This window comes from Rutidosis leptorrhynchoides, chromosome 1 (genome assembly GCF_046630445.1).
Source record: "Rutidosis leptorrhynchoides isolate AG116_Rl617_1_P2 chromosome 1, CSIRO_AGI_Rlap_v1, whole genome shotgun sequence".
NCBI lineage: Eukaryota > Viridiplantae > Streptophyta > Magnoliopsida > Asterales > Asteraceae > Rutidosis > Rutidosis leptorrhynchoides.
This window is the reverse complement of record NC_092333.1, coordinates 99090898-99162986: the sequence shown is the minus strand read 5'-3', so window position 1 is coordinate 99162986 and position 72089 is coordinate 99090898.

The window sequence follows — 72089 nt, the reverse complement described above, 5'->3', positions numbered from 1 at the left end:
TCTTTAAATTCGAGACGTGGAAAGTGTTATGTACAGCCGCGAGTTGTTGAGGTAACTCTAGTCGGTAAGCTACTGGTCCGACACGATCAATAATCTTGAATGGTCCAATATACCTTGGATTTAATTTCCCTCGTTTACCAAATCGAACAACGCCTTTCCAAGGTGCAACTTTAAGCATGACCATCTCTCCAATTTCAAATTCTATATCTTTTCTTTTAATGTCAGCGTAGCTCTTTTGTCGACTTTGGGCGGTTTTCAACCGTTGTTGAATTTGGATGATCTTCTCGGTAGTTTCTTGTATAATCTCCGGACCCGTAATCTGTCTATCCCCCACTTCACTCCAACAAATCGGAGACCTGCACTTTCTACCATAAAGTGCTTCAAACGGCGCCATCTCAATGCTTGAATGGTAGCTGTTGTTGTAGGAAAATTCTGCTAATGGTAGATGTCGATCCCAACTGTTTCCGAAATCAATAACACATGCTCGTAGCATGTCTTCAAGCGTTTGTATCGTCCTTTCGCTCTGCCCATCAGTTTGTGGATGATAGGCAGTACTCATGTCTAGACGAGTTCCTAATGCTTGCTGTAATGTCTGCCAGAATCTTGAAATAAATCTGCCATCCCTATCAGAGATAATAGAGATTGGAATTCCATGTCTGGAGACGACTTCCTTCAAATACAGTCGTGCTAACTTCTCCATCTTGTCATCTTCTCTTATTGGCAGGAAGTGTGCTGATTTGGTGAGACGATCAACTATTACCCAAATAGTATCAAAACCACTTGCAGTCCTTGGCAATTTAGTGATGAAATCCATGGTAATGTTTTCCCATTTCCATTCCGGGATTTCGGGTTGTTGAAGTAGACCTGATGGTTTTTGATGCTCAGCTTTGACCTTAGAACACGTCAAACATTCTCCTACGTATTTAGCAACATCGGCTTTCATACCCGGCCACCAAAAATGTTTCTTGAGATCCTTGTACATCTTCCCCGTTCCAGGATGTATTGAGTATCTGGTTTTATGAGCTTCTCTAAGTACCATTTCTCTCATATCTCCAAATTTTGGTACCCAAATCCTTTCAGCCCTATACCTGGTTCCGTCTTCCCGAATATTAAGATGCTTCTCCGATCCTTTGGGTATTTCATCCTTTAAATTTCCCTCTTTTAAAACTCCTTGTTGCGCCTCCTTTATTTGAGTAGTAATGTTATTATGAATCATTATATTCATAGATTTTACTCGAATGGGTTCTCTGTCCTTCCTGCTCAAGGCATCGGCTACCACATTTGCCTTCCCCGGGTGGTAACGAATCTCAAAGTCGTAATCATTCAATAATTCAATCCACCTACGCTGCCTCATATTCAGTTGTTTCTGATTAAATATGTGTTGAAGACTTTTGTGGTCGGTATATATAATACTTTTGACCCCATATAAGTAGTGCCTCCAAGTCTTTAATGCAAAAACAACCGCGCCTAATTCCAAATCATGCGTCGTATAATTTTGTTCGTGAATCTTCAATTATCTAGACACATAAGCAATCACCTTCGTTCGTTGCATTAATACACAACCGAGACCTTGCTTTGATGCATCACAATAAATCACAAAATCATCATTCCCTTCAGGCAATGACAATATAGGTGCCGTAGTTAGCTTTTTCTTCAATAACTGAAACGCTTTCTCTTGTTCATCATTCCATTCAAATTTCTTCCCTTTATGCGTTAATGCAGTCAAGGGTTTTGCTATTCTGGAAAAGTCTTGGATGAACCTTCTGTAGTAACCAGCTAGTCCTAAAAACTGGCGTATGTGTTTCGGAGTTTTCGGGGTTTCCCACTTTTCAACAGTTTCTATCTTTGCCGGATCCACCTTAATACCTTCTTTGTTCACTATGTGACCGAGGAATTGAACTTCTTCCAACCAAAATGCACACTTTGAAAACTTAGCGTACAATTCTTCCTTCCTCAATACTTCTAACACCTTTCTCAAATGTTCACCGTGTTCTTGGTCATTCTTTGAGTAAATAAGTATGTCATCAATGAAAACAATGACAAACTTGTCAAGGTATGGTCCACACACTCGGTTCATAAGGTCCATGAACACAGCTGGTGCATTAGTTAAACCAAACGGCATGACCATAAATTCGTAATGACCGTAACGTGTTCTGAAAGCAGTCTTTGGAATATCATCTTCTTTCACCCGCATTTGATGATACCCGGAACGTAAGTCAATCTTTGAATAAACAGACGAGCCTTGTAGTTGATTAAATAAGTCATCGATTCTCGGTAGTGGGTAGTGGTTCTTGATGGTAAGTTTGTTCAACTCTCGGTAGTCGATACACAACCTGAATGTACCATCTTTCTTCTTGACAAACAAAACAGGAGCTCCCCACGGTGATGTGCTTGGTCGAATGAAACCACACTCTAAAAGTTCTTGTAATTGGCTTTGTAGTTCTTTCATCTCGCTGGGTGCGAGTCTGTAAGGAGCACGAGCTATTGGTGCAGCTCCTGGTACAAGATCTATTTGAAATTCAACGGATCGATGTGGGGGTAATCCCGGTAATTCTTTCGGAAATACATCGGGAAATTCTTTTGCGATGGGAACATCATTGATGCTCTTTTCTTTAGTTTGTACTTTCTCGACGTGTGCTAGAACAGCATAGCAACCTTTTCTTATTAGTTTTTGTGCCTTCAAATTACTAATAAGATGTAGCTTCGTGTTGCCCTTTTCTCCGTACACCATTAAGGGTTTTCCTTTTTCTCGTATAATGCGAATTGCATTTTTGTAACAAACGATCTCTGCTTTCACTTCTTTCAACCAGTCCATACCGATTATCACATCAAAACTCCCTAACTCTACTGGTATCAAATCAATCTTAAATGTTTCGCTAACCAGTTTAATTTCTCGATTCCGACATATATTATCTTCTGAAATTAATTTACCATTTGCTAATTCGAGTAAAAATTTACTATCCAAAGGCGTCAATGGACAACTTAATTTAGCACAAAAATCTCTACTCATATAGCTTCTATCCGCACCCGAATCAAATAAAACGTAAGCAGATTTATTGTCAATAAGAAACGTACCCGTAACAAGCTCCGGGTCTTCCTGTGCCTCTGCCGCATTAATATTGAAAACTCTTCCGCGGCCTTGTCCATTCGTGTTCTCCTGGTTCGGGCAATTTCTAATAATGTGGCCCGGTTTTCCACATTTATAACAAACTACATTGGCATAACTTGCTCCGACACTACTTGCTCCGCCATTACTCGTTCCGACACCATTTGTTCCTTTCGTTCTGTTAACCCCTGGTCCGTAGACATCACACTTCGCCGCGCTATGACCATTTCTTTTACACTTGTTGCAAAATTTGGTGCAGAACCCCGAGTGATACTTTTCACACCTTTGGCATAGCTGCTTCTGATTGTTGTTGTTGTTGCGGTTATTATTGTTTTTAAGATGATTGTTGTGGTTGTTGTTGTTGTTGTTGTTGGGCCGTTTGTTGTAGTTGCGATTGATGTTGCGATTGTTAGGATAGTTGTTGCGATTATTGTTATAATTGCTTTTGTTGTTGTATTGGTGATTCTTATCACCGTTTTCCTCCCACTTTCTTTTGACTTGCTTCACATTGGCCTCTTCAGCAGTCTGTTCTTTAATTCTTTCTTCAATCTGGTTCACTAGTTTGTGAGCCATTTTACATGCCTGTTGTATGGAGGCGGGCTCGTGTAAACTTATATCTTCTTGGATTCTTTCCGGTAATCCTTTCACAAACGCGTCGATCTTCTCTTCCTCATCTTCGAATGCTCCCGGACACAATAGGCACAATTCTGTGAATCGTCTTTCGTACGTTGTAATATCAAATCCTTGGGTTCGTAACCCTCTAAGTTCTGTCTTGAGCTTATTGACCTCGGTTCTGGGACGGTACTTCTCGTTCATCAAGTGCTTGAATGCTGACCACGGTAGTGCGTACGCATCGTCTTGTCCCACTTGCTCTAGATAGGTATTCCACCATGTTAACGCAGAACCTGTGAAGGTATGCGTAGCGTACTTCACTTTGTCCTCTTCAGTACACTTACTTATGGCAAACACCGATTCAACCTTCTCGGTCCACCGTTTCAATCCGATCGGTCCTTCGGTTCCATCAAATTCCAAAGGTTTGCAGGCAGTGAATTCTTTGTAGGTGCATCCTACACGATTTCCTGTACTGCTAGATCCAAGGTTATTGTTGGTATGTAGCGCAGCCTGTACTGCGGCTATGTTTGAAGCTAGAAAAGTACGGAATTCCTCTTCATTCATATTCACGGTGTGTCGAGTAGTCGGTGCCATTTCCTTCAAAATAGTTAAATGGAACAAGTTAATCATACAGAATATTAAGAGTAGTTAATAGTATTTCGTAGCATAATATGAACTCATTTATAAAAGCTTTTTCTTCATATTAGCGTTTTATAAGTTTAAATTCGGGTAGTACCTACCCGTCAAGTTCATACTTAGTAGCTAATATACAATTCAACTACTACAATTCTATATGAAAAACTGATTATAATAATATTTCGCGTTCAAACTTTTATACAATATTTTACAAACTTACAATACCGCTTATTTTACATAAAGCATGAAATATAGCACACAATAACTTTGATACAAGATAGTTGTGAAGATAATTCTAGCTAGTACACAAGTCGTTCAGCAAAGGCAATAAAGACACGTAATTCATACGTCCAGAAACAAGTCATGCATTCTGGTTTTACTAGGACTACTTCCCATCCTTGGTCTTGTGCAACATAACCGTTATGGCCGTTGATAAGACAGCGTGTTGTAACGTCGTCAAAGGGACGAGGGTTACGTAATGTCCAACAGTCCCGTAACAATCTAAAAACCTCATTTCTTACCCCAATTACCGACTCCGTCACTTGTGGAAACGTTTTGTTTAATAGTTGTAGCCCGATGTTCTTGTTCTCACTTTGGTGAGAAGCGAACATTACTAATCCGTAAGCATAACATGCTTCTTTATGTTGCATGTTAGCCGCTTTTTCTAAATCACGAAGTCCAATATTCGGATATATTGAGTCAAAATAATTTCTTAACCCATTGCGTAAAATAGCATTTGGGTTCCCTGCAATATATGCGTCAAAGTAAACACATCGTAACTTATGGATTTCCCAATGTGATATCCCCCATCTTTCGAACGAAAGCCTTTTATAAACCAAGGCATTCTTGGAACGTTCTTCGAATGTCTTACAAACTGATCTCGCCTTAAATAGTTGTGCCGAAGAATTCTGGCCGACTCTAGACAAGATTTCATCAATCATGTCTCCGGGTAGGTCTCTTAAAATATTGGGTTGTCTATCCATTTTGTGTTTTTAAACTGTAAAATAGACAAGAGTTAGTTTCATAAAAAAATACTTATTAATACAAGCAATTTTTACATATATCATAAAGCATAAGCACACTATATTACATATATTACACCACACGAATACAACTATCTTATTCCGACTCGCTCGTTTCTTCTTCTTCAGTTTTGGTTCGTTTTGCCAAGTTTCTAGGGATATATGATGTTCCCCTAATACGAGCCATCGTGATCCACATTGGTTTAGAAAAACCTGGTGGTTTAGAGGTTCCCGGGTCATTGTTACAACTTAAGGACTTCGGGGGTTGACAATACATATAAAGTTCATCGGGGTTGGAATTAGATTTCTCTATTTTTATGCCCTTTCCCTTATTATTTTCTTTTGCCTTTTTAAATTCAGTTGGGGTAATTTCTATAACATCATCGGAATTCTCGTCGGAATCCGATTCATCGGAGAATTGGTAATCCTCCCAATATTTTGCTTCCTTGGCGGAAACACCATTGACCATAATTAACCTTGGTCGGTTGGTTGAGGATTTTCTTTTACTTAACCGTTTTATTATTTCCCCCACCGATTCTATTTCTTCATCCGGTTCCGATTCTTCTTCCGGTTCCGATTCTTCTTCCGGTTCCGACTCTTCTTCCGGTTCCTCTTCGGGAACTTGTGAATCAGTCCACGAATCATTCCAATTTACATTTGACTCTTCATTATTATTAGGTGAGTCAATGGGACTTGTTCTAGAGGTAGACATCTATCACATAATATCAAACGCGTTAAGAGATTAATATATCACATAATATTTACATGTTAAAAATATATAGTTTCCAACAAAATTTGTTAAGCAATCATTTTTCAAGTAAACACGGTCGAAGTCCAGACTCACTAATGCATCCTAACAAACTCGATAAGACACACTAATGCAAAATTCTGGTTCTCTAAGACCAACGCTCGGATACCAACTGAAATGTCCCGTTCTTATTGATTAAAAACGTTCCATATTAATTGATTTCGTTGCGAGGTTTTGACCTCTATATGAGACGTTTTTCAAAGACTGCATTCATTTTAAAACAAACCATAACCTTTATTTCATCAATAAAGGTTTAAAAAGCTTTACGTAGATTATCAAATAATGATAATCTAAAATATCCTGTTTACACACGACCATTACATAATGGTTTACAATACAAATATGTTACAACAAAATAAGTTTCTTGAATGCAGTTTTTACACAATATCATACAAGCATGGACTCCAATTCTCATCCTTATTTAAGTATGCGACAGCGGAAGCTCTTAATAATCACCTGAGAATAAACATGCTTAAAACGTCAACAAAAATGTTGGTGAGTTATAGGTTTAACCTATATAAATCAAATCATAATAATAGACCACAAGATTTCATATTTCAATACACATCCCATACATAGAGATAAAAATCATTCATATGGTGAACACCTGGTAACCGACAATGACAAGATGCATATATAAGAATATCCCCACCATTCCGGGACACCCTTCGGATATGATATAAATTTCGAAGTACTAAAGCATCCGGTACTTTGGATGGGGTTTGTTAGGCCCAATAGATCTATCTTTAGGATTCGCATCAATTAGGGTGTCTGTTCCCTAATTCTTAGATTACCAGACTTAATAAAAAGGGGCATATTCGATTTCGATAATTCAACCATAGAATGTAGTTTCACGTACTTGTGTCTATTTTGTAAATCATTTATAAAACCTGCATGTATTCTCATCCCAAAAATATTAGATTTTAAAAGTGGGACTATAACTCACTTTCACAGATTTTTACTTCGTCGGGAAGTAAGACTTGGCCACTGTTTGATTCACGAACCTATAACAATATATACATATATATCAAAGTATGTTCAAAATATATTTACAACACTTTTAATATATTTTGATGTTTTACGTTTATTAAGTCAGCTGTCCTCGTTAGTAACCTACAACTAGTTGTCCACAGTTAGATGTACAGAAATAAATCGATAAATATTATCTTGAATCAATCCACGACCCAGTGTATACGTATCTCAGTATTGATCACAACTCAAACTATATATATTTTGGAATCAACCTCAACCCTGTATAGCTAACTCCAACATTCACATATAGAGTGTCTATGGTTGTTCCGAAATATATATAGATGTGTCGACATGATAGGTCGAAACATTGTATACGTGTCTATGGTATCTCAAGATTACATAATATATAATACAAGTTGATTAAGTTATGGTTGGAATAGATTTGTTACCAATTTTCACGTAGCTAAAATGAGAAAAATTATCCAATCTTGTTTTACCCATAACTTCTTCATTTTAAATCCGTTTTGAGTGAATCAAATTGCTATGGTTTCATATTGAACTCTATTTTATGAATCTAAAAAAAAAAAGTATAGGTTTCTAGTCGGAAAAATAAGTTACAAGTCGTTTTTGTAAAGGTAGTCATTTCAGTCGAAAGAACGACGTCTAGATGACCATTTTAGAAAACATACTTCCACTTTGAGTTTAACCATAATTTTTGGATATAGTTTCATGTTCATAATAAAAATCATTTTCTCAGAATAACAACTTTTAAATCAAAGTTTATCATAGTTTTTAATTAACTAACCCAAAACAGCCCGCGGTGTTACTACGACGGCGTAAATCCGGTTTTACGGTGTTTTTCGTGTTTCCAGGTTTTAAATCATTAAGTTAGCATATCATATAGATATAGAACATGTGTTTAGTTGATTTTAAAAGTCAAGTTAGAAGGATTAACTTTTGTTTGCGAACAAGTTTAGAATTAACTAAACTATGTTCTAGTGATTACAAGTTTAAACCTTCGAATAAGATAGCTTTATATGTATGAATCGAATGATGTTATGAACATCATTACTACCTTAATTTCCTTGGATAAACCTACTGGAAAAGAGAAAAATGGATCTAGCTTCAATGGATCCTTGGATGGCTCGAAGTTCTTGAAGCAGAATCATGACACGAAAACAAGTTCAAGTAAGATCATCACTTGAAATAAGATTGTTATAGTTATAGAAATTGAACCAAAGTTTGAATATGATTATTACCTTGTATTAGAATGATAACCTACTGTAAGAAACAAAGATTTCTTGAGGTTGGATGATCACCTTACAAGATTGGAAGTGAGCTAGCAAACTTGAAAGTATTCTTGATTTTATGAAACTAGAACTTTTGGAATTTATGAAGAACACTTAGAACTTGAAGATAGAACTTGAGAGAGATCAATTAGATGAAGAAAATTTAAGAATGAAAGTGTTTGTAGGTGTTTTTGGTCGTTGGTGTATGGATTAGATATAAAGGATATGTAATTTTGTTTTCATGTAAATAAGTCATGAATGATTACTCATATTTTTGTAATTTTATGAGATATTTCATGCTAGTTGCCAAATGATGGTTCCCACATGTGTTAGGTGACTCACATGTGCAGCTAAGAGCTGATCATTGGAGTGTATATACCAATAGTACATACATCTAAAAGCTGTGTATTGTACGAGTACGAATACGGGTGCATACGAGTAGAATTGTTGATGAAACTGAACGAGGATGTAATTGTAAGCATTTTTGTTAAGTAGAAGTATTTTGATAAGTGTATTGAAGTCTTTCAAAAGTGTATAAATACATATTAAAACACTACATGTATATACATTTTAACTGAGTCGTTAAGTCATCGTTAGTCGTTACATGTAAGTGTTGTTTTGAAACCTTTAGGTTAACGATCTTGTTAAATGTTGTTAACCCAATGTTTATAATATCAAATGAGATTTTAAATTATTATATTATCATGATATTATGATGTACGAATATCTCTTAATATGATATATATACATTAAATGTCGTTACAACGATAAACGTTACATATATGTCTCGTTTCAAAATCATTAAGTTAGTAGTCTTGTTTTTACATATGTAGTTCATTGTTAATATAATTAATGATATGTTTACTTATCATAATATCATGTTAACTATATATATAACCATATATATGTCATCATATAGTTTTTTTACAAGTTTTAACGTTCGTGAATCACCGGTCAACTTGGGTGGTCAATTGTCTATATGAAACCTATTTCAATTAATCAAGTCTTAACAAGTTTGATTGCTTAACATGTTGGAAACATTTAATCATGTAAATATCAATCTCAATTAATATATATAAACATGGAAAAGTTCGGGTCACTACAGTATTCCACCATGTTAACGCAGAACCTGTGAAGGTATGCGTAGCGTACTTCACTTTGTCCTCTTCAGTACACTTACTTATGGCAAACACCGATTCGACCTTCTCGGTCCACCGTTTCAATCCGATCGGTCCTTCGGTTCCATCAAATTCCAAAGGTTTGCAGGCAGTGAATTCTTTGTAGGTGCATCCTACACGATTTCCTGTACTGCTAGATCCAAGGTTATTGTTGGTATGTAGCGCAGCCTGTACTGCGGCTATGTTTGAAGCTAGAAAAGTACGGAATTCCTCTTCATTCATATTCACTGTGTGTCGAGTAGTCGGTGCCATTTCCTTCAAAATAGTCAAATGGAACAAGTTAATCATACAGAATATTAAGAGTAGTTAATAGTATTTCGTAGCATAATATGAACTCATTTATAAAAGCTTTTTCTTCATATTAGCGTTTTATAAGTTTAAATTCGGGTAGTACCTACCCGTTAAGTTCATACTTAGTAGCTAATATACAATTCAACTACTACAATTCTATATGAAAAACTGATTATAATAATATTTCGCGTTCAAACTTTTATACAATATTTTACAAACTTACAATACCGCTTATTTTACATAAAGCATGAAATATAGCACACAATAACTTTGATACAAGATAGTTGTGAAGATAATTCTAGCTAGTACACAAGTCGTTCAGCAAAGGCAATAAAGACACGTAATTCATACGTCCAGAAACAAGTCATGCATTCTGGTTTTACTAGGACTACTTCCCATCCTTGGTCTTGTGCAACATAACCTTTATGGCCGTTGATAAGACAGCGTGTTGTAACGTCGTCAAAGGGACGAGGGTTACGTAATGTCCAACAGTCCCGTAACAATCTAAAAACCTCATTTCTTACCCCAATTACCGACTCCGTCACTTGTGGGAACGTTTTGTTTAATAGCTGTAGCCCGATGTTCTTTTTCTCACTTTAGTGATATCCCAATGTGATATCCCAAAGTAAACACAACGTAACTTATGGATTTCCCAATGTGATATCCCCCATCTTTCAAACGAAAGTCTCTTATAAACCAAGACATTCTTGGAACGTTCTTCGAATGTCTTACAAACTGATCTCGCCTTAAATAGTTGTACCGAGGAATTCTGACCGACTCTAGACAAGATTTCATCAATCATGTCTCCGGGTAGGTCTCTTAAAATATTGGGTTGTCTATCCATTTTGTGTTTTTAAACTATAAAATAGACAAGAGTTAGATTCATAAAAAAAATACTTATTAATACAAGCAATTTTTACATATATCATAAAGCATAAGCACACTATATTACATATATTACACCACACGAATACAACTATCATATTCCGACTCGCTCGTTTCTTCTTGAACGAGAAGTACCGTCCCAGAACCGAGGTCAATAAGCTCAAGACAGAACTTAGAGGGTTACGAACCCAAGGATTTGATATTACCACGTACGAAAGACGATTCACAGAATTGTGCCTATTGTGTCCGGGAGCGTTCGAAGATGAGGAAGAGAAGATCGACGCGTTTGTGAAAGGATTACCGGAAAGAATCCAAGAAGATATAAGTTCACACGAGCCTGCCTCCATACAACAGGCATGTAGAATGGCTCACAAACTAGTGAACCAGATTGAGGAAAGAATTAAAGAACAGATGGCTGAAGAGGCCAATGTGAAGCAAGTTAAAAGAAAGTGGGAGGAAAACAGTGATAAGAATCACCAATACAACAACAACAGCAATTACAATAATAATCGCAACAATTATCCCAACACTCGCAACATCAATCGCAACTACAACAAACGGCCCAACAACAACAACAACAACAACAACAACTACAACAATCATCCCAACAACAATAACAATCGTAACAACAACAACAATCAGAAGCAGCTATGCCAAAGGTGTGAAAAGTATCACTCGGGGTTCTGCACCAAATTTTGCAACAAGTGTAAAAGAAATGGTCATAGCGTGGCGAAGTGTGAGGTCTACGGACCAGGGGTTAACAGAACGAAAGGAACAAATGGTGTCGGAACGAGTAATGGCGGAGCAAGTAGTGTCAGAGCAAGTTATGCCAATGTAGTTTGTTATAAATGTGGAAAACCGGGCTACATTATTAGAAATTGCCCGAACCAGGAGAACACGAATGGACAAGGCCGCGGAAGAGTTTTCAATATTAATGCAGCAGAGGCACAGGAAGACCCGGAGCTTGTTACGGGTACGTTTCTTATTGACAATAAATCTGCTTATGTTTTATTTGATTCGGGTGCCGATAGAAGCTATATGGGTAGAGATTTTTGTGCTAAATTAAGTTGTCCATTGACGCCGTTGGATAGTAAATTTTTACTCGAATTAGTAAACGGTAAATTAATTTCAGCAGATAATATATGCCGGAATCGAGAAATTAAACTGGGTAGCGAAATATTTAAGATTGATTTGATACCAGTAGAGTTAGGGAGTTTTGATGTAATAGTTGGCATGGACTGGCTGAAGAAGGTGAAAGCAGAGATCGTATGTTATAAAAATGCAATTCGCATTGTACGAGAAGAAGGAGAACCCTTAATGGTGTACGGAGAAAAGGGCAACATGAAGCTACATCTTATTAGTAATTTGAAGGCACAAAAACTAATAAGAAAAGGTTGCTATGCTGTTCTAGCACACGTCAAGAAAGTACAAACTGAAGAAAAGAGCATCAATGATGTTCCCGTCGCAAAAGAATTTCCCGATGTATTTCCGAAAGAATTACCGGGATTACCCCCACATCGATCCGTTGAATTTCAAATAGATCTTGTACCAGGAACTACACCAATAGCTCGTGCTCCTTACAGACTCGCACCCAGCGAGATGAAAGAACTGCAAAGCCAACTGCAAGAACTATTAAAACGTGGTTTCATTCGACCAAGCACATCACCATGGGGAGCTCCTGTTTTGTTTGTCAAGAAGAAGGATGGTACATTTAGGTTGTGTATTGACTACAGAGAGTTGAACAAACTTACCATCAAAAACCGTTATCCACTGCCGAGAATTGACGACTTATTTGATCAATTACAAGGCTCGTCGGTTTATTCGAAGATCGATTTACGTTCTGGATATCATCAAATGCGAGTAAAGGAGGGTGATATTCCAAAAACTGCTTTTAGGACGCGTTATGGTCATTACGAGTTTATGGTTATGCCGTTTGGATTGACTAACGCACTGTAACGACCCGTCAAAATCGCTATTGACGCGGCACGTTAATCATTGATTCCACAGTGAGGTTTTAACCTCTATATGGTACGTTTTGATAAAATATTGCATTCATTAAAATAAGTGACTTTCTAAACATAGAAAGTTATAAACATGTGGGCGAGTGCTTAGGTATAAGCAAAACCCCGAAATACATAAGTCTTTAATTTACAGGTTGACATCACAGTCCAATTATTTATTAAACAACGCAGTTTTATTTTGAATGCAATAAACTTTGTACAAAGCATGAGAGACTCCATGCAGGCAATAAGCACATCACAGCGGAAGCATTCTAAGGACCTGAGAATAAAACATGCTAAAAAGTCAACACAAATGTTGGTGAGTTATAGGTTTAATTGCTCGAGTCATAAACATATATAAAGATAGACCACAAGATTTCATCAAAAGTTTATCAATAGATTCTACGTAACAGAGCACCCTGGTAACTAAACTTAACGCTATAGTGATAATTACCCCATTTGTTTTAATACACACAAACCAACGTGTCTTAAACTCAAATAACATACATCCGTTAAAAGGCTAGCGCTCTAGCTCGGACGGGGATGTCAAGCCCTATGGATCCATATACAATTATTCGCGCCCACCAGTCCATATCCTATGTACTGGCAGCTACAAGTTACCAAAGCTAAGAGATTTTCGGTTTAACTCAGTGTAGAATTTAGTATGTACTTGTGTCTTATCGCGTTTAAAATAAATTGCATGTATTCTCAGCCCAAAAATATTTAAAGTATTTAAAAAGGGATCTATAAACTCACAGTTCAATATTGAGACTCAATATTGTAGGCAAATTACGTAGACGTAATGATGGTAGACGACTGTATGGTTGACCTTGGATTCAAGAACAATACCCCGAACAATACCCAATATTTTCTTAGCTTAAAACGGTTTGAAACCTGAATTAAAAATACACTCGAATATACTTTATTATTATTAAACTTAAAATTATAAATTATAAATATAAATACATATATCACTCTTACAGAAGAAAGAAAAGAAGTGAAGGTGTAAAGAATTCGTCGAGCGAGCTGACTTTTTATAGTACTTTTCGATTTACTGTAGCTCATGCGATCGCATGAGTTTTCAGTGTTTTTGCCATGCGATCGCATGGCCGTCTTTTCCGTTTTTGTCTGTTAGTTCGTCGACATTAAATAGTGTTTACTGTAGCAAATAGTGTTTACTGTAGCAAATAGTGTTTACTGTAGTAAATCAATGTAGCACTGTAGCAAAATACGGTTTCACTGCAGCAAATAGTGTTTTACTGTAGCAAATAGTGTTTTACTGTAGCAAAGTAATTTTTACTGTAGCAAATAGGGTTTTACTGTAGGAAAGTCGTTTTTACTTGTACATATATATATATATATATATATATATATATATATATATATATATATATATATATATATATATATATATATATATATATATACATACATACATATAATTGTTCATGAATCGTCGAGAGTAATCAAAGGTAATTGTATATATGAAACAGTTCTAAAATTTTAAGACTCAATCTAACAGACTTTGTTTAACGTGTCAAAATAATAAATCGTATAGAGAATTGGTTTAAATTAGTCGAAATTTTCCGGGTCATCACAGTACCTCCCCGTTAAAGAAAATTTTGTCCCGAAATTTTGAGTAGTACCTGTTTCATGAGCGATATCAGTGAACAAATGTGGATACTTTTGCTTCATTTGGTCTTCACGTTTCTAAGTAAACTCGGGTCCTCGTCTTGCGTTCCAACGAACTCTAACTATCGGTATTTTGCTTTGTTTTCATTGTTTGACCTCACGGTCCATGATTTCAACAGGTTCTTCGACAAAATGGAGTTTATCATTGATTCGTATTTCGTCAAGAGGAATTATGACATCCTCTTCAGCTAAACATTTCTTCAAATTTGACACGTGAAATGTGTCGTGAACACTACTAAGTTCTTGCGGTAGCTTTAATCGATAAGCAACTGCTCCAATTCTTTCGGTGATTTCAAAGGGTCCTACGTACCTAGGACTTAGCTTTCCTCGTTTACCAAATCGTACAACACCTTTCCAGGGTGTCACTTTCAACATGACTTTGTCGCCTACTTGAAATTCTAGCGGTTTTCTTCTTACATCAGCATAACTCTTTTGGCGACTCATGGCCGTTTTCAATCGCTGTTGTATTTGAATGATCTTGTCGGTGGTTTCATGAATAATTTCTGGTCCAGTAAGTTGTCTTTTTCCTACTTCACTCTAACAGATAGGAGATCTGCACTTTCTACCGTAAAGTGCTTCAAATGGCGCTGCGTTGATGCTCGTATGATAGCTGTTATTGTATGAAAATTCTACCAACGGTAAGTGTCGACCCCAGCTGGTTCCAAAGTCAATCACACATGCTCGTAACATGTCTTCCAATGTTTGTATTGTTCTTTCACTTTGACCATCTGTCTGTGGGTGATAAGCGGTGCTCATATCTAATCGAGTTCCCAATGATTTTTGTAATGACTGCCAGAAAAGTGATGTGAATCGGGTGTCGCGATCAGATATGATGGAGATAGGTACACCATGCCTGGAAACTACTTCCTTCAAATATAGGCGTGCTAATTTCTCCATACTGTCTGTCTCCTTTATTGGTAGAAAGTGAGCTAATTTAGTTAGACGATCAACTATCACTCAAATAGTATCATGACTACTTGTAGTCCTTGGCAATTTCGTAATGAAATCCATGGTTATTCTTTCCCATTTCCACTACGGAATTTCTGGTTGTTGCAGTAATCCTGACGGCTTTTGGTGTTCAGCTTTGACCTTTGCACACGTCAAACATTTGCTTACATAAGTAGCAATTTCTGTCTTCATATTAGGCCACCAATAAAACTTCTTGAGATCGTGGTACATTTTCCCATTTCCTGGGTGAATTGAGTACCTCGTTTTGTGTGCTTCATCCAGTACTAGTTGTCTTAGATTACCATGTTTTGGTACCCATATCCTATCAGCAAAATACAGGGTTCCATCGGCTTTTACTTCAAGCTATTTTTCTAACCCTTTGCTCATTTCGCCTTTTTCATTTTCTTCTTTTAAAGCCTCTAACTGTGCTGCTTGAATTTGCTTTGTAAGATCAGTACGAATTGTAATATTCAAAGCTCGGACCCTAAGAGGTTTTACTCTTTCTTTCCGACTTAGGGCATCAGCTACAACATTAGCCTTTCCGGGGTGGTAACGGATTTCACAATCGTAATCGTTTAACAACTCTACCCAGCGACGTTGCCTCATATTGAGTTGTTTTTGATCAAAAATATGCTGAAGACTCTTATGGTCGGTGTACACTGTACACTTGGTGCCATATAGATAGTGTCTCCATATTTTGAGTGCAAAAACTACTGCTCCAAGTTCTAAATCATGCGTCGTATAGTTCTTTTCATGAATTTTTAGTTGTCGTGAGGCATATGCGATAACTTTTGTGCGTTGCATTAATACACATCCTAAACCTTGGCGCGAAGCGTCACAATAGATCACGAAATCATCATTTCCTTCTGGTAATGACAAAATGGGTGCAGACGTTAACTTCTTCTTTAATAACTGGAATGAGGATTCCTGTTCCGTGGACCAATCATACTTCTTTCCCTTTTGAGTCAATGCAGTTAAGGGTTTGGCAATTCTAGAGAAATCTTGAATGAATCTTCGGTAGTAACCAGCAAAACCTAAGAATTGGCGAATTTGTGTTGGAGTCTTCGGTGTTTCCCATTTACTAATGGCTTCGATCTTGGCAGGGTCAACTTTAATTCCATGTTTACTGACAACATGGCCCAAAAATTGTACTTCTTGTAACCAGAAATCACACTTCGAAAATTTTGCGTACAGTTCTTCTTTCTTGAGTACCTCCAGTACCAGTCTTAAGTGTTGCTCATGTTCTTCCTTGTTCTTCGAGTAAATCAATATGTCGTCGATAAAAAGAATGACAAATTTGTCTAAATACGGTCTACAGATTGCGATTTATTAGATCCATGAATACTGCTGGAGCATTAGTCAATCCAAAAGGCATGACTAAAAATTCATAGTGACCGTAATGGGTTCTGAACGCGGTTTTAGGAACATCTTCTTCCTTCACTCTTAGCTGATGATATCCGGAGCGTAGATCAATCTTGGAATAAACACTTGATCCTTGCAATTGATCAAACAAATCATCAATCCTCGGTAATGGGTACCGATTCTTGATCGTTAATTTGTTTAATTCTCGGTAATCTATGCACATTCTCATAGATCCATCCTTCTTCTTGACAAACAGAATAGGAGCACCCCAAGGTGAAAAACTAGGACGAATAAATCCACGGTCCGATAATTCTTGTAACTGGTCTTGTAATTCTTGCATTTCTGAAGGTGCAAGTCTATATGGAGATCGGGCTACAGGTGCAGCTCCTGGTATGAGATCAATCTGGAATTCTACACATCTGTGTGGAGGTAGCCCCGGTAATTCTTCTGGAAATACTTCGGGATATTCTCTTACAACCGGTATGTCATTAATGCTTCTTTCTTCAGTATCGATCTTCTTTACGTGTGCCAGAATAGCATAACAAACTTTTCTTATAAGTTTCTGGGCCTTCATACAGCTGAGAGCTGATAAAGTTCAGCTTTGAGTTGCTCTTCTCCCCAAAAATCATTAATGACATTTCATCCTTACGAGGGATGCGGATTGCTTTCTCAGCGCAAAAAACTTCCACTCTTATTTTGGACATCCAGTCCATGCCAACGATTACGTCAAAACTTCCTAATTCTACGGGTATCAAATTGATTTTGAAGGTTTCACCAGCGAGATTTATTTCGCAACCATGGCAAATTTTATCGGCTTTTATCAGTTTACCATTAGCTAATTCAATAGTATATTTATCGTCTAGAGGTAATGATGCACATTTTAGTTTAGAACTAAAGTCTTTACACATATAACTTCTATCAGCACCCGTATCAAACATAATAGAAGCTAGTTGATTATTAACGGTAAAAGTACCCATGACAAGATTAGGATCCTCACGTGATTCACTGGTACTAACATTAAATGCCCTCCCACGTGCGGGTTCTTTATTCTTCTCCTTATCAGGGCATTGATTTATAAAGTGACCAGACTTCCCGCATCCATAACATTTTTTGACATCGGTCGATTTTGTCTTTACTTCAGAAACGGTGGCATAACAATCTTTCGCCACATGTCCTTTCTTGTTGCACTTATCACAGACCACTTGGCAATAACCTGCATGATGTGTGTAACATCTTTTGCAGAACGGATGGGGTCCCTTATAGTTTGGACTAGCAGTTGCCCCATCTTGTTTACCTTTAAAAGTTTCTTGTTTCTTCAGTTGAGTACTTTTGCCCTTATAGTCTTCCCATTTCCTCTTTCCTTCAGTTGTCTTGACTTCGGTAATTGGTGCCTTATTCGAACTCTCTGTGATCTGGTCCATGAGTTGGTGTGCCATTGTCATGGCTTCCTGCATCGTATTTGGTTTGGATGATGTAACATTTCCTTTGATATTTATTGATAAACCTTCAATATACATTTCTATCTTTCGTTTCTCGTTTGGCACCAATTCGGGACACAACAAGGCTAGTTCCATGAAACGCTTTTCATAGTTATTGAGATTCGCGCTGATAATCTTCAGATTACGTAACTCAGATTCCATTTTTTTGATCTCGTTTCGAGGACAGTACTCCTCGATTAGCATCTTTTTCAGTTCTTCCCAAGGGATATCATATGCCGTATCTATTCCTTCTGCTTTAGCATAATTGTTCCACCAAGTAAGTGCACCGTCTTGCAACGTACACGAAGCATACTTTGACTTGTCTCCGTTCGCATAATTACTGATTTTGAAAACGGACTCCATCTTTTCAAACCATCGGGTTAGACTGACTGGTCCCTCGGTTCCACTAAACGTCTGTGGTTTGCATCCTTGAAAAGTTTTGTATGAGCATCCGTTTCGTGAGTTTGTGTTTACGGCTGCTGCTTTGGCTGCTGCTTCGGCTGTTGCTTTTGCTGCCTCGGTTGCAGCAATTCTTTCATTCACACGTTTCTCGACTAGTTGCTCAAACTCAGCATCCGACATTTGAGACATGTTTCTTCAATAAACACAACAGATATAATTTAATCATATAGAATATTATAGGTAAAATGAGTTGTCAATAGTTAATCGTAGCATATTAATAATATGAACCGATTATTATAAAAGCCTTTTCTTCTTATTAGCATTTTATAATTATTTCTAGGGTATTACCTACCCGTTAAGTTCATACATAATAGCTAGTACAAGGAATTAACTACTAAAATCCTAATAATATTCCACTATGAAAAATTATAGCGAGTTACTACATTATTATGTAATAATAATAATAATAATAAGTAGTAATAATACAAATAATCATTCCATGCATTTATTATTAATAAACCAAAATAATACAATACCATACAATACTGATATTTTACATATGTTTATTTTACATAACAAGATGGAGTAGCACACATAAGCAATAGAATAGCGCATGGAAGATTTATGGTTGCGAGGTCGTTTATTCAGAACTATCAGAAACTTCTTCCCATTTGGTTCTCTCTGCCAATTGTTTGTGTGCACATGGTCCGACAGACATTCTGGCAGTGTATTTTATTTTTGGTTGGGGTTTTGAGGTACCCGTTGCCTCAGTGGGTTTAATACAATAAGGGTGGTTACAGATCGAATGGTCATGTTCCTTTTTAATAATTAAGGACTTTTTATTATTGTGGTTGTTTTTATTATCTATAGCAAGTTGGAATTTCTCCTTAGTGACCTCTTTTATTTCATTAGCAAAATCCTCCTCCTTACTGATTTCGTCTGATGACGAACTGTCTGAGTCATGTGTAGGAGAATATGATGACGAACTGCGAGAATATGTACCGGTGGTCATGAACCGAAATCTGCCAGGCGTAATCGGCACAACCCGCCCGTCGGCGGTATATCTGGACCAATGTCCATATTTGTTTAGAAATGGACGATCCTCGTTTACTCCAGGGATCATGGGTCCATGCCAACGATACTGTGGCTCCGGAAAACTAAAGCTGGGTGGAGCTGGAACCTCCTCTGGGTTTACCGGGAGTTGAGATTCCCCGGCTAACACAATTTCTTCTTTAATAGGTATTGGAACGCCCTTTTCAGTTGTGGATAGAATAGATTCAGTGTCCGATTCCGAGTCGTACAAAATGATAGGATTAGAAGAAGTCATCTATCACATAATTGAAACAACAATTACGTTAGCATATAAATATATCACATATAATATTTTTGACCAAATGATAAGCAAAAATCAATAAAAACAGATATGGTCATAGTCCAGACTCACTAATGCATCCTAACAATTACCAGTTAAACACACTAATGTAATTTCTGGTTCCCTATGACCTCAAGCTCGGATACCAACTGTAACGACCCGTCAAAATCGCTATTGACGCGACACGTTAATCATTGATTCCACAGTGAGGTATTGACCTCTATATGGTACGTTTTGATAAAATATTGTATTCATTAAAATAAGTGACTTTCTAAACATAGAAAGTTATAAACATGTGGGCGAGTGCTTAGGTATAAGCAAAACCCCGAAATACATAAGTCTTTAATTTACAGGTTGACATCACAGTCCAATTATTTATTACACAACGCAGTTTTATTTTGAATGCAATAAACTTTGTACAAAGCATGAGAGACTCCATGCAGGCAATAAGCACATCACAGCGGAAGCATTCTAAGGACCTGAGAATAAAACATGCTAAAAAGTCAACACGAATGTTGGTAAGTTATAGGTTTAATTGCTCGAGTCATAAACATATATAAAGATAGACCACAAGATTTCATCAAAAGTTTATCAATAGATTCTACGTAACAAAGCACCCTGGTAACTAAACTTAACGCTATAGTGATAATTACCCCATTTGTTTTAATACACGCAAACCAACGTGTCTTAAACTCAAATAACATACGTCCGTTAAAAGGCTAGCGCTCTAGCTCGGACGGGGATGTCAAGCCCTATGGATCCATATACAATTATTCGCGCCCACCAGTCCATATCCTATGTACTGGCAGCTACTAGTTACCAAAGCTAAGGGATTTTCGGTTTAACTCAGTGTAGAATTTAGTATGTACTTGTGTCTTATCGCGTTTAAAATAAATTGCATGTATTCTCAGTCCAAAAAATATTTAAAGTATTTAAAAAGGGATCTATAAACTCACAGTTCAATATTGAGACTCAATATTGTAGGCAAATTGCGTAGACGTAATGATGGTAGACGACTGTATGGTTGACCTTGGATTCAAGAACAATACCCCGAACAATACCCAATATTTTCTTAGCTTAAAACGGTTTGAAACCCGAATTAAAAATACCCTCGAATATACTTTATTATTATTAAACTTAAAATTATAAATTATAAATATAAATATATATCACTCTTACAGAAGAAAGAAAAGAAGTGAAGGTGTAAAGAATTCGTCGAGCGAGCTGACTTTTTATAGTACTTTTCGATTTACTGTAGCTCATGCGATCGCATGAGTTTTCAGTGTTTTTGCCATGCGATCGAATGGCCGCCTTTTCCGTTTTTGTCTATTAGTTCGTCGACATCAAATAGTGTTACTGTAGCAAATAGTGTTTTGATAATGCTAAAAACGAACATATATTTCATAGCATTATTCCTCAAGAAAGACAAGCTTTTAGTTGCAATTGTTCTATTTACAAGTGATATTCGTTTAAATAATAAAAGGTGAAGACAAAAGACAGATTCGACGAATTGAAGACGCAAACGACCAAAAAGCTCAAAAGTACAAAAGACAATCAAAAAGGTTCCAATTATTGATAAGAAACGTCTCGAAATTACAAGAGTACAAGATTCAAAACGCAAAGTACAAGATATTAAATTGTACGCAAGGACGTTCGAAAATCCGGAACCGGGACCAGAGTCAACTCTTAACGCTCGACGCAACGGACTAAAAATTACAAGTTAACTATGTATATAAATATAATATAATATATAATTAATTATATTAATTATATATATATTATATTTATAAATAAAAACCGTCGGCAGAGAAAGACTCCAAGGGACTGAGCTGTAATTTCATTCTCCGCGACTCGCGGAGTTTGAAGGCCAAAATGGCCGCGAGTCGCGGAGCCCCCAGTTTTGAAACTCCCTATAAAGCAAACCGAATTCTGATCATTTTCATCCATCTTTTTCTTCTTCTCTCATATATACGTAAAATATATATATATATATTTATAATTTATATTTTAATTTTAATTATAATTCCAATAATAAGGGTATGTTAGCGAATATTGTAAGGGTGTAAGTCGAAATTCTGTCCGTGTAACGCTACGCTATTTTTAATCATTGTAAGTTATGTTCAACCTTTTTACATTAATGTCTCGTAGCTAAGTTATTATTATGCTTATTTAAAACGAAGTAATCATGATGTTGGGCTAATTACTAAAATTGGGTAATTGGACTTTGTACCATAATTGGGGTTTGGACAAAAGAACGACACTTGTGGAAATTAGACTATGGGCTATTAATAGGCTTTATATTTGTTTAACTAAATGATAGTTTGTTAATGTTAATATAAAGATTTACAATTGGGCGTCCTTATAAATTACCATATACACTCGATCGGACACGGTGGGCGGGGTATTTATATGTACGAATAATCGTTCATTTAACCGGACACGGGAATGGATTAATAGCCACTAGAATAATTAAAACAGGGGTGAAATTACATTCAAGGGTAATTGGTGTAATTGCTAACAAAGTAGTAAAACCTTGGTTTACACGCAGTTGATAACCTGGTGTATTCATTAAACAAAGTATTAAAACCTTGTTACAATTCGAATCCCCAATTAGTTGGAATATTTAACTTCGGGTATAAGAATAATTTGATGAGGACACTCGCACTTTATATTTATGACTGATGGACTGTTATGGACAAAAACCAGACGGACATATTAAATAATCCAGGACAAAGGACAATTAACCCATGGGCATAAAACTAAAATCAACACGTCAAACATCATGATTACGGAAGTTTAAATAAGCATAATTCTTTTATTTCATATTTAATTTCCTTTATTTTATATTTAATTGCACTTCTAATTATCGCATTTTTATTGTTATTGTATTTAATTGCACTTTTAATTATCGTACTTTTTAATTATCGCAATTTTATTTTATCGCACTTTTATTGCAATTTCATTATCGTTATTTATTTTACGCTTTAAATTAAGTCTTTTATTTATTTAATATTTTACATTAGGTTTTAACTGCGACTAAAGTTTTAAAATCGACAAACCGGTCATTAAACGGTAAAAACCCCCTTTATAATAATAATATTACTTATATATATATTTGTATTTTTATAAAAGTAAACTAATATAGCGTTAAGCTTTGTTTAAAGATTTCCCTATGGAACGAACCGGACTTACTAAAAACTACACTACTGTACGATTAGGTACACTGCCTATAAGTGTTGTAGCAAGGTTTAAGTATATCCATTCTCTAAATAAATAAATATCTTGTGTAAAATTGTATCGTATTTAGTAGTATTTCCTGCTAAAATTAATAACTATTTCGTATCCCTTAGCTTTGACATCAAGTATTTTTGGCGCCGCTGCTGGAGAACTTTCTAAACGCCAGAAGCGCAACGCTAATAATAAAAAATAAAAAAAAAAGAGATTTTTTCTATTAAAAGTCGCTTTTGTAAAAATACGTTTTAAATATTTGAAAATATAAAAAGAAAAACAAAAATATAAGTATTTTTAAGATTTTGTTAAATATTTAAGTTGATTAAGTTTCTTTATTTTTATTTTAGTTTATAAAAAATATAAGTTTTATTTAAATATCTTTTATTTATATAAAAACAGAAAAAAAAAAAATAAATAAAGAAAAACGCGTTGAAATTAAACCTGTCAGTTGAAATTCTGAACCCCGCGACTCGTGGGGTTTGATGTTTTAAATACCGCAACTCGCGGAGTGACTCTGACACGAGACAGAACCCTAATTCAGCATTAATTACGGGGTATTTAATAATTATTATTATTATTAACCCTAATTATTATTATTATTATTATTATAATTAATTTTATTTTAACTTTTACTTTTTATTTAATTTATGTATTTAGTATTAATTAGTTTTATTAAATTATAAATTTAATAGTTTTAATAAATAAATAATATAAAAATAATATTTTTATAAAAATTGTAATTTTTACAACTTTTTGTATATTTTTATATTTTGTCCCTTTTTAATCGTTGTAGCGTAATATTTGTATTTTTCGCTCATATTTAATTTTAAACTTAGTTTTTGCCATAGTCATTTTTACTCCTAGATTTTTAGGCTTGGCCGTAGAATTCCTTAAGTGCTTTTTCTTTAGACTAAGATTTAGGTACTCTAGAATTTTGCGACGCCTTTTTAAGTTTTAGTTTCTTTTTAAGTTATTTCCATTTGGGATTTAGTTTTTCCTGTAAGCTTTAATATTTTTAGACACTTTTTACTATGTATCAATTATCATTCCAATTAGTAATATCAATTTGCGATTATAATTTTAAGTTAGTTGTAGTAATAAGGTTAGGTTAGTCAAGTATTTTTAATTTTTTATAAGTTTCTTTTATTTTTCCGTCACCTTTTATTTTTTTCAACCATTTTTCTTTTTCAATTTTTTTTTCCGACGAACTCTTTTTCTTTCTTATTTCTCGCTATTCTAGTTTTAGGACATAGATTTTTATTCTACTTCTTATCTAAATTTCTTAAAATTACGAAAATTTATTTTGAGTGGTTAAATTGATAGACATCAAAATTTTCTGGTTCGTAGTAATAGTTGGATTTGTACGTGGACCGGGTTATTGGAGCCAAACAGTCCTCAATTATATTGAGACCAAACAAATCCTGCCCCTCTGCTGCATCTTTTGGCTATTCAAAACGTGGGCAAAATCAGAAAAGTCTATTGGTTGGATAACTTATTATAATTTTTCTTTCCTTTTTAAAACTAATAGGATATTCAGTGAATGCACCGAGCAAGACGTTCATCACCTTTTGTACGTTCACCACCTGTAACTAGATCAAGACATTTAGCAAATATAACCGCCGTTGATTTTTCTTTAGAATCGTCATCCAGTCGACCAAGTACTTCAGTTCAAATTTCCGATAATCCATTTTTTGAACCCGACCTCACAATTGAGAATCCGGAAAATATTCAGGAACGGTTCGTAGATCCTGAACCACTAAACTTTCCTCCGGAGCCACCAATCATTCAAACAGAGATTGTTGAGGAACGAACCATTAAATCAGAATCATCTAGTGATACCGATTCAACAAATTCAATTATGGAGAATCTGGAACCTTTAAGTATGGAAGACCGAATGAGAGCTAAACGCACTGGCCAAGGTCACGCAATTACTCATCCAGACATTAATGCGCCAGATTATGAAATTAAAGGACAAATTCTACACATGGTGACTAATCAATGCCAATTTAGTGGTGCGCCGAAGGAAGATCCAAATGAACATCTACGTACCTTTAATAGGATCTGCACACTATTTAAAATACGAGAAGTGGAGGATGAACAGATATATCTCATGTTATTTCCCTGGACTTTAAAGGGAGAAGCCAAAGATTGGTTAGAATCGTTACCTGAAGGGGCGATTGATACATGGGACGTTTTAGTTGAAAAATTTCTTAAACAATTCTTTCCTGCATCTAAAGCCGTAAGACTTCAAGCAGAAATTGTTACGTTTACACAGAAACCAAATGAAACTCTATATGAGGCGTGGACTAGATATGGAAAGTTGTTAAGAGGATGTCCGCAACATGGTTTAGACACCTGTCAAATAGTACAAATATTCTACCAAGGATGCAACATCACTACAAGGAAAGACATAGATATAGCAGCTGGTGGTTCCATTATGAAGAAAACCAAAACTGATGCTTACAAAATTATTGATAACACTGCTTCCCACTCACATGAGTGGCACCAAGAAAAAGATATCGTTAGATCATCTAAAGCAGCTAGAGCCGATTCTAGCCATGACTTAGATTCCATTTCCGCAAAGATAGATGCTGTGGAGAGACGAATGGAAAAGATGACTAAGGATATTCACTCAATACGAATTAGTTGTGAGCAGTGTGGAGGACCACATTTGACAAAAGATTGTCTCAGTATTGAATTAACAATGGAACAAAGAGAGAATATTTCATACATAAACCAAAGGCCTGGAAATAATTATCAGAATAATTATCAACCGCCAAGACCGATTTACAATCAAAACCAGAATTATAACCGAAATATTCCATACAACAACCAACAAGGTCCTAGCAATCAACAAGTATCCAATAATACTTACAATCAGCAAAGACCGAATTTTCAAAACAAACCACCACAACAAACCGATGATAAAAAGCCGAATTTAGAAGATATGATGACAAAGCTAGTTGAAACTCAAACACAGTTTTTCACATCTCAGAAACAAACCAATGAACAAAATACTCAAGCATTTAGAAATCAACAAGCTTCTATTCAAAATCTGGAACAAGAAGTGAGTAACCTAGCAAGGTTAATAGGTGAAAGAAAACCGGGAAGTCTACCTAGTGATACAAATGCTAACCCCCTGAGTGAAACAGCTAAAGCCATTACCACAAGAAGTGGCACAACACTTAAACCACCTGAAATACCTGTAACTTCTGATGAAACCATTCCTACTCCACAAGAACCACAACCTGATCAAGTTAAGGAAAAAGAACCGGTAGTTGAAAAGGTTAATGAAGATAACACAGTTAAGGATAAACCTTATGTTAAACCATATCAACCACCACTTCCTTACCCGAGTAAAATGAAGAAAGAGAAACTTGAAGCCGAGCAATCCAAATTTTTGGATATGTTTAAACAGATAAATGTAAATCTTCCTTTCATTGATGTGATTTCAGGAATGCCTAGATATGCTAAATTCTTGAAAGATCTAATCTCAAATAGAAAGAAAATGGAAGAACTCTCGGCTGTTACTATGAATGCTAATTGTTCAGCAGTGCTGTTGAATAAGATACCAGAAAAACTATCTGATCCAGGAAGTTTCACAATTCCATGTTTTCTGGGTAGTCTTAGTTCAATAGAAGCATTGGCAGACTTAGGTGCTAGTATAAATCTAATGCCGTATTCACTATACGCTAAACTAGACCTTGGAGAATTAAAACCAACCAGAATAAGCATACAACTATAGATCAATAAAATATCCTAGAGGGATAATGGAGAACATGCTAGTTAAAGTTGGTACTTTAGTATTTCCAGTAGATTTTGTTGTTCTGGACATGGAAGAAGATTCTCAAGTTCCTCTCATATTAGGAAGACCATTCTTAAACACGGCTAAAGCAATGATAGACGTGTTCGGTAAGAAACTGACCCTAAGTATAGAGGATGAGAGTGTTACCTTTTCAGTTGATAGAGCAATGCAACAACCACAATCTGCAGATGATACATGTTATTATATTCAAACTATAGATGCACATGCAGAATTATTAGAAGAATTTCCAGAATTACAAGGAACAGGAGAATGTTCTTTAGGAGAAGGTAATGAACCAATTAATGAAGCTGAAATGTTAGCTACACTTATAGCTAATGGATATGAACCAACAACAGAAGAAATTCAAATGCTAAAAGAAGAAGACAGATATCGATACAAATCATCGATAGAAGAACCTCCGAAATTAGAGTTAAAGCCACTTCCAAACCATTTGGAATACGCTTATTTACATGGTGAATCTGAATTACCTGTAATAATATCGTCTTCTCTTACTGAAAATGAGAAATCACAACTCATTTCTGTGTTGAAAGCTCATAAACCAGCCATTGCATGGAAGATTCATGATATTAAAGGAATAAGTCCTTCGTATTGCACACATAAAATCCTTATGGAAGAAGGTCATAAAACGTATGTGCAACGCCAACGAAGACTAAATCCTAATATGCAAGATGTAGTTAAGAAGGAGATTATTAAACTGCTAGATGCAGGTTTGATATATCCAATTTCTGATAGTCCATGGGTAAGCCCAGTTCAATGCGTACCTAAGAAGGGTGGCATGACTGTCATTACAAATGAGAAAAATGAGCTTATTCCTACTAGGACTGTAACAGGATGGCGTGTATGTATTGATTATAGAAAATTAAATGACGCCACCAGAAAAGATCACTTTCCCTTACCTTTCATAGATCAAATGTTGGAAAGATTAGCCGGAAATAGTTACTATTGTTTTCTAGATGGATTTTCCGGATATTTTCAAATTCCAATAGCACCCGAAGATCAAGAGAAAACCACACTCACGTGCCCTTATGGTACTTTTACTTACAAACGCATGCCATTTGGACTTTGCAACGCCCCTGCAACCTTTCAAAGGTGTATGATGGCGATTTTTCACGACATGATAGAAGAATGCATGGAAGTATTCATGGATGACTTTTCAGTCTTCGGTGATACATTTAAATCATGTCTAATTAATCTGGAACGAATGCTAATTAGATGCGAACAATCAAATCTAGTACTTAATTGGGAGAAATGCCATTTCATGGTTAAAGAAGGCATCGTTCTTGGACATAAAATTTCAAAAGAAGGAATTGAAGTGGATAGAGCTAAAGTAGATGTAATTGCTAAACTTCCACATCCCACCAATGTTAGAGGAGTTATGAGTTTTCTAGGGCATGCCGGTTTTTACCGACGTTTCATAAAAGATTTTTCTAAAATTGCCACTCCTATGAATAAACTCCTAGAAAAGGATGCGCCATTCATCTTTTCAGATGAGTGTATCAAATCTTTTAATATTCTTAAAGAGAAACTCACTAATGCGCCGATCATGATAACACCAAATTGGAATCTACCATTTGAACTAATGTGCGATGCAAGTGATTTTGCAATGGGAGCCGTTTTAGGACAAAGGATTGAAAAACGATTTCAACCTATATATTATGATAGTAAGACGTTACAAGGAGCACAAACGAACTATACAACTACTGAAAAAGAACTCCTTGCTATTGTCTTTGCTTTTGACAAATTTCGATCATATCTCGTTCTAGCAAAAACGGTGGTCTATACCGACCATTCTGCTCTTAGATACCTATTTTCAAAACAAGATGATAAATCAAGATTAATCCGTTGGATCTTACTCTTACAAGAGTTTGATATTGAAATCCGAGATAAAAGAGGAGCAGAAAATCTCGCCGCTGATCATCTTTCTCGTCTTGAAAATCCCGAATTAGAAGTTCTAAATGAATCGGCCATACAAGACAACTTTCCTGATGAATATCTATTGAAGATAGATTATAAAGAAATCCCATGGTTTGCAGACTATGCAAACTACTTAGTTTGTGGATTCCTTGAAAAAGGATTATCGTACCAAAGACGAAAGAAATTCTTCAGTGATATAAAACACTATTTCTGGGAAGATCCACATCTGTTTAAAAGTTGTCCCGATGGAATAATACGCCGATGTGTATTTGGAGATGAAGCTAGTAAAATTTTAAACCATTGTCACACAGGACCAACAGGAGGGCATTATGGGCCTCAACTAACAGCAAGAAAAGTTTATGAAGCTGGATTCTATTGGCCTACAATTTACAAAGACGCACACCTTCTTTGCAAATCCTGTGATGCATGTCAAAGGGCCGGAAAAATAAGTCAACGTGATGAAATGCCACAAAATGTCATCCAAGTATGTGAAGTATTTGACATTTGGGGTATTGACTTTATGGGTCCATTTCCAAAATCTCATAATAATCTATATATACTCGTAGCCATTGATTATGTATCTAAATGGGCGGAAGCACAAGCTCTCCCAACTAACGATGCACGAGTTGTAGTCAACTTTTTAAAACGTCTTTTTGCAAGGTTTGGAACACCGAAAGCTTTAATAAGTGATCAGGGTACTCATTTCTGTAATAATCAACTTGAGAAAGTTCTTAAAAGATATGGAGTAACTCATAAAATCTCCACCGCATATCATCCACAAACAAGTGGACAAGTTGAAAATACCAACCGAGCTTTAAAACGTATTTTAGAGAAAACCGTAGGATCAAATCCGAAGGAATGGTCCATTAAATTGGAGGATGCACTCTGGGCTTTTAGAACAGCCTACAAAACTCCAATTGGAACCACACCTTTTAGACTTGTTTATGGAAAAGCATGTCATCTTCCAGTAGAAATTGAACACAAAGCATTTTGGGCTTTGAAGACATGTAATCTTGATTTACATGAAGCTGGACGTCTACGATTAAGTCAACTAAATGAATTAGAAGAATTAAGACATGAAGCATACGAAAATTCGTTAATCTATAAAGAAAGAACGAAGAAATGGCATGATAAAAGAATCAGAAGTTCAAAAGAATTTAAAGAAGGAGACAGAGTTCTTCTTTTCAATTCACGATTCAAGCTATTTCCTAGAAAATTGAAATCAAGATGGTCTGGACCATTCATAGTCAAAAGAGTTTTCCCATACGGAACGATAGAATTAATAAATTCAAATGGGATGGAATTTAAAGTTAATGGTCACAGAGTTAAACATTACATACATGGTCCGATGGAAGTCGACAACGAAGTTAATCATAATTTCGACACCACAGCTAACTAAGTGTGGGGAGAATCAAGTCTTTAAAGGATAATATGTATTTCTGTTAGAGTTAGATTGTCTGTTTTCGTGTAAATCTCGAAAATGGAACCCGAATGGTCTTTCCCTAGCAGACCCTAAAGAACTAGTCTTCTCCCCCCATTCTGAATTTTTATTTTTTTTAGGTTTTTACAAAATGAAGACTGCCTGTGAACTAAACCATGGTCTAATGCTACACGCTTTGATCACTAAACGTAATAATGACATACTACCGAGTGAAATAGTATCAGTAATCAGAGAAAGAATGGACGGAGTTAGAAAAGAATCCAGATGCGAAGATAATAAGTTACAATTTGGTAAAGGAAAATCAAAATCCGCAGCGAAAAGAAGAGAACGACACCTAGAACGATGTCACAAATGCGGAAAATGGTCACATGGAGGTAAATGTTCAAATAATCAAACCTATTCAAATACCGAATTTGTTACTTTATGCAGAGACGGACCGTTCATATGTTTAGAAGAAAAGACACTGAATGCGCGAGGTTACGCCTATATAGCCATGGAAAACCAATTAAACCGACTATCTTATGAATGGGATAGATCATATAACTAAGAAATCTATTTCACAGGTATGTCTGTACAGTTTTTATTTTTATTTTTATTTTTAACCTTTTGATAATAAACGCTAATTTGTTCGCTAAAAAGTATTAAATTGGTATTGAATAAAATTAGGTTTGGCGACCGAAATTATTGATATCATTCAAAAATTTATTACATCACTGCGAAATTTAACGTTTATTCTTAAGGTATAATTATCTTTAATCAATCAACCCAAAATATTCCAAAAATTCGTCATGAGTTAAATTAGGTCTTGGAACCGAAATTACTTTACCGAAAAGAGGGGCGCATATTTTTGATAATATTTGATTGATTAAAGTGGGATAAAAAGACAAAAAGATTTTTAATTTTATTTTTACCATGTTTTTAAAATTAATATTTAAATCTTAAATTAATATTGTAAACTTTGTAAAAACAATATATTTAAAATTGTAAATATTTGAAAAATTAATATAAGTTTGGTATGAATTTATAATATGAATTTTTAAATTAAGATTGGTGTGAACTTTTAATTTTTAAAATATGAATTTTTAATTTTATGCATTTCAAATTTTAAGTTTGGTGTGAATTTTTAATATTAATTTTGAATTTCATATTTAAGTTGTGTGAATTTAAAAACAAAAATTTACTTTATCTCATTAAGTTAAAAATATGATTTTTAAAATTCGTCGTAAGTTGAAGACTAGGTCTTTGAACCGAAATTGCTTTACCCGAGGGAGGGACGAGAACTTTTATTATCATTATTTTTAATCTTATTGAATTAAAGTATGCCAAAAACATTAAAAAAAACCCCAACAATCTTAGCTTTTAAAACAATCGCTACAAAAAGACAAATTTTAAAATTTTGTCGAGGGACGGACTAGGACATCGATCCGAAACGACCTCGTCCTAAATAACAAGGGAAACAAAATTTTAAAATTAAGTACTTAATTGTTTCAAAGGTTAATGATTATAAAAAAAAAACAAAAAAAACAAACTCCGCGAGTCGCGGAGTTTGAAGTGCAATTCGCCGCGAGTCGCGGAGGAGTCGGATTACAGAAAAAAAAAATAAAGAGCTGCAACAGCTCAGTTTCACACACCACAACTCAAAAATACTGCGAGAAACACTCCGAAAATACACCCAAAAACACCCCAAAAATCCCAATTTTTAACAGTTAATCACCAAATTTTTTACTAAAATCATGTTGAGAAGGATGCTATCTAAGAATTACTCAAGAAAAACGGTAAATTTCTACACCTAAACACCATTTAATCCGAAATTTGGTGTTCTTGAGCAATTTTTTCCCCAATTTCATTTTGATGCTTTTTAGTGTAATTATGCTTAAATTGTTTATGTATTATGCTTGTATAACCTAGATTGATGCTGTTTAACATGATTAGAAGCCTTAAACTTCAAATTTTGAATAATCTAGGGTTTGTGTTCTTGAGCAAATTTGGGGCTTTTTGATATAAACAGGTTATGGCCGATTTTTGTCATGAATTGTTGCTAAAATAAGTAATGTAACATGTTTAGGTAGTTAAATGATCCAAACTTTGAGCCTAAATATGATTTTTGAGAATTAAAGTGGACTTTTTCAAGTCTAAAATTCATGAACTTGATTTTTGAAAGATAATGCCATTTGAGACTTGTTTAATTGCTAGTAATGATTATTTTGACATGTTATTTGAGTTGAATGCTTATGAACTTGGCGAACATTTTCGTATATGCTTATTTGCAAAAGTGTAGATTTGATAAAAATGTGAAAATGAGCTTAAGTTTGATATAAATTGATCATGTCATTGTAATTATTTTGATTGATGATTTTGCTGACACTAATGCATATTTGGATGCACAAAAATTGTGTTTGATGTGTTTTGCAGACTGAAAGGGGTGAATCTTCATCCCAAGCCCGCAATGCTCCTGCTGAGAATATGGAACAACAGGAGGTGGATAACTACTACAAGCAGGATATACCTCATTCAGTCATGACCTTTTCTGATATGCACTTGGAAGAGTTACACCCGAACCTGAGATTTGACAGACTTTGGATAGATTATCCAAAATACCAAAGGGGTTTGCATACTCTTCATTCTAAGGTTGTTGAGGTACCGAGGGTCATAGAATGGGGACCCTTAGAAGCTATAGAATTGGCCGGGCCAATTAGGGAATTACTTGTACAGAGGTATGGTAATTCTTCTTTTAATGACTGGGTACATTTATTCACCATGCGTAGACCTGTATATAAAGTATGGTGTGAAGAATTGTTATGTAGTATAGAGTTGAATGATCGGGTAGCTAGTTTAACCGATCGTTCTTTTATTAGATTTTTGTTAGGCGGTTCGATGCGCCACATGTCTTTAATGGACATGGCTCAGGCTTTACGTATATATACGCCTGAGGAGTTAGCGTCTGCCGATTGTAGAGGATTGATACTAAACGGTAGAAAAATAGATGAAAATTTTGATACACACGATGTGTGGAGTCAAATGACAAGCCATCACCGTTTCAAAGGGGGAAATTACTCTTATTTGGATATAGATAGAGCAGAATTAAGAGTGATACATAGGTTTTTAGCTAATTCGATTACACAAAGGGGTAAGAACAAGGAAAAAGTAAATGAACAGGATTTGTTTTACCATATGTGTATTCGAGACCCACAAAGCGCTGTAAGTATACCATATTGTGTGGGTTATTATTTATCAGCTATGGTTCGGGGGATGCGACCGCATAGCATAATAGGAGGTGGTATTTTTATTACTTTGATTGGTGAATATCTCGGTGTGGATATAAGTCGGGGGGGATTATTAGTAGAAGAACCAGAACCCCGCGATACTATAGGTTTAAATGTATACCATGGTGCGAAAGTTTTGAAGAGGCGAAATAACGCCACAGTACGATACCATGGTAGACATCCACAGGTGGAGAGAAACCAACAGCAAGGTAATGTAGGAGGGGGGAATGAGATGCAAGAAATGCAAAGGTTTATAGCTTCTCAGGAATACGAAAATGCTAGACAGAGAGCATTTGAAGATTGGCAAGTTCATCAGAACCAAATCATAGCTCATTGCCAACATATAGGTAGAAACTATATTCCTACACCGAAACCCATCTTCCCTCCCTGGTCTATAGAGATGCAGCCACCGTATCCTACGTATGACCCTGCCGAAGCATTCTATAGCACCTATGGTTATGCCTGGAACCCCTATGTACCAGTATCATCCCTAGTATACTTATTTTTTTTTTTTATTTTGTAATTTGTAATGATTGATACGTTTAATCCTTTTGTTAATATTGTAATCATTTTTATAATTGTCTAACTTTTATTCTTAGATTTTAATAATTTTTGAATGTGGGGTAATATACCAAACTTCAAAAATATGTATATATATTTGCAGTTTATCTTATGTACACAACAGGGTAAAACAACGCATTTTCAAAGACTGGCATTAAGTTCAGCAAAAGCAACTAATTTTGACGACAAGATGCAAAATATATGTGAAATAACAACAAGACGGAATGAACAAATGATGTGCACCATTTATCATTCAGCAAACAAACGCCAATATATTTGGAAACTTTGGTAAAAATTTAATCATTTTCACACTAATCACCCTCAATAATTTAAATTGTTACTGATTTCTTGCAAATGAGGGCATTGCAAGATCTTAAGTGTGGGGAGGGGTTAAATTCTTTCGGATTTTAAAAATTTTTACTTTATACACTTGGTTACCATTAAAAATACTAGTAAAGCAGTAGTTGTATTAGAATCTAGTGCTCTCTGATAATAAAGAACAGCCCTGGTCTTATATACTGACTACCCAATTCTAGTAAAATTTTTCAAAATTTTCAATTAAATGAACTAAAAATCATGTTTATACATATTTATGAACGATAAAACTAGGTTTTAACACCGAAATTATTGTTACCTCAAAAAGGACATAAATTGAGAAACAAACCAAAATGTTAAAATTCATTTAAAATGGAATATAGGACGATAAAAAGGAAAATAAAAGCCAAGTGTGGGAAAATTTACCAAGTTATCTTAAACATATGTCACATATATCTGTAACAAATAACTGAAAATACTTCTGCTTTGGACTAAACTAAACTGTTTTACCCAATGAAAGAAAAGAAGAGATGGATCTACACGATGAATCAATTCCATCATTAAAAGGAAGTAAAGTCTTCCGAAAAAGAAACGCGCTTCTTGATTTAGGTCATGAAGTTGTCGTCCAGACCAGCTGTAGGTTGACGAAAAATCTAGAAAAGTCATCACTAAAATCAGCAGGAAATCCACGGACCTCAGCATTAAACAGGGTCGCCAAGTGGTCAGATTTATCCTAACCATGAGAAGGATTTATCTCGTACAATGGGGGGGGCACCATGCAAATTAGCTGGATAAGACTAATGAATCAGATCCCCAGAAAGGATAATCTCCTTAAAGATTAAAAATCAGCTTTTAAGACTGATATTACTCAATCCTAGAGATTGACCTTAAAGATTGAGAATTCAAACTCATGGAATTCAATGATATCTAAACTCGAGCTTGAACGAGAAAATATTTTGATCAAAATTATAAACCGATTTGTTTTCTGAAAACCCATTTTCAATGCGTTCATTACCATTGAACGTAAAATCCTAGGAATTCACCTGGAATTCATTAGGTCACCTGAACTAAATCGGGTGTCAACCGTAAGAACGGTGGTTGCATAGCATGGTCAAAGACAGGACCTTGTGCCATACCGAAAAATTATAAGGGTGAGCTTTACTATTGCTCCTACCAAGGATAGTAATTGCATCCGACACGTTACAGACCATAATTAAAAGCATGTCAGGGGACATTGCCTTAACAGTTGCTTGTTCAACGCTTTCCTTTACAACCGGACGGTAGTTTACCGAAAGGTAATATACGGAACAAGTAAACTGGACGTGTTGCTTTCCAAATACAAGGTTAGCAAGTGGGTGACACAAAACCGCAAGTTTTGAGCTAAAATTTTTAAATCTAAAACCCACCAAACCCACAAAAATATTTTGCAAACACCGATAAAGGGTTATTCCGGAAAACTTATCTAGGGTAAAAACTAGATTTAATTTTCAAAAGATCAAATGTTTTCATAAAGATCCAATTTCCTTAATGGATCTAAATTTTTATAGTCATGTGGGACTGTAAACCATATCGTTACTACCATTGTTTATACCGCCGTATAGAAATCACTGATATACAAAGTGTGAAGAATAAAGAAGTGATTCTAGTATTTCAAGACGATATTGCTTGAGGACAAGCAACGCTCAAGTGTGGGAATATTTGATAATGCTAAAAACGAACATATATTTCATAGCATTATTCCTCAAGAAAGACAAGCTTTTAGTTGCAATTGTTCTATTTACAAGTGATATTCGTTTAAATAATAAAAGGTGAAGACAAAAGACAGATTCGACGAATTGAAGATGCAAACGACCAAAAAGCTCAAAAGTACAAAAGACAATCAAAAAGGTTCCAATTATTGATAAGAAACGTCTCGAAATTACAAGAGTACAAGATTCAAAACGCAAAGTACAAGATATTAAATTGTACGCAAGGACGTTCGAAAATTCGGAACCGGGACCAGAGTCAACTCTTAACGCTCGACGCAACGGACTAAAAATTACAAGTTAACTATGTATATAAATATAATATAATATATAATTAATTATATTAATTATATATATATTATATTTATAAATAAAAACCGTCGGCAGAGAAAGACTCCAAGGGACTGAGCTGTAATTTCATTCTCCGCGACTCGCGGAGTTTGAAGGCCAAAATGGCCGCGAGTCGCGGAGCCCCCAGTTTTGAAACTCCCTATAAAGCAAACCGAATTCTGATCATTTTCATCCATCTTTTTCTTCTTCTCTCATATATACGTAAAATATATATATATATATATATTTATAATTTATATTTTAATTTTAATTATAATTCTAATAATAAGGGTATGTTAGCGAATATTGTAAGGGTGTAAGTCGAAATTCTGTCCGTGTAACGCTACGCTATTTTTAATCATTGTAAGTTATGTTCAACCTTTTTACATTAATGTCTCGTAGCTAAGTTATTATTATGCTTATTTAAAACGAAGTAATCATGATGTTGGGCTAATTACTAAAATTGGGTAATTGGACTTTGTACCATAATTGGGGTTTGGACAAAAGAACGACACTTGTGGAAATTAGACTATGGGCTATTAATAGGCTTTATATTTGTTTAACTAAATGATAGTTTGTTAATGTTAATATAAAGATTTACAATTGGGCGTCCTTATAAATTACCATATACACTCGATCGGACACGGTGGGCGGGGTATTTATATGTACGAATAATCGTTCATTTAACCGGACACGGGAATGGATTAATAGCCACTAGAATAATTAAAACAGGGGTGAAATTACATTCAAGGGTAATTGGTGTAATTGCTAACAAAGTAGTAAAACCTTGGTTTACACGCAGTTGATAACCTGGTGTATTCATTAAACAAAGTATTAAAACCTTGTTACAATTCGAATCCCCAATTAGTTGGAATATTTAACTTCGGGTATAAGAATAATTTGATGAGGACACTCGCACTTTATATTTATGACTGATGGACTGTTATGGACAAAAACCAGACGGACATATTAAATAATCCAGGACAAAGGACAATTAACCCATGGGCATAAAACTAAAATCAACACGTCAAACATCATGATTACGGAAGTTTAAATAAGCATAATTCTTTTATTTCATATTTAATTTCCTTTATTTTATATTTAATTGCACTTCTAATTATCGCATTTTTATTGTTATTGTATTTAATTGCACTTTTAATTATCGTACTTTTTAATTATCGCAATTTTATTTTATCGCACTTTTATTGCAATTTCATTATCGTTATTTATTTTACGCTTTAAATTAAGTCTTTTATTTATTTAATATTTTACATTAGGTTTTAACTGCGACTAAAGTTTTAAAATCGACAAACCGGTCATTAAACGGTAAAAACCCCCTTTATAATAATAATATTACTTATATATATATTTGTATTTTTATAAAAGTAAACTAATATAGCGTTAAGCTTTGTTTAAAGATTTCCCTGTGGAACGAACCGGACTTACTAAAAACTACACTACTGTACGATTAGGTACACTTCCTATAAGTGTTGTAGCAAGGTTTAAGTATATCCATTCTCTAAATAAATAAATATCTTGTGTAAAATTGTATCGTATTTAGTAGTATTTCCTGCTAAAATTAATAACTATTTCGTACCCCTTAGCTTTGACATCATGTTACTGTAGCAATTAGTGCTTACTGTAGCAATTAGTGTTTACTGTAGCAAATACGGTTTCACTGTAGCAAATAGTGTTTCACTGTAGCAAATAGTGTTTTACTGTAGCAAAGTAATTTTTACTGTAGCAAATAGGGTTTTACTGTAGAAAAGTCATTTTTACTTGTACATATATATATATATATATATATATACATACATATAATTGTTCATGAATCGTCGAGAGTAATCAAAGGTAATTGTATATATGAAACAGTTCTAAAATTTTGAGACTCAATCTAACAGACTTTGTTTAACGTGTCAAAATAATAAATCGTATAGAGAATTGGTTTAAATTAGTCGAAATTTTCCGGGACATCACAGTACCTCCCCGTTAAAGAAAATTTCATCCCGAAATTTTGAGTAGTACCTGTTTCATGAGCGATATCAGTGAACAAATGTGGATACTTTTGCTTCATTTGGTCTTCACGTTTCCAAGTAAACTCGGGTCCTCGTCTTGCGTTCCAACGAACTCTAACTATCGGTATTTTGCTTTGTTTTAATTGTTTGACCTCACAGTCCATGATTTCAACAGGTTCTTAGACAAAATGGAGTTTATCATTGATTCGTATTTCGTCAAGAGGAATTACGACATCCTCTTCAGCTAAACATTTCTTCAAATTTGACACGTGAAATGCGTCGTGAACACTACTAAGTTCCTGCGGTAGCTTTAATCGATAAGCAACTGCTCCAATTCTTTCGGTGATTTCAAAGGGTCCTACGTAGCACTGTAGCAAAATACGGTTTCAATGTAGCAAATAGTGTTTACTGTAGCAAATAGTGTTTTACTGTAGCAAAGTAATTTTTACTGTAGCAAATAGGGTTTTACTGTAGGAAAGTCGTTTTTACTTGTACATATATATATATATATATATATATATATATATATACACATACATATAATTATTCATGAATCGTCGAGAGTAATCAAAGGTAATTGTATATATGAAACAGTTCTAAAATTTTGAGACTCAATCTAACAGACTTTGTTTAACGTGTCAAAATAATAAATCGTATAGAGAATTGGTTTAAATTAGTCGAAATTTTCCGGGTCATCACATGCACCAGCTGTGTTCATGGACCTTATGAACCGAGTGTGTGGGCCATATCTTGACAAGTTTGCCATTGTTTTCATCGATGACATACTTATTTACTCAAAGAATGATCAAGAGCACGAAGAACATTTGAGAAAAGTGCTAGAAGTATTGAGGAAAGAAAAACTGTACGATAAGTTTTCAAAGTGCGCATTTTGGTTGAAAGAAGTTCAATTCCTCGGTCACATAGTGAACAAAGAAGGTATCCAGGTGGACCCGGCAAAGATCGAAACCGTTGAAAAGTGGGAAACCCCAAAAACTCCGAAGCATATACGTCAATTTTTAGGATTGGCTGGTTACTACAGAAGATTCATCCAAGATTTCTCCAAAATAGCAAAACCCTTGACTGCATTAACGCATAAAGGGAAGAAATTTGAATGGAAGGATGAACAAGAGAAGGCGTTTCAATTATTGAAGAAAAAGCTAACTACGGCACCTATATTGTCATTGCCTGAAGGGAATGATGATTTTGTGATTTATTGTGACGCATCAAAGCAAGGTCTCAGTTGTGTATTAATGCAACGGACGAAGGTGATTGCTTATACGTCTAGACAATTGAAGATTCACGAGCAAAATTATACGACGCATGATTTGGAATTAGGCGCGGTTGTTTTTGCATTAAAGACTTGGAGGCACTACTTATATGGGGTCAAAAGTATTATATATACCGACCACAAAAGTCTTCAACACATATTTAATCAGAAACAACTGAATATGAGGCAGCGTAGGTGGATTGAATTGTTGAATTATTACGACTTTGAGATTTGTTACCACCCGGGGAAGGCAAATGTGGTAGCCGACGCCTTGAGCAGAAAGGACAGAGAACCCATTCGAGTAAAATCTATGAATATAATGATTCACACTAACCTTACTACTCAAATAAAGGAGGCGCAACAAGGAGTTTTAAAAGAGGGAAATTTAAAGGATGAAATACCCAAAGGATCGGAGAAGCATCTTAATATTCGGGAAGACGGAACCCGGTATAGGGCTGAAAGAATTTGGGTACCAAAATTTGGAGATATGAGAGAAATGGTACTTAGAGAAGCTCATAAAACCAGATACTCAATACATCCTGGAACGGGGAAGATGTACAAGGATCTCAAGAAACATTTTTGGTGGCCGGGTATGAAAGCCGATATTGTTAAATACGTAGGAGAATGTTTGACGTGTTCTAAGGTCAAAGCTGAACATCAGAAACCATCAGGTCTACTACAACAACCTGAAATCCCGGAATGGAAATGGGAAAACATTACCATGGATTTCATTACTAAATTGCCAAGGACTACAAGTGGTTATGATACTATTTGGGTAATAGTTGATCGTCTCACCAAGTCAGCACACTTCCTGCCAATAAGAGAAGATGACAAGATGGAGAAGTTAGCACGACTGTATTAGAAGGAAGTCATCTCCAGACATGGAATACCAATCTCTATTATCTCTGATAGGGATGGCAGATTTATTTCAAGATTCTGGCAGACATTACAGCAAGCATTGGGAACTCGTCTAGACATGAGTACTGCCTATCATCGTCATCCCTTCCCATTTCCATTGTGGGATCTCGGGTTGTTGAAGTAACCCAGATGGCTTCTGGCTCACCATTCTCGCGAGGTATATGAATAATATTCTTACTATAAATAACTTACGCTTTCATCCTTGAAAGCCAATCTGTTCCAACTATTTCATCAAAGCTTCCTATCTTGATGAGTATTAGGTTAATCCTAAAGTCCATTCCAACTAAATCTTATTATACTATCGCGAAAAATTCCATCAACCTTCTCAAATAACATCAAGCAGGTAACTAATCCTTTCCAACTACTATTATAAAACTTCCAAGTTTCGTCGGCATGAGGTCATCTCCAAATGACCTACCTGTTAATTATAAGATACTACCTTAAATCATTCCTCTATCTCTGCCAGCTTACCATTAGTTTGCCCTATAGAATACTTAACTCTCATGGTTGTTGATGGCTTATTAGTCATAACGCTAAGGTTCTCAGATATAAGGTTTCTATTGCTCTAGTATTAAACAACTTCGAAACGTACCCTAACTAAAATCAGAATCCATGCGAGTTTCTATAGCTGAGATAACGATTGCTCTACCGCAAGTAAGTCCAAAGTTTTTCCTATCTGAGAACTTTTTCCTTAAGTATCCAGGGTGTCTATATCTATAACAAATTTTCGGGTTATCAATTCTGTAATCCAGGCTCTTCTCTTACAGTATCTAGGCTAAGTGGTTATTCCTACCTTTATCAGACCATAATGCGTATACTCAAGTGGTTCCTACCAAAATTTTCCTTGAATCACTTCATATTCCTTATCTAGTAACATTGGGACTTCTGCATGATTCACTTCAATATAACTACGCTGGCCTGGCGTCATTATATTGTACTAAATCGTACGTTCATTCCAATATCACTCCGTATGGTCAATGTAACGTGATCGCTTCCAGTTCTACTCAATTTCATCTAATGGTGCTTTATCTATGCTATCTCAAAACAAAACCTACATAATTAATCTCACGGTTTCTTGGTGTGAGTGCGTAGGTTCCGTAGGTCATGCATCAATGCCTAAATGTCCCGAAATTTCTTCAAAATGTTCGGGTTCAGGTAATGTCGTTAGGTTCCTTTCTAGAGATTCAATCTGGGTCTCGCGTTGAGCTGTACGTGTAGCAAGTAGTAATACGATATGTTTTGAGGCGACTCCCAAGTCTTTGGATATGGCTGAGTGATAATGCTAAAAACGAACATATATTTCATAGCATTATTCCTCAAGAAAGACAAGCTTTTAGTTGCAATTGTTCTATTTACAAGAGATATTCGTTTAAATAATAAAAGGTGAAGACAAAAGACAGATTCGACGAATTGAAGACGCAAACGACCAAAAAGCTCAAAAGTACAAAAGACAATCAAAAAGGTTCCAATTATTGATAAGAAACGTCTCGAAATTACAAAAGTACAAGATTCAAAATGCAAAGTACAAGATATAAAATTGTACGCAAGGACGTTCGAAAATCCGGAACCGGGACCAGAGTCAACTCTTAACGCTCGACGCAACGGACTAAAAATTACAAGTTAACTATGTATATAAATATAATATAATATATAATTAATTATATTAATTATATATATATTATATATATATATATAAAACCGTCGGCAGAGAAAACTCCAAGGACTGAGCTGTAATTTCTATCTCCGCGACTCGCGGAGTTTGAAGGGCATTTTGCCGCGAGTCGCGGAGCCCCAATTTTCAACTCTGGCTATAAAGCCAACCGAATTCTGATCAAATTTCATATCTTATTTCATCTCTCTCTCAATATATACGTAATATATATATATATATTTATATTTTAATTTTAATTTTAATTATAATTCTAATAATAAGGGTATGTTAGCGAATGTTGTAAGGGTGTAAGTCGAAATTCTGTCCGTGTAACGCTACGCTATTTTTAATCATTGTAAGTTATGTTCAACCTTTTTACATTAATGTCTCGTAGCTAAGTTATTATTATGCTTATTTAAAACGAAGTAATCATGATGTTGGGCTAATTACTAGAATTGGGTAATTGGGCTTTGTACCATAATTGGGGTTTGGATAAAAGAACGACACTTGTGGAAATTAGACTATGGGCTATTAATGGGCTTTATATTTGTTTAACTAAATGAAAGTTTGTTAATGTTAATATAAAGATTTACAATTGGGCGTCCCTATAAATTACCATATACACTCGATCGGACACGATGGGCGGGGTATTTATATGTACGAATAATCGTTCATTTAACCGGACACAGGAATGGATTAATAGCCACTAGAATAATTAAAACAGGGGTGAAATTACATTCAAGGGTAATTGGTGTAATTGTTAACAAAGTAGTAAAACCTTGGTTTACACGCAGTCGATAACCTGGTGTATTCATTAAACAAAGTATTAAAACCTTGTTACAATTCGAATCCCCAATTAGTTGGAATATTTAACTTCGGGTATAATAATAATTTGACAAGGACACTTGCAATTTATATTTATGACTGATGGACTGTTATGGACAAAAACCAGACGGACATATTGAATAATCCAGGACAAAGGACAATTAACCCATGGGCATAAAACTAAAATCAACACGTCAAACATCATGATTACGGAAGTTTAAATAAGCATAATTCTTTTATTTCATATTTAATTTCCTTTATTTTATATTTAATTGCACTTCTAATTATCGCACTTTTATTTATTTTATTTTATCGCACTTTTAATTATCGTACTTTTTAATTATCGCAAGTTTATTTTATCGCACTTTTATTATTCGCAATTTTATTATCATTATTTACTTTACGCTTTAATTTAAGTCTTGTATTTATTTTATATTTTACATTAGGTTTTAACTGCGACTAAAGTCTTAAAATCGACAAACCGGTCATTAAACGGTAAAAACCCCCCTTTATAATAATAATATTACTTATATATATGTTTGTATTTTTATAAAAGTAAACTAATATAGCGTTGAGCTTTGTTTAAAGATTTCCCTGTGGAACGAACCGGACTTACTAAAAACTACACTACTGTACGATTAGGTACACTGCCTATAAGTGTTGTAGCAAGGTTTAAGTATATCCATTCTATAAATAAATAAATATCTTGTGTAAAATTGTATCGTATTTAATAGTATTTTCTGCTAAAATTTAATAACTATTTTATATACACCTCGTAACGCATCAAGTATTTTTGGCGCCGCTGCCGGGGACTATCTTAAAAGCCGGAAGCGCAACGCTAATATAAAAAAAAAAAAAAAAAAAAAGATTTTTAGTTACAAGTATTAAAAGTCGTTTTTGTAAAAATACGTTTTAATTATTCAAAAATATAAAAAGAAAAACAAAAATATTAGTATTTTTAAGATTTTGTTAAATATTTAAGTTTTATAAGTTTCTTTATTTCTATTTTAGTTTATAAAAATATAAATTTTATTAAACATCTTTTATTTATATAAAAAAAAAAAAAAAAACAGAAAACATAAAATAAAAAAAATAAAAATAAAGAAAACGCGTAAAAATTTCAAACCTGTCAACAGAATTTCTGAACCCCGCGACTCGCGGGGTTTTCTTCTTTAATTGCCGCGACTCGCGGAGGGTTTCTGACAGGCGACAAGGAAGCCCTAATCGAGCATTAATTACGGGATATTATTAATTATAATTATTATTTAACCTAATTATAATTATTATTATTATTATTATTAGTTTTAATTTTACTTTTACTTTTTATTTATGTATTTTAGTTAAATTAGTTTTAATAAAATTGTAAAATTTGTAGTTTTATTAAATAAATAATATAAAAATAATATTTTTATAAAAATTGTACTTTTTACAACTTTTTATATATTTTTATATTTTGTCCCTTTTTAATCGTTGTAGCGTAATATTTGTATTTTTAGCTCATATTTAATTTTAAACTTAGTTTTTGCTATAGTTATTTTTACTCCTAGATTTTTAGGCTTTGCCGTAGAATTCCTTAAGTGCTTTTTCTTTAGACTAAGATTTAGGTGCTTTAGAATTTTGCGACGCCTTTTTAAATTTTAGTTTCTTTTTAAGTTATTTCCATTTGGGATTTAGTTTTTCCTTGTAAGCTTTAATATTTTTAGACCTTTTACTATGTACCAATTATCATTCCAATTAGTAATCTCAATTTGCGATTATAATTTTAAGTTAGTTGTAGTAATAAGGTTAGGTTAGTTAAGTATTTTTAAGTTTTTATAAGTTTCTTTTATTTTTCCGTCACCTTTTATTTTTCAACCATTTTTTTCTTTTTCAACCTTTTGCGACGAACTCTTTTTCTCTCTTATTTCTCGCCATTCTAGTTTTTAGGACTTAGAATTTTTTCTACTTCTTATCTAAATTTCTTAAAATTACGAAAATTTATTTTAAGTGGTTAAATTGATAGACATCAAAATTTTCTGGTTCGTAGTAATAGTTGGATTTGTACGTAGACCGGGTTATTGGAGCCAAACAGTCCTCAATTATATTGAGACCAAACGAATCCTGCCCCTCTGCTGCATCTTTTGGCTATTCGAAACGTGGGCAAAATCAGAAAAGTCTATTGATTGGATAACTTATTATAATTTTTCTTTCCTTTTAAAAACTAATAGGATATTCAGTGAATGCACCGAGCAAGACGTTCATCACCTTTTGTACGTTCACCACCTGTAACTCGATCAAGACATCGTTTAACAAATATAACCGCCGTTGATTTTTCTTTAGAATCGTCATCCAGTAGACCAAGTACTTCAGTTCAAATTTCCGATAATCCATTTTTTGAACCCAACCTCACAATTGAGAATCCAGAGAATATTCAGGAACGGTTCATAGATCCTGAACCATTAAACTTTCCTCCGGAACCACCAATCATTCAAACAGAGATTGTTGAGGAACGAACCATTAAATCAGAATCATCTAGTGATACCGAGTCAACAAATTCAATTATGGAGAATCTGGAACCTTTAAGTATGGAAGACCGAATGAGAGCTAAACGCACTGGCCAAGGTCACGCAATTACTCATCCAGACATTAATGCGCCAGATTATGAAATCAAAGGACAAATTCTACACATGGTGACTAATCAATGCCAATTTAGTGGTGCGCCGAAGGAAGATCCAAATGAACATCTACGTACCTTTAATAGGATCTGCACACTATTTAAAATACGAGAAGTGGAGGATGAATAGATATATCTCATGTTATTTCCCTGGACTTTAAAGGGAGAAGCCAAAGATTGGTTGGAATCGTTACCTGAAGGGGCGATCGATACATGGGATGTTTTAGTTGACAAATTTCTTATACAATTTTTTCCTGCATCTAAAGCCGTAAGACTTCAAGCAGAAATTGTTACGTTCACACAAAAGCCAAATGAAACTCTATATGAGGCGTGGACAAGATATGGAAAGTTGTTAAGAGGATGTCCGCAACATGGTTTAGACACCTGTCAAATAGTACAAATATTCTACCGAGGATGCGACATCACTACAAGAAAAGACATAGATATAGCAGCTGGTGGTTCTATTATGAAGAAAACCGAAACTGATGCTTACAAAATTATTGATAATACTGCTTCCCACTCACATGAGTGGCACCAAGAAAAAGATATCATTAGATCATCTAAAGCAGCTAGAGCCGATTCTAGCCATGACTTAGATTCCATTTCAGCAAAGATAGATGCTTTCGAGAGACGAATGGAAAAGATGACTAAGGATATTCACTCTATACGAATTAGTTGTGAGCAGTGTGGAGGACCACATTTGACAAAAGATTGTCTCAGTATTGAATTAACAATGGAACAAAGAGAGAATATTTCATACATAAACCAAAGGCCTGGAAATAATTATCAGAATAATTATCAACCGCCAAGACCGATTTACAATCAAAACCAGAATTATAACCGAAATATTCCATACAACAACCAACAAGGTCCTAGCAATCAACAAGTATCCAATAATACTTACAATCAGCAAAGACCTAATTTTCAAAACAAACCACCACAACAAACCGATGATAAAAAGCCGAATTTAGAAGATATGATGACGAAGCTAGTTGAAACTCAAACGCAGTTTTTCACATCTCAAAAACAAACTAATGAACAAAATGCTCAAGCATTTAGAAATCAACAAGCTTCTATTCAAAATCTGGAACAAGAAGTAAGTAACCTAGCAAGGTTAATAGGTGAAAGGAAACCGGGAAGTTTACCTAGTGATACAAATGCTAACCCCCGGAATGAAACAGCTAAAGCTATTACCACAAGAAGTGGTACAACACTTAAATCACCTGAAATACCTGTAACTTCTGATGAAACTATTCCTACTCCACAAGAACCACAACCTGATCAAGATAAGGAAAAAGAACCGGTAGTTGAGAAGGTTAATGAAGATAACACAGTTAAGGATAAACCTTATGTTAAACCATACCAACCACCACTTCCTTACCCGAGTAAAATGAAGAAGGAAAAACTTGAAGCCGAGCAATCCAAATTCTTGGATATGTTTAAACAGATAAATGTAAATCTTCCTTTCATTGATGTGATTTCAGGAATGCCTAGATATGCTAAATTCTTGAAAGATCTAATCACAAATAGAAAGAAAATGGAAGAACTCTCGGCTGTTACTATGAATGCTAATTGTTCAGCAGTGCTGTTGAATAAGATACCAGAAAAATTATCTGATCCAGGAAGTTTCACAATTCCATGTTTTCTGGGTAGTCTTAGTTCAATAAAAGCATTGGCAGACTTAGGTGCTAGTATAAATCTAATGCCGTATTCACTATACGCTAAACTAGACCTTGGAGAATTGAAACCAACCAGAATAAGCATACAACTAGCCGATAGATCAATAAAATATCCTAGAGGGATAATGGAGAACATGCTAGTTAAAGTTGGTACTTTAGTATTTCCAGTAGATTTTGTTGTTTTGGACATGGAAGAAGATTCTCAAGTTCCTCTCATATTAGGAAGACCATTCTTAAACACGGCTAAAGCAATGATAGACGTGTTCGGTAAGAAATTGACCCTAAGTATAGAGGATGAGAGTGTTACCTTTTCAGTTGATAGAGCAATGCAACAACCACAATCTGCAGATGATACATGTTATTATATTCAAACTATAGATGCACATGCAGAATTATTAGAAGAATTTCCAGAATTACAAGGAACGGGAGAATGTTCTTTAGGAGAAGGTAATGAACCAATTGATGAAGCTGAAATGTTAGCTACACTTATAGCTAATGGATATGAACCAACAACAGAAGAAATTCAAATGCTAAAAGAAGAAGACAGATATCGATATAAATCATCGATAGAAGAACCTCCGAAATTAGAGTTAAAGCCACTTCCAAACCATTTGGAATACGCTTATTTACATGGTGAATCTGAATTACCTGTAATAATATCATCTTCTCTTACTGAAAATGAAAAATCACAACTCATTTCTGTGTTGAAAGCTCATAAACCAGCCATTGCATGGAAGATTCATGATATTAAAGGAATAAGTCCTTCGTATTGCACACATAAAATCCTTATGGAAGAAGGTCATAAAACGTATGTGCAACGCCAACGAAGACTAAATCCTAATATGCAAGATGTAGTTAAGAAAGATATTTATTAAACTGCTAGATGCAGGTTTGATATATCCAATTTCTGATAGTCCATGGGTAAGCCCAGTTCAATGCGTACCTAAGAAGGGTGGCATGACTGTCATCACAAATGAGAAAAATGAGCTTATTCCTACTAGGACTGTAACAGGATGGCGTGTATGTATTGATTATAGAAAATTAAATGACGCCACCAGAAAAGATCACTTTCCCTTACCTTTCATAGATCAAATGTTGGAAAGATTAGCCGGAAATAGTTACTATTGTTTTCTAGATGGATTTTCCGGATATTTTCAAATTCCAATAGCACCCGAGGACCAAGAGAAAACCACATTCACGTGCCCTTATGGTACTTTTGCTTACAAACGCATGCCATTTGGACTTTGTAACGCCCCTGCAACCTTTCAAAGGTGTATGATGGCGATTTTTCACGACATGATAGAAGAATGCATGGAAGTATTCATGGATGACTTTTCAGTCTTCGGTGATACATTTAAATCATGTCTAGTTAATCTGGAACAAATGCTAATTAGATGCGAAAAATCAAATCTAGTACTTAATTGGGAGAAATGCCATTTCATGGTTAAAGAAGGCATCGTTCTTGGACATAAAATTTCAAAAGAAGGAATTGAAGTGGATAGAGCTAAAGTAGATGTAATTGCTAAACTTCCACATCCCACCAATGTTAGAGGAGTTAGGAGTTTTCTAGGGCATGCCGGTTTTTACCGACGTTTCATAAAAGATTTTTCTAAAATTGCCACTCCTATGAATAAACTCCTAGAAAAGGATGCGCCATTCATCTTTTCAGATGAATGTATCAAATCTTTTAATATTCTTAAAGAAAAACTCACTAATGCGCCGATCATGATAACACCAAATTGGAATCTACCATTTGAACTAATGTGCGATGCAAGTGATTTTGCAATGGGAGCCGTTTTAGGACAAAGGATTGAAAAACGATTTCAACCTATATATTATGCTAGTAAGACATTACAAGGAGCACAAACAAACTATACAACTACTGAAAAAGAACTCCTTGCTATTGTCTTTGCTTTTGACAAATTTCGATCATATCTCGTTCTAGCAAAAACGGTGGTCTATACCGACCATTCTGCTCTTAGATACCTATTTTCAAAACAAGATGCTAAACCAAGATTAATCCGTTGGATCTTACTCTTACAAGAGTTTGATATTGAAATCCGAGATAAAAGAGGAGCAGAAAATCTCGCCGCTGATCATCTTTCTCGTCTTGAAAATCCCGAATTAGAAGTTCTGAATGAATCGGCCATACAAGACAACTTTCCTGATGAATATCTATTGAAGATAGATTATAAAGAAATCCCATGGTTTGCAGACTATGCAAACTACTTAGTTTGTGGATTCCTTGAAAAAGGATTATCGTACCAAAGACGAAAGAAATTCTTCAGTGATATAAAACACTATTTCTGGGAAGATCCACATCTGTTTAAAAGTTGTCCCGATGGAATAATACGCCGATGTGTATTTGGAGATGAAGCTAGTAAAATATTAAACAATTGTCACACAGGACCAACAGGAGGGCATTATGGGCCTCAACTAACAGCAAGAAAAGTTTATGAAGCTGGATTCTATTGGCCTACAATTTACAAAGACGCACACCTTCTTTGCAAATCCTGTGATGCATGTCAAAGGGCCGGAAAAATAAGTCAACGTGATGAAATGCCGCAAAATGTCATCCAAGTATGTGAAGTATTTGACATTTGGGGTATTGACTTTATGGGTCCATTTCCAAAATCTCATAATAATCTATATATACTCGTAGCCATTGATTATGTATCTAAATGGGCGGAAGCACAAGCTCTCCCAACTAACGATGCACGAGTTGTAGTCAACTTTTTAAAACGTCTTTTTGCAAGGTTTGGAACACCGAAAGCTTTAATAAGTGATCGGGGTACTCATTTCTGTAATAATCAACTTGAGAAAGTTCTTAAAAGATATGGAGTAACTCATAAAATCTCCACCGCATATCATCCACAAACAAGTGGACAAGTTGAAAATACCAACCGAGCCTTAAAACGTATTCTAGAGAAAACCGTAGGATCAAATTCGAAGGAATGGTCCATTAAATTGGAGGATGCACTCTGGGCTTTTAGAACAGCCTACAAAACTCCAATAGGAACCACACCTTTTAGACTTGTTTATGGAAAAGCATGTCATCTTCCAGTAGAAATTGAACACAAAGCATTTTGGGCTTTGAAGACATGTAATCTTGATTTACATGAAGCCGGACGTCTACGATTAAGTCAACTAAACGAATTAGAAGAGTTAAGACATGAAGCATACGAAAATTCGTTAATCTATAAAGAAAGAACGAAGAAATGGCATGATAAAAGAATCAGAAGTTCAAAAGAATTCAAAGAAGGAGACAGAGTTCTTCTTTTCAATTCACGATTCAAGCTATTTCCTGGAAAATTGAAATCAAGATGGTCTGGACCATTCATAGTCAAAAGAGTTTTCCCATACGGAACGATAGAATTGATAAATTCAAATGGGATTGAATTTAAAGTTAATGGTCACAGAGTTAAACATTACATACATGGTCCGATGGAAGTCGACAACGAAGTTAATCACAATTTCGACACCACAGCTAACTAAGTGTGGGGAGAATCAAGTCTGTAAAGGATAATATGTATTTCTGTTAGAGTTAGATTGTCTGTTTTCGTGTAGTTCTCGAAAATGGAACACGTATGGTCTTTCCCTAGCAGACCCTAAAGAACTAGTCTTCTCCCCCCATTCTGAATTTTTATTTTTTTTAGTTTTTTTACGAAATGAAGACTGCCTGTGAACTAAACCATGGTCTAATGCTACACGCTTTGATCACTAAAAGAAATAATGATATACTACCGAGCGAATTAGTATCAGTAATCAGAGAAAGAATGGACGGAGTTAGAAAAGGATCCAGATGCGAAGATAATAAGTTACAATTTGGTAAAGGAAAATCAAAATCCACAGCGAAAAGAAGAGCACGACACCTAGAACGATGTCACAAATGCGGAAAATGGTCACATGGAGGTAAATGTTCAAATAATCAAACCTATTCAAATACCGAATTTGTTACTTTATGCAGAGACGGACCGTTCATATGTTTAGAAGAAAAGACAATGAATGCTCGAGGTTACGCCTATGCAGCCATGGAAAACCAATTAAACCGACTATCTTATGAATATAATAGATCATATAACTAAGAAATCTATTTCACAGGTATGTCTGTACAGTTTTTATTTTTATTTTTATTTTTATTTTTAACCTTTTGATAATAAACGCTAATTTGTTTGCAAAAAAGTATTAAATTGGTATTAAATAAAATTAGGTTTGGCGACCGAAATTATTGATATCATTCAAAAATTTATTACATTACTGCGAAATTTAACGTTTATTCTTAAGGTATAAATATCTTTAATCAATCAACCCAAAATATTTCAAAAATTCGTCATGAGTTAAATTAGGTCTTGGAACCGAAATTACTTTACCGAAAAGAGGGGCGCATATTTTTGATAATATTTGATTGATTAAAGTGGGATAAAAAGACAAAAAGATTTTTAAATTTATTTTTACCATGTTTTTAAAATTAATATTTAAATCTTAAATTAATATTGTAAACTTTGTAAAAACAAAATATTTAAAATTGTAAATATTTGAAAAATTAATATAAGTTTGATATGAATTTATAAATTTTTAAATTAAGTTTGGTGTGAACTTTTAATTTTTAAAATATGAATTTTTAATTTTATGCATTTCAAATTTTGAGTTTGGTGTGAATTTTTAATTATTTATTTTGAATTTTATATTTAAGTTATGTGAATTTAAAAACAAAAAAATTTACTTTATCTCATTAAGTTAAAAATATGATTTTTAAAATTCGTCGTAAGTTGAAGACTAGGTCTTTGAACCCAAATTGCTTTACCCCAGGGAGGGACGAGAACTTTTATTATCATTATTTTTAATCTTATTAATTTAAAGTATGCCAAAAAAAATTAAAAAATCCAAAAATCTAAGCTTTTAAAACAATTGCTTGAAATTGACAAATTTTAAAATTTTGTCAAGGGACGGACTAGGACATCGATCCGAAACGACCTCATCCTAAATAACAAGGGAAACAAAATTTTAAAATTAATTACTAAATTGTTTTAAGAAGTTAAAGATTATATAAAAAAAAAAAAAAAAAAAAAAAAAAAAAGAGTAAACTCCGCGAGTCGCGGAGTTTGCAGTGCAAAACCTCCGCGACTCGCGGAGGGACCAAAACCCAGAAAAAAAAATAAAATAGCTGAACGATCAGTCACTCCCCCACACACAAAACAGAAACATACAGCTCGAAAATAACTGCGAAAAAACCCGAAAATCACCCCCAAAAATCTCAATTTTTAACCGTTAATCACCAAATTTTTTGCTAAAATCATGTTGAGAAGGATGATATCTAAGAATTACTCAAGAAAAACGGTAAATTTCTACACCTAAACACCATTTAATTCGAATTTTAGTGTTCTTGAGCTATTTTTTCCCCAATTTGATTTTGATGCTTTTTAGTGTAATTAGACTTAAATTGTTTATGTATTATGCTTGTATAACCTAGATTGATGCTTTTTAACATGATTAGAAGCCTTAAACTTCAAATTTTGAATAATCTAGGGTTTGTGTTCTTGAGCAATTTGGGGCTTTTTGATATAAACAGGTTATGGCCGATTTTTGTCATGAATTGTTGCTAAATTGAGTAGTGTAACATGTCTAGGTAGTTAAATGATCCAAACTTTGAGCCTAAACATGATTTTGAGAATTAAAGTGGACTTTTTCAAGTCCAAAATTCATGAACTTGATTTTTGAAAGATAATGCCATTTGAGACTTGTTTATTTGCTAGTAATGATTATTTTGACATGTTATTTGAGTTGAATGCTTATGAACTTGGCGAAAATTTTCGTATATGCTTATTTGAAAAAGTGTAGATTTGATAAAAATGTGAAAATAAGCTTAAGTTTGATATAAATTGATAATGTCATTGTAATTATTTTGATTGATGATTTTGCTGACACTAATGCATATTTGGATGCACAAAATTTGTGTTTGATGTGTTTTGCAGAATGAAAGGGGTGAATCTTCATCCCAAGCCCGCCATGCTCCTGCTGAGAACTTGGAACAACAGGAGGTAGATAACTACTACAAGCAGGATGTACCTCATCCAGTCATGACCTTTTCAGATATGCACTTGGAACAGTTGCACCCGAACCTGAGATTTGACAGACTTTGGACAGATTATCCAAAATATCAACGGGGTTTGCATACTCTTCATTCCAAGGTTGTTGAGGTACCAAGGGTCATAGAATGGGGACCCTTAGAAGCTGTAGAATTGGCTGGTCCAATTAGGGAATTACTGGTACAGAGGTATGGTAATTCTTCTTTTAATGACTGGATATGTTTATTCACCATACGCAGACCTGTATATAAAGTATGGTGTGAAGAGTTGTTATGTAGTATAGAGTTGAATGATCGGGTAGCTAGTTTAACCGATCGTTCTTTTATTAGATTTTTGTTAGGCGGTTCGATGCGCCACATGTCTTTACTGGACATGGCTCAGGCTTTACGTATATATACGCCTGAGGAATTAGCGTCTGCCGATTGTAGAGGATTGATACTAAACGGTAGAAAGATAGATGAGAATTTTGATACACACGGTGTGTGGAGTCAAATGACAAGCCATCACCGTTTCAAAGGGGGAAACTACTCTTATTTGGATATAGATAGAGCCGAATTAAGAGTAATACATAGGTTTTTAGCTAATTCGATTACACAAAGGGGTAAAAACAAAGAAAAGGTAAATGAACAAGATTTGTTTTACCATATGTGTATTCGAGACCCACACAGCGCTGTAAGTATACCATATTGTGTGGGTTATTATTTATCAGCTATGGTTCGGGGGATGCGTCCACATAGCATAATAGGAGGTGGTATTTTTATTACTTTGATTGGTGAATATCTCGGTGTGGATATAAGTCGGGGGGGATTATTAGTAGAAGAGCCGGAACCCCGCGACACTATAGGTTTAAATGTATACCATGGTGCGAAAGTTTTGAAGCGGCGAAATAACGCCGCAGTACGATACAATGGTAGACATCCACAGGTAGAGAGAAACCAGGAACAAGGTAATGTAGGAGGGGGGAATGAGATGCAAGAAATGCATAGGTTTATAGCTTCTCAGGAATACGAAAATGCTAGACAGAGAGCATTTGAAGATTGGCAAGTTCATCAGAACCAGATCATAGCGCATTGCCAACATATAGGTAGAAACTATATTCCTACACCGAAACCCGTCTTCCCTCCTTGGTCGATAGAGATGCAGCCACCATATCCTACGTATGACCCTGCCGAAGCATTCTATAGCACTTATGGTTATGCGTGGAACCCCTATTGGTACCAATATCATCCTTAGTTTACTTATTATTTTTTATTATTTTGTAATTTGTAATTATTGATACATTTAATATTTTTGTTAATATTGTAATCATTTTTATAATTATCTAACTTTTATTCTTAGATTTTAATAATTTTTGAATGTGGGGTAATATACCAAACTTCAAAAATATGTATATATGTTTGCAGTTTATCTTATGTACACAACAGGGTAAAATAACGCATTTTCAAAGACTGGCATTAAGTTCAGCAAAAGCAACTAATTTTGACGACAAGATGCAAAATACATGTGAAATAACAACAAGACGGAATGAACAAATGATGTGCACCATTTATCATTCAGCAAACAAACGCCAATATATTTGGAAACTTTGGTAAAAATTTAATCATTTTCACACAAATCACCCTCAATAATTTAAATTGTTACTGATTTCTTGCAAATGAGGGCATTGCAAGATCTTAAGTGTGGGAAGGGATTAAATTCTTTCGGATTTTAAATTTTTTATATTAAACACTTGGTTACCATTAAAAATACTAGTAAAGCAGTAGTTGTATTAGAATCTAGTGCTCTCTGATAAAAAAAGAACAGCCCTAGTCTTATATACTGACTACCCAATTCTAGTAAAATTTTTCAAAATTTTCAATTAAATGAATTCAAAATCATGTTTATACATATTTATGAACGATAAAACTAGGTTTTAACACCAAAATTATTGTTACCTCGGAAAGGACATAAATTGAGAAACAAACTAAAATGTTAAAATTCATTTAAAATGGAATAGAGGACGATAAAAAGAAAAATAAAAAGCCAAGTGTGGGAAAATTTACCAAGTTATTTTAAACATATGTCACATATATTTGTAACAAATAACTGAAAATACTTTTGCTTTGGACTAAACTAAACTGTTTTACCCAATGAAAGAAAAGAAGAGATGGATCTACACGATGAATCAATTCCATCATTAAAAGGAAGTAAAGTCTTCCGAAAAAGACACGCGCTTCTTGATTTAGGTCATGAAGTTGTCATCCAGACCAGCTGTAGGTTGACGAAAAATCTAGAAAAGTCATCACTAAAATCAGCAGGAAATCCACGGACCTCAGCATTAAACAGGGTCGCCAAGTGGTCAGATTTATCCTAACCATGAGAAGGATTTATCTCGTACAATGGGGGGGCACCATGCAAATTAGCTGGATAAGACTAATGAATCAGATCCCCAGAAAGGATAATCTCCTTAAAGATTAAAAATCAGCTTTTAAGACTGATATTACTCAATCCTAGAGATTGACCTTAAAGATTGAGAATTCAAACTCATGGAATTCGATGATATCTAAGCTCGAGCTTAAACGAGAAAATATTTTGATCAAAATTATAAACCGATTTGTTTTCTGAAAACCCTATTTTCAATGCGTTCATTACCATTGAACGTAAAATCCTAGGAATTCACCTGGAATTCATTAGGTCACCTGAACCAAATCGGGTGTCAACCGTAAGAACGGTGGTTGCATAGCATGGTCAAAGACAGGACCTTGTGCCAGACCGAAAAATTATAAGGGTGAGCTTTACTATTGCTCCTACCAAGGATAGTAATTGCGTCCGACACGTTATAGACCATAATCAAAAGCATGTCACGGGACATTGCCTTAAACAGTTGCTTGTTCAACGCTTTCCTTTACAACCGGATGGTAGTTTGCCGAAAGGTAATATACGGGATAAGTAAACTGGACGTGTTGCTTTCCAAATACAAGGTTAGCAAGTGGGTGACACAAAACCGCAAGTTTTGAGCTAAAATTTTCAAATCTGAAACCCACCAAACCCACAAAAATATTTTGCAAACACCGGTAAAGGGTTATTCCGGAAAACTTATCTATGGTAAAAAACTAGATTTCAAAAGATCAAATGTTTTCATAAAGATCCAATTTCCTTAATGGATCTAAATTTTTATAGTCATGTGGGACTGTAAACCATATCGTTACTACCATTGTTTATACCGCCGTATAGAAATCACTGATGTACAAAGTGTGAAGAATAAAGAAGTGATTCTAGTATTTCAAGACGATATTGCTTGAGGACAAGCAACGCTCAAGTGTGGGAATATTTGATAATGCTAAAAACGAACATATATTTCATAGCATTATTCCTCAAGAAAGACAAGCTTTTAGTTGCAATTGTTCTATTTACAAGAGATATTCGTTTAAATAATAAAAGGTGAAGACAAAAGACAGATTCGACGAATTGAAGACGCAAACGACCAAAAAGCTCAAAAGTACAAAAGACAATCAAAAAGGTTCCAATTATTGATAAGAAACGTCTCGAAATTACAAAAGTACAAGATTCAAAACGCAAAGTACAAGATATAAAATTGTACGCAAGGACGTTCGAAAATCCGGAACCGGGACCAGAGTCAACTCTTAACGCTCGACGCAACGGACTAAAAATTACAAGTTAACTATGTATATAAATATAATATAATATATAATTAATTATATTAATTATATATATATTATATATATATATATATATAAAACCGTCGGCAGAGAAAACTCCAAGGACTGAGCTGTAATTTCTATCTCCGCGACTCGCGGAGTTTGAAGGGCATTTTGCCGCGAGTCGCGGAGCCCCAATTTTCAACTCTGGCTATAAAGCCAACCGAATTCTGATCAAATTTCATATCTTATTTCATCTCTCTCTCAATATATACGTAATATATATATATATATTTATATTTTAATTTTAATTTTAATTATAATTCTAATAATAAGGGTATGTTAGCGAATGTTGTAAGGGTGTAAGTCGAAATTCTGTCCGTGTAACGCTACGCTATTTTTAATCATTGTAAGTTATGTTCAACCTTTTTACATTAATGTCTCGTAGCTAAGTTATTATTATGCTTATTTAAAACGAAGTAATCATGATGTTGGGCTAATTACTAGAATTGGGTAATTGGGCTTTGTACCATAATTGGGGTTTGGATAAAAGAACGACACTTGTGGAAATTAGACTATGGGCTATTAATGGGCTTTATATTTGTTTAACTAAATGAAAGTTTGTTAATGTTAATATAAAGATTTACAATTGGGCGTCCCTATAAATTACCATATACACTCGATCGGACACGATGGGCGGGGTATTTATATGTACGAATAATCGTTCATTTAACCGGACACAGGAATGGATTAATAGCCACTAGAATAATTAAAACAGGGGTGAAATTACATTCAAGGGTAATTGGTGTAATTGTTAACAAAGTAGTAAAACCTTGGTTTACACGCAGTCGATAACCTGGTGTATTCATTAAACAAAGTATTAAAACCTTGTTACAATTCGAATCCCCAATTAGTTGGAATATTTAACTTCGGGTATAATAATAATTTGACAAGGACACTTGCAATTTATATTTATGACTGATGGACTGTTATGGACAAAAACCAGACGGACATATTGAATAATCCAGGACAAAGGACAATTAACCCATGGGCATAAAACTAAAATCAACACGTCAAACATCATGATTACGGAAGTTTAAATAAGCATAATTCTTTTATTTCATATTTAATTTCCTTTATTTTATATTTAATTGCACTTCTAATTATCGCACTTTTATTTATTTTATTTTATCGCACTTTTAATTATCGTACTTTTTAATTATCGCAAGTTTATTTTATCGCACTTTTATTATTCGCAATTTTATTATCATTATTTACTTTACGCTTTAATTTAAGTCTTGTATTTATTTTATATTTTACATTAGGTTTTAACTGCGACTAAAGTCTTAAAATCGACAAACCGGTCATTAAACGGTAAAAACCCCCCTTTATAATAATAATATTACTTATATATATGTTTGTATTTTTATAAAAGTAAACTAATATAGCGTTGAGCTTTGTTTAAAGATTTCCCTGTGGAATGAACCGGACTTACTAAAAACTACACTACTGTACGATTAGGTACACTGCCTATAAGTGTTGTAGCAAGGTTTAAGTATATCCATTCTATAAATAAATAAATATCTTGTGTAAAATTGTATCGTATTTAATAGTGTTTCCTAGTAAAATATAAACTATTTTATATACACCTCGCTTTGACATCACTGAGCATCAGTGAAAGATACTATGACCTTGTGAAAGAGATGTCCTCCCTGACTTCTCCAATGCCTAAGAGTGTTAGGGACCTAAGTCCAGAAGTGTCGTTAGATCGTAGAGTATGTAGTGACCCGAACTTTTCCATGTTTATATATATTAATTGAGATTGATATTTACATGATTAAATGTTCCCAACCTGTTAAGCAATCAAACTTGTTAAGACTTGATTAATTGAAATATGTTTCATATAGACAATTGACCACCCAAGTTGACCGGTGATTCACGAACGTTAAAACTTGTAAAAACTATATGATGACATATATATGGATATATATATAGTTAACATGATACTATGATAAGTAAACATATCATTAAGTATATTAACAATGAACTACATATGTAAAAACAAGACTACTAACTTAATGATTTTTAAACGAGACATATATGTAACGATTATCGTTGTAAAGACATTTAATGTATATATATCATATTAAGAGATATTCATACATGATAATATCATGATAATATAATAATTTAAAATCTCATTTGATATTATAAACATTGGGTTAACAACATTTAACAAGATCGTTAACCTAAAAGTTTCAAAACAACACTTACATGTAACGACTAACGATGACTTAACGACTCAGTTAAAATGTATATACATGTAGTGTTTTAATATGTATTTATACACTTTTGAAAGACTTCAATACACTTATCAAAATACTTCTACTTAACAAAAATGCTTACAATTACATCCTCGTTCAGTTTCATCAACAATTCTACTCGTATGCACCCGTATTCGTACTCGTACAATACACAGCTTTTAGATGTATGTACTATTAGTATATACACTCCAATGATCAGCTCTTAGCAGCCCATTTGAGTCACCTAACACATGTGGGAACCATCATTTGGCAACTAGCATGAAATATCTCATAAAATTACAAAAATATGAGTAATCATTCATGACTTATTTACATGAAAACAAAATTACATATCCTTTATATCTAATCCATACACCAACGACCAAAAACACCTACAAACACTTTAATTCTTCAATTTTCTTCATCTAATTGATCTCTCTCAAGTTCTATCTTCAAGTTCTAAGTGTTCTTCATAAATTCCAAAAGTTCTAGTTTCATAAAATCAAGAATACTTTCAAGTTTGCTAGCTCACTTCCTATCTTGTAAGGTGATCATCCAACCTCAAGAAATCTTTGTTTCTTACAGTAGGTTATCATTCTAATACAAGGTAATAATCATATTCAAACTTTGGTTCAATTTCTATAACTATAACAATCTTATTTCAAGTGATGATCTTACTTGAACTTGTTTTCGTGTCATGATTCTGCTTCAAGAACTTCGAGCCATCCAAGGATCCATTGAAGCTAGATCCATTTTTCTCTTTTCCAGTAGGTTTATCCAAGGAACTTAAGGTAGTAATGATGTTCATAACATCATTCGATTCATACATATAAAGCTATCTTATTCGAAGGTTTAAACTTGTAATCACTAGAACATAGTTTAGTTAATTCTAAACTTGTTCGCAAACAAAAGTTAATCCTTCTAACTTGACTTTTAAAATCAACTAAACACATGTTCTATATCTATATGATATGCTAACTTAATGATTTAAAACCTGGAAACACGAAAAACACCGTAAAACCGGATTTACGCCGTCGTAGTAACACCGCGGGCTGTTTTGGGTTAGTTAATTAAAAACTATGATAAACTTTGATTTTAAAGTTGTTATTCTGAGAAAATGATTTTTATTATGAACATGAAACTATATCCAAAAATTATGATTAAACTCAAAGTGGAAGTATGTTTTCTAAAATGGTCATCTAGACGTCGTTCTTTCGACTGAAATGACTACCTTTACAAAAACGACTTGTAACTTATTTTTCCGACTATAAACCTATACTTTTCTGTTTAGATTCATAAAATAGAGTTCAATATGAAACCATAGCAATTTGATTCACTCAAAACGGATTTAAAATGAAGAAGTTATGGGTAAAACAAGATTGGATAATTTTTCTCATTTTAGCTACGTGAAAATTGGTAACAAATCTATTCCAACCATAACTTAATCAACTTGTATTGTATATTATGTAATCTTGAGATACCATAGACACGTATACAATGTTTCGACCTATCATGTCGACACATCTATATATATTTCGGAACAACCATAGACACTCTATATGTGAATGTTGGAGTTAGCTATACAGGGTTGAGGTTGATTCCAAAATATATATAGTTTGAGTTGTGATCAATACTGAGATACGTATACACTGGGTCGTGGATTGATTCAAGATAATATTTATCGATTTATTTCTGTACATCTAACTGTGGACAACTAGTTGTAGGTTACTAACGAGGACAGCTGACTTAATAAACTTAAAACATCAAAATATATTAAAAGTGTTGTAAATATATTTTGAACATAGTTTGATATATATGTATATATTGTTATAGGTTCGTGAATCAACCAGTGGCCAAGTCTTACTTCCCGACGAAGTAAAAATCTGTGAAAGTGAGTTATAGTCCCACTTTTAAAATCTAATATTTTTGAGATGAGAATACATGCAGGTTTTATAAACGATTTACAAAATAGACACAAGTACGTGAAACTACATTCTATGGTTGAATTATCGAAATCGAATATGCCCCTTTTTATTAAAGTCTGGTAATCTAAGAATTAGGGAACAGACACCCTAATTGACGCGAATCCTAAAGATAGATCTATTGGGCCTAACAAACCCCATCCAAAGTACCGGATGCTTTAGTACTTCGAAATTTATATCATATCCGAAGGGTGTCCCGGAATGATGGGGATATTCTTATATATATGCATCTTGTTAATGTCGGTTACCAGGTGTTCACCATATGAATGATTTTTATCTCTATGTATGGGATGTGTATTGAAATATGAAATCTTGTGGTCTATTGTTACGATTTGATATATATAGGTTAAACCTATAACTCACCAACATTTTTGTTGACGTTTTAAGCATGTTTATTCTCAGGTGATTATTAAGAGCTTCCGCTGTCGCATACTTAAATAAGGACAAGATTTGGAGTCCATGCTTGTATGATATTGTGTAAAAACTACATTCAAGAAACTTATTTTATTGTAACATATTTGTATTGTAAACCATTATGTAATGGTCGTGTGTAAACAGGATATTTTAGATTATCATTATTTGATAATCTACGTAAAGCTTTTTAAACCTTTATTGATGAAATAAAGGTTATGGTTTGTTTAAAAATGAATGCAGTCTTTGAAAAACGTCTCATATAGAGGTCAAAACCTCGCAACGAAATCAATTAATATGGAACGTTTTTAATCAATAAGAACGGGACATTTCAGTTGGTATCCGAGCGTTGGTCTTAGAGAACCAGAATTTTGCATTAGTGTGTCTTATCGAGTTTGTTAGGATGCATTAGTGAGTCTGGACTTCGACCGTGTTTACTTGAAAAATGATTGCTTAACAAATTTTGTTGGAAACTATATATTTTTAACATGTGAATATTATGTGATATATTAATCTCTTAACGCGTTTGATATTATGTGATAGATGTCTACCTCTAGAACAAGTCCCATTGACTCACCTAATAATAATGAAGAGTCAAATGTAAATTGGAATGATTCGTGGACTGATTCACAAGTTCCCGAAGAGGAACCGGAAGAAGAGTCGGAACCGGAAGAAGAATCGGAACCGGAAGAAGAATCGGAACCGGATGAAGAAATAGAACCGGTGGGGGAAATAATAAAACGGTTAAGTAAAAGAAAATCCTCAACCAACCGACCAAGGTTAATTATGGTCAATGGTGTTTCCGCCAAGGAAGCAAAATATTGGGAGGATTACCAATTCTCTGATGAATCGGATTCCGACGAGAATTTCGATGATGTTATAGAAATTACCCCAACTGAATTTAAAAAGGCAAAAGAAAATAATAAGGGAAAGGGCATAAAAATAGAGAAATCTAATTCCAACCCCGATGAACTTTATATGTATCGTCAACCCCCGAAGTCCTTAAGTTGTAACAATGACCCGGGAACCTCTAAACCACCAGGTTTTTCTAAACCAATGTGGATAACGACGGCTCGTATTAGGGGAAAATCATATATCCCTAGAAACTTGGCAAAACGAACCAAAACCGAAGAAGAAGAAATAAGCGAGTCGGAATAAGATAGTTGTATTCATGTGGTGTAATATATGTAATATAGTGTGCTTATGCTTTATGATATATGTAAAAATTGCTTGTATTAATAAGTATTTTTTTTTTATGAATCTAACTCTTGTCTATTTTACAGTATAAAACACAAAATGGATAGACAACCCAATATTTTAAGAGACCTACCCGGAGACATGATTGATGAAATCTTGTCTAGAGTCGGTCAGAATTCCTCGGCACAACTATTTAAGGCGAGATCAGTTTGTAAGACATTCGAAGAACGTTCCAAGAATGTCTTGGTTTATAAGAGACTTTCGTTTGAAAGATGGGGGATATCACATTGGGAAACCCATAAGTTACGATGTGTTTACTTTGATGCATATATTGCGGGGAACTCAAATGCTATTTTACGCAACGGGTTAAGAAATTATTTTGACTCAATGTATCCGAATATAGGACTTCATGATTTAGAAAAAGCGGCTAACATGCAACATAAAGAAGCATGCTATGCTTATGGGTTAGTAATGTTCGCTTCTCACCAAAGTGAGAAAAAGAACATCGGGCTACAGCTATTAAACAAAACGTTCCCACAAGTGACGGAGTCGGTAATTGGGGTAAGAAATGAGGTTTTTAGATTGTTACGGGACTGTTGGACATTACGTAACCCTCGTCCCTTTGACGACGTTACAACACGCTGTCTTATCAACGGCCATAACGGTTATGTTGCACAAGACCAAGGATGGGAAGTAGTCCTAGTAAAACCAGAATGCATGACTTGTTTCTGGACGTATGAATTACGTGTCTTTATTGCCTTTGCTGAACGACTTGTGTACTAGCTAGAATTATCTTCACAACTATCTTGTATCAAAGTTATTGTGTGCTATATTTCATGCTTTATGTAAAATAAGCGGTATTGTAAGTTTGTAAAATATTGTATAAAAGTTTGAACGCGAAATATTATTATAATCAGTTTTTCATATAGAATTGTAGTAGTTGAATTGTATATTAGCTACTAAGTATGAACTTAACGGGTAGGTACTACCCGAATTTAAACTTATAAAACGCTAATATGAAGAAAAAGCTTTTATAAATGAGTTCATATTATGCTACGAAATACTATTAACTACTCTTAATATTCTGTATGATTAACTTGTTCCATTTGACTATTTTGAAGGAAATGGCACCGACTACTCGACACACAGTGAATATGAATGAAGAGGAATTCCGTACTTTTCTAGCTTCAAACATAGCCGCAGTACAGGCTGCGCTACATACCAACAATAACCTTGGATCTAGCAGTACAGGAAATCGTGTAGGATGCACCTACAAAGAATTCACTGCCTGCAAACCTTTGGAATTTGATGGAACCGAAGGACCGATCGGATTGAAACGGTGGACCGAGAAGGTCGAATCGGTGTTTGCCATAAGTAAGTGTACTAAAGAGGACAAAGTGAAGTACGCTACGCATACCTTCACAGGTTCTGCGTTAACATGGTGGAATACCTATCTAGAGCAAGTGGGACAAGACGATGCGTACGCACTACCGTGGTCAGCATTCAAGCACTTGATGAACGAGAAGTACCGTCCCAGAACCGAGGTCAATAAGCTCAAGACAGAACTTAGAGGGTTACGAACCCAAGGATTTGATATTACCACGTACGAAAGACGATTCACAGAATTGTGCCTATTGTGTCCGGGAGCATTCGAAGATGAGGAAGAGAAGATCGACGCGTTTGTGAAAGGATTACCGGAAAGAATCCAAGAAGATATAAGTTCACACGAGCCCGCCTCCATACAACAGGCATGTAGAATGGCTCACAAACTCGTGAACCAAATTGAAGAAAGAATTAAAGAACAGACTGCTGAAGAGGCCAATGTGAAGCAAGTCAAAAGAAAGTGGGAGGAAAACGGTGATAAGAATCACCAATACAACAACAACAGCAATTACAACAATAATCGCAACAATTATCCCAACAATCGCAACATCAATCACAACTACAACAAACGGCCCAACAACAACAACAACAACAACAGCAACTACAACAATCATCCCAACAACAATAATAACCGCAACAACAACAACAATCAGAAGCAGCTATGCCAAAGGTGTGAAAAGAATCACTCGGGGTTCTGCACCAAATTTTGCAACAAGTGTAAAAGAAATGGTCATAGCGCGGAGAAGTGTGAGGTCTACGGACCAGGGGTTAATAGAACGAAAGGAACAAATGGTGTCGGAACCAGTAATGGCGGAGCAAGTAGTGTCGAAGCAAGCTATGCCAATGTAGTTTGTTATAAATGTGGAAAACCGGGCCACATTATTAGAAATTGCCCGAACCAGGAGAACACGAATGGACAAGGCCGCGGAAGAGTTTTCAATATTAATGCAGCAGAGGCACAGGAAGACCCGGAGCTTGTTACGGGTACGTTTCTTATTGACAATAAATCTGCTTACGTTTTATTTGATTCGGGTGCGGATAGAAGCTATATGAGTAGAGATTTTTGTGCTAAATTAAGTTGTCCATTGACGCCTTTGGATAGTAAATTTTTACTCGAATTAGCAAATGGTAAATTAATTTCAGCAGATAATATATGTCGGAATCGAGAAATTAAACTGGTTAGCGAAACATTTAAGATTGATTTGATACCAGTAGAGTTAGGGAGTTTTGATGTGATAATCGGTATGGACTGGTTGAAAGAAGTGAAAGCGGAGATCGTTTGTTACAAAAATGCAATTCGCATTATACGAGAAAAAGGAAAACCCTTAATGGTGTACGGAGAAAAGGGCAACACGAAGCTACATCTTATTAGTAATTTGAAGGCACAAAAACTAATAAGAAAAGGTTGCTATGCTGTTCTAGCACACGTCGAGAAAGTACAAACTGAAGAAAAGAGCATCAATGATGTTCCCATTGCAAAAGAATTTCCCGATGTATTTCCGAAAGAATTACCGGGATTACCCCCACATCGATCCGTTGAATTTCAAATAGATCTTGTACCAGGAGCTGCACCAATAGCTCGTGCTCCTTACAGACTCGCACCCAGTGAGATGAAAGAACTACAAAGCCAATTACAAGAACTTTTAGAGCATGGTTTCATTCGACCAAGCACATCACCGTGGGGAGCTCCTGTTTTATTTGTCAAGAAGAAAGATGGTACATTCAGATTGTGTATCGACTACCGAGAGTTGAACAAACTTACCATCAAGAACCGTTACCCACTACCGAGAATCGACGACTTATTTGATCAACTACAAGGCTCGTCTGTTTATTCAAAGATTGACTTACGTTCCGGGTATCATCAAATGCGGGTGAAAGAAGATGATATTCCAAAGACTGCTTTTAGAACACGTTACGGTCATTACGAGTTTATGGTCATGCCGTTTGGTTTAACTAATGCACCAGCTGTGTTCATGGACCTTATGAACCGAGTGTGTGGACCATACCTTGACAAGTTTGTCATTGTTTTCATTGATGACATACTTATTTACTCAAAGAATGACCAAGAACACGGTGAACATTTGAGAAAGGTGTTAGAAGTATTGAGAAAGGAAGAATTGTACGCTAAGTTTTCAAAGTGTGCATTTTGGTTGGAAGAAGTTCAATTCCTCGGTCACATAGTGAACAAAGAAGGTATTAAGGTGGATCCGGCAAAGATAGAAACTGTTGAAAACTGGGAAACCCCGAAAACTCCGAAACACATACGCCAGTTTTTAGGACTAGCTGGTTACTACAGAAGGTTCATCCAAGACTTTTCCAGAATAGCAAAACCCTTGACTGCATTAACGCATAAAGGGAAGAAATTTGAATGGAATGATGAACAAGAGAAAGCGTTTCAGTTATTGAAGAAAAAGCTAACTACGGCACCTATATTGTCATTGCCTGAAGGGAATGATGATTTTGTGATTTATTGTGATGCATCAAAGCAAGGTCTCGGTTGTGTATTAATGCAACGAACGAAGGTGATTGCTTATGCGTCTAGATAATTGAAGATTCACGAACAAAATTATACGACGCATGATTTGGAATTAGGCGCGGTTGTTTTTGCATTAAAGACTTGGAGGCACTACTTATATGGGGTCAAAAGTATTATATATACCGACCACAAAAGTCTTCAACACATATTTAATCAGAAACAACTGAATATGAGGCAGCGTAGGTGGATTGAATTATTGAATGATTACGACTTTGAGATTCGTTACCACCCGGGGAAGGCAAATGTGGTAGCCGATGCCTTGAGCAGGAAGGACAGAGAACCCATTCGAGTAAAATCTATGAATATAATGATTCATAATAACCTTACTACTCAAATAAAGGAGGCACAACAAGGAGTTTTAAAAGAGGGAAATTTAAAGGATGAAATACCCAAAGGATCGGAGAAGCATCTTAATATTCGGGAAGACGGAACCCGGTATAGGGCTGAAAGGATTTGGGTACCAAAATTTGGAGATATGAGAGAAATGGTACTTAGAGAAGCTCATAAAACCAGATACTCAATACATCCTGGAACGGGGAAGATGTACAAGGATCTCAAGAAATATTTTTGGTGGCCGGGTATGAAAGCCGATGTTGCTAAATACGTAGGAGAATGTTTGACGTGTTCTAAGGTCAAAGCTGAGTATCAGAAACCATCAGGTCTACTTCAACAACCCGAAATCCCGGAATAGAAATGGGAAAACATTACCATGGATTTCATCACTAAATTGCCAAGGACTGCAAGTGGTTTTGATACTATTTGGGTAATAGTTGATCATCTCACCAAATCCGCACACTTCCTACCAATAAGAGAAGATGACAAGATGGAGAAGTTAGCACGACTGTATTTGAAGGAAGTCATCTCCAGACATGGAATACCAATCTCTATTATCTCTGATAGGGATGGCAGATTTATTTCAAGATTCTGGCAGACATTACAGCAAGCATTAGGAACTCGTCTAGACATGAGTACTGCCTATCATCCACAAACTGATGGGCAGAGCGAAAGGACGATACAAACGCTTGAAGACATGCTACGAGCATGTGTTATTGATTTCGGAAACAGTTGGGATCGACATCTACCGTTAGCAGAATTTTCCTATAACAACAGCTACCATTCAAGCATTGAGATGGCGCCGTTTGAAGCACTTTATGGTAGAAAGTGCAGGTCTCCGATTTGTTAGAGTGAGGTGGGGGATAGACAGATTACGGTTCCGGAGATTATACAAGAAACTACCGAGAAGATCATCCAAATTCAACAACGGTTGAAAACTGCCCAAAGTCGACAAAAGAGCTACGCTGACATTAAAAGAAAAGATATAGAATTTGAAATTGGAGAGATGGTCATGCTTAAAGTTGCACCTTGGAAAGGCGTTGTTCGATTTGGTAAACGAGGGAAATTAAATCCAAGGTATATTGGACCATTCAAGATTATTGATCGTGTCGGACCAGTAGCTTACCGACTTGAGTTACCTCAACAACTCGCGGCTGTACATAACACTTTCCACGTCTCGAATTTGAAGAAATGTTTTGCTAAAGAAGATCTCACTATTCCGTTAGATGAAATCCAAATCAACGAAAAACTTCAATTCATCGAAGAACCCGTCGAAATAATGGATCGTGAGGTTAAAAGACTTAAGCAAAACAAGATACCAATTGTTAAGGTTTGATGGAATACTCGTAGAGGACCCGAGTTCACCTGGGAGCGTGAAGATCAGATGAAGAAGAAATACCCGCATCTATTTCCAGAAGATTCATCAACACCTTCAACAGCTTAAAATTTCGGGACGAAATTTATTTAACGGGTAGGTACTGTAGTTACCCGAACTTTTCCATGTTTATATATATTAATTGAGATTGATATTTACATGATTAAATATTTCCAACCTGTTAAGTAATCAAACTTGTTAAGACTTGATTAATTGAAATATGTTTCATATAGACAATTGACCACCCAAGTTGACCGGTGATTCACGAACGTTAAAACTTGTAAAAACTATATGATGACATATATATGGATATATATATAGTTAACATGATACTATGATAAGTAAACATATCATTAAGTATATTAACAATGAACTACATATGTAAAAACAAGACTACTAACTTAATGATTTTTAAACGAGACATATATGTAACGATTATCGTTGTAAAGACATTTAATGTATATATATCATGTTAAGAGATATTCATACATGATAATATCATGATAATATAATAATTTAAAATCTCATTTGATATTATAAACATTGGGTTAACAATATTTAACAAGATCGTTAACCTAAAAGTTTCAAAACAACACTTACATGTAACGACTAACGATGACTTAACGACTCAGTTAAAATGTATATACATGTAGTGTTTTAATATGTATTTATACACTTTTGAAAGACTTCAATACACTTATCAAAATACTTCTACTTAACAAAAATGCTTACAATTACATCCTCGTTCAGTTTCATCAACAATTCTACTCGTATGCACCCGTATTCGTACTCGTACAATACACAGCTTTTAGATGTATGTAATATTGGTATATACACTCCAATGATCAGCTCTTAGTAGCCCATGTGAGTCACCTAACACATGTGGGAACCATCATTTGGCAACTAGCATGAAATATCTCATAAAATTACAAAAATATGAGTAATCATTCATGACTTATTTACATGAAAACAAAATTACATATCCTTTATATCTAATCCATACACCAACGACCAAAAACACCTACAAACACTTTAATTCTTCAATTTTCTTCATCTAATTGATCTCTCTCAAGTTCTATCTTCAAGTTCTAAGTGTTCTTCATAAATTCCAAAAGTTCTAGTTTCATAAAATCAAGAATACTTTCAAGTTTGCTAGCTCACTTCCTATCTTGTAAGGTGATCATCCAATCTCAAGAAATCTTTGTTTCTTACAGTAGGTTATCATTCTAATACAAGGTAATAATCATATTCAAACTTTGGTTCAATTTCTATAACTATAACAATCTTATTTCAAGTGATGATCTTACTTGAACTTGTTTTCGTGTCATGATTCTGCTTCAAGAACTTCGAGCCATCCAAGGATCCATTGAAGCTAGATCCATTTTTCTCTTTTCCAGTAGGTTTATCCAAGGAACTTAAGGTAGTAATGATGTTCATAACATCATTCGATTCATACATATAAAGCTATCTTATTCGAAGGTTTAAACTTGTAATCACTAGAACATAGTTTAGTTAATTCTAAACTTGTTCGCAAACAAAAGTTAATCCTTCTAACTTGACTTTTAAAATCAACTAAACACATGTTCTATATCTATATGATATGCTAACTTAATGATTTAAAACCTGGAAACACGAAAAACACCGTAAAACCGGATTTACGCCGTCGTAGTAACACCGCGGGCTGTTTTGGGTTAGTTAATTAAAAACTATGATAAACTTTGATTTTAAAGTTGTTATTCTGAGAAAATGATTTTTATTATGAACATGAAACTATATCCAAAAATTATGATTAAACTCAAAGTGGAAGTATGTTTTCTAAAATGGTCATCTAGACGTCGTTCTTTCGACTGAAATGACTACCTTTACAAAAACGACTTGTAACTTATTTTTCCGACTATAAACCTATACTTTTCTGTTTAGATTCATAAAATAGAGTTCAATATGAAACCATAGCAATTTGATTCACTCAAAACGGATTTAAAATGAAGAAGTTATGGGTAAAACAAGATTGGATAATTTTTCTCATTTTAGCTACGTGAAAATTGGTAACAAATCTATTCCAACCATAACTTAATCAACTTGTATTGTATATTATGTAATCTTGAGATACCATAGACACGTATACAATGTTTCGACCTATCATGTCGACACATCTATATATATTTCGGAACAACCATAGACACTCTATATGTGAATGTTGGAGTTAGCTATACAGGGTTGAGGTTGATTCCAAAATATATATAGTTTGAGTTGTGATCAATACTGAGATACGTATACACTGGGTCGTGGATTGATTCAAGATAATATTTATCGATTTATTTCTGTACATCTAACTGTGGACAACTAGTTGTAGGTTACTAACGAGGACAGCTGACTTAATAAACTTAAAACATCAAAATATATTAAAAGTGTTGTAAATATATTTTGAACATACTTTGATATATATGTATATATTGTTATAGGTTCGTGAATCAACCAGTGGCCAAGTCTTACTTCCCGACGAAGTAAAAATCTGTGAAAGTGAGTTATAGTCCCACTTTTAAAATCTAATATTTTTGGGATGAGAATACATGCAGGTTTTATAAACGATTTACAAAATAGACACAAGTACGTGAAACTACATTCTATGGTTGAATTATCGAAATCGAATATGCCCTTTTTTATTAAAGTCTGGTAATCTAAGAATTAGGGAACAGACACCCTAATTGACGCGAATCCTAAAGATAGATCTATTGGGCCTAACAAACCCCATCCAAAGTACCGGATGCTTTAGTACTTCGAAATTTATATCATATCCGAAGGGTGTCCCGGAATGATGGGGATATTCTTATATATATGCATCTTGTTAATGTCGGTTACCAGGTGTTCACCATATGAATGATTTTTATCTCTATGTATGGGATGTGTATTGAAATATGAAATCTTGTGGTCTATTGTTACAATTTGATATATATAGGTTAAACCTATAACTCACCAACATTTTTGTTGACGTTTTAAGCATGTTTATTCTCAGGTGATTATTAAGAGCTTCCGCTGTCGCATACTTAAATAAGGACAAGATTTGGAGTCCATGCTTGTATGATATTGTGTAAAAACTGCATTCAAGAAACTTATTTTATTGTAACATATTTGTATTGTAAACCATTATGTAATGGTCG